This window comes from Corvus cornix, chromosome 1A (genome assembly GCF_000738735.6).
Source record: "Corvus cornix cornix isolate S_Up_H32 chromosome 1A, ASM73873v5, whole genome shotgun sequence".
Taxonomy (NCBI): domain Eukaryota; kingdom Metazoa; phylum Chordata; class Aves; order Passeriformes; family Corvidae; genus Corvus; species Corvus cornix.
The window spans coordinates 59,355,132-59,416,079 of NC_047057.1; the positions used below are offsets into that span (position 1 = coordinate 59,355,132).

At 46.2% G+C, this 60,948-nt stretch overlaps 1 protein-coding gene across 3 annotated transcripts; it reads left to right on the plus strand.

Moving 5' to 3' along the window:
• The first annotated feature begins 29,113 nt into the window (after positions 1-29,113).
• Positions 29,114-60,320, plus strand: CCND2 (cyclin D2). Of its 3 annotated transcripts, XM_019292684.2 has the most exons (6): positions 29,135-29,605; positions 30,108-30,328; positions 31,787-32,002; positions 34,507-34,666; positions 45,689-45,819; positions 56,090-60,320. In XM_019292684.2, the coding sequence occupies exons 2-6, from the start codon at positions 30,134-30,136 to the stop codon at positions 56,243-56,245; spliced, it is 858 nt and encodes a 285-aa protein (XP_019148229.1). In that variant the 5' UTR covers positions 29,135-29,605; positions 30,108-30,133; the 3' UTR covers positions 56,246-60,320. The 3 variants fall into 3 exon arrangements, with proteins under 3 accessions (XP_039427141.1, XP_019148229.1, XP_010408659.1); XM_010410357.4 differs by having other exon boundaries at positions 29,136-30,328; XM_039571207.1 differs by lacking the exons at positions 45,689-45,819; positions 56,090-60,320 and adding an exon at positions 39,648-39,916 and having other exon boundaries at positions 29,114-30,328.
• Positions 60,321-60,948: the final 628 nt, after the last annotated feature.

Sequence of the window (60,948 nt, forward strand, 5' to 3'; positions counted from 1 at the left end):
TCCTCTCCCCTCCTGCCCTCCCCCTCCCGGGAGGGATGGATTTCACCGGGAATGAGGGACCATGGCCACCAAGAAGTGGCCGCAGTCTGTCCAAGCAGAGGGCCAGCAGATGATCCCCTGTCCCTGAAATCTTTTGGATATCCCAGTTTCTGCTGAGGCTAAATGCTCCCCCATCCAAGTGTGTGTGTGTTTATGCAGCAAGCTCCGGGATGCAAACGGCATTCCTCTTATCATACGGAGAGAGGATGTGAGCTCATTCATAAAGAATCCCAGCTCTGGGGTGCCCCACTCACTTAATCCAAGCATCCCCTGCATGCTCCTTCTTCTGAGAGGGTGGAAGAAAAGCAAAGCACAGTGCTATTGGCTTCTAATAAGTGGGATAATATATTTCAGAGAGGGGCTCAGACAGGAGAGGAAATGAACTTGGCTAGACAGTCACTTAAAATATATAGAAAAAAGAGGGGGGGAAATTTGCAAAACTCATTCCATTATTTCATGTAAATATACTTGGCTGGGTTAAGACAGGCTGATATAATCATAAGATGCTGAAGAAGACAGATTTAGCAGTGCAGCACCATTTATTAGCCTGCTTGATAAAGAAACAAACAGATTCCAGGCCTGGAAGTTGCTGGCTGTCAAAATAAGGAAAAGTCTAAAATGTTGTGAGCCTCTGATGCTGGAAAAAGGCCCTGGGAGTGTTACAGCACCCAGATGGGCTCCCTGGAGCTCCACCTGGGTGGAGGATCTGCTGGTGTGGTGAGCTTTGCACATCTGGGCTCAACACATCAGCAATGTCTGTCAGTTTCTGACAGGAGGATGTGGTGCTACTGTCCGGGCTAGTTCAGAGGACATTAAAAAGCCAGGAATGGTTCAGAAAGGAACTGCCATGATCCTGAAAACCTGCTGTGAGACCAGAGGTGGCTGTCACCATAGGCAAAACAGGAAGGTACCACCTGAGAGGGCTGACAGCCCAGGCTCACACGAGAAGCCTGTGGGAATGCAAAGCACGCAAATCACCTCCCTAGTCTGGAGTCAGAATCTAACCCATGACACACATATTTCAGTCAGGATTTTTGTCAGAAAACCATGCCTGAAATCATAGAATCACAGAATATCCTGGGTTGGAAAGGACCTACAAATATCATCAAGTCCTCCTGACCCTGCACAGGCACCCCAACAATCCTATCCTGTGCCTGAGAGTTTTGTCCAAATGCTCCTGGAGCTCTGGCAGCCTTGGGGCTGTGACCATTCCCTGGGGAGCCTGTTCAGTGCCCCACCACCCTCTGGGGGAAAGAACCTTTCCCTGATATCCAGTCTAACTCTCCCCTGGCACAGCTCCATGCCTTTCTCCATGTTCCCATCTTGCTCCTGCACAACTCTGTAATCACTGTCAGCAGGAACAGGATCATCTCTGTACAGTACTGGGTTAAATTGTTAGACACAGGTACACATTGCAGTGAATTAACTTTGCCAGTGAATGGGATTTATCATGATTCCATGATACTCTTCTGTTTAAATTTCCAGCTCCTGGAGGTATGTGGTGACATAAGCAACTCACTCGTACTCTTTTAGTGAATCATCTGTGCTTGCTGTTGATGAGAAAGCTTAGAAATGTAACAGGAGATGAATGAAAACTGAAAAATGTGAACAGAACTTGAACTACTTCCTAAATCTCATTTTTCAGCCACTCCCGTAAATACTTGCAGCCTGAACTTTTGGCACTGGTAATTTTTCATGTGCTTTAAAGTGCAGGGTGCAGATCACGGTTTGACAAAATTAGTGGGAATTTACTATCACAAATATGCAAAATTTAAGACTTGCAATTTTGTAAGTGGTTTATAATTTCCAAAAATTAATTTAAAAAACTTTTTTAGAAGTTGCATGATCCTACTGAGCTGTTCCCATTTTTTACTAATGTTTTCAGCCACATGATGCCTGATAAAATTATTATAAAAGAATTTGAAGGGAAAACATAAATTGAAAATTAGGATGATTGCAGAATTTTTAAAATATTTATTGATATTTCAATTCAGCTAGTAATTCTGCATACTGTTTTCAAAACTTAATCTTGAATTAATTGAAAGGAACCCCACTGTCAGAAGAATTCAGTTTCAGCTGTGAATATTCAGCACACAGAAAACCAAGTCCCTCTGAGGTATCACATTATGAACAGCTGGAAGCAAGGCACAGAAGTTGACCAGGCAGTTGAAAAACTCTGGCCCATAATGAATTGTTGTTGTTATACTTTTAAAGTGCAGAGGATTGAATATATTGATCCTATATTGCTTTTCTACATACGTAGCTCCTTCCAATTCAAGCCAGGTTTAACCCTAAAAGGACACCACGTATCTGGAGACACCTTTGTAACTTCAGCTCTCAGGCAGAAAATGCCTGTGGTGGTAGATGCCTTCTCCTGGACATATTTCCATCAATATTTTTGAAGTACTCAAGGGATGGGGATGGTGAGTGTGACAGACAACCACAAAGGAAGGTGGCAATTGTCTCTCCTCACAGCAGGGTTCAGATGTGGATGGTGAATTACAGGGCTGCACACTGACCCTGAGGATAAAACAAATCACAGGACCATTAAAGCTGGAAAAGACCTCCAAGAGCAGCAGCTCCAACCTTTGGCCTCTTTCACCACCTTGACACTCAGCCCAGAGCTCTGAGCACCACATCCAGCCATTTCCTGAACACCTCCAGGGGTGGGGACTCCACCACCTCATGAGAAAATCCTGCCTGTCTGCCCACTGAACCAGTGTGTGGGGATGGAGCTGGGTGTTCCTGTCTCCAGTCACTTCCCAGCCCTCGGTGTGCCTGCACTCAGCCACAATGACATTGCTTTCCCCATAAAACCTGTGGCTTATAGCTGGCTGGGAAGATCTACTTCCCCCTTTAAAAATAATACATAATACTGACAAAATGAACATTTCTCCTTTTTATTTAAGAAAGTAACTTCTAGTGTTCTCATTTTCATTTTAAAAAAAATAAGGTTCACTCAAAGAAATATCCCCTTTAGATTGGAAGGAAAAACCCGTAAGCTTTTTAGATACAAATGCAAATACACATTTAGATACAAATGTACAAGCCAAGCTTGTACAGAATTAATAAGCTCTGTCAAATATATGCTGGCAAAAAAAAAAAAAAGAAAAGAAATCCACTATTTCCTTGATAAGCACTTGTACAAAAAATTTCATGCCTATTTCTTTCCATTTCTATTCAGTTGACTTGTAAAGGTCTAAAAGGCTCACAGCAGCTTCTGTAAATGGGGAGAAAGAGCAGTGCATCCATTTTACAGATGTGCAGCAAGATTAATCAGATTTACTCAAGGACACACAAGAAGTCTGTGCAACAGCTGGGAAGAAAACCCCGAGTCCTCATCATATGCTCTAGCCACAGAATTATCCTTACTCTTGGAAAAGCAGAGGGGTGCTTTTGTGGAAAACAATGAGTTGTAAAGCCTGAAGAAAATAAACTCTCCCACGCTTTTTCTTAAGCAGGGCTGGAGAAAGATTTTGTCGTGGAGGGGCTGCTTGCAGGGACGTTTAAATGTGGGTTTTGGTCCTATTTGTAGCCTGGTTTGCTTTAGCAAATAAATATGTACATGTGTTTAGGTGGGTTAGGATAAACCTCCACCAGTGAAAGAGTCCTTCACAAAACCAGTGGAGCAGAGGAGAGCCCACCTCCCCCCGCCCGCTCGCATGCGACTCCACGCCTGTGCCACCCCACTGATGTCAGAAATGCTAAATTCTTTCATCGTTGTTTGAAACAAGACCTCCATTATAAGCCCAATTTTGACTCCCTCTCTAGAGGAAAAATAATCAGCCTGAACTTTCACAGGCATGATATTAACTCAGGGTAGAATGTCCTTTCAGGAAACTTGAGGCTGAGTGAACAAAGTGTTCAAGAGATTCGGGGTGAGGGAAGCAGGGGGTGGGGGGTGACAAGGAAATACACAAAATTGAGCTAGTTTTATAATTTCCTAGTTTACTGTTTAGGAAGAATAACCTTTTACTCAGGAATAGCCAGGGGGACTAGGCAAGTTTTCTTTTTCTCATGATATCATGAGATGCACATGCTGATCAAGCAACCCGTGGAGCAGCAACACGAGGTGGAAAGTGGCTCTGGAGAAGCTGGAACAGCCTGCATGAACTTTGAAACTTTAACACTGTTTTGACTGAACAATTCAGGTGTTGAAGCACCTCTGGAAGTCCATAGTCCAACCCCTTGTTCACAGCAGGGCTAATTCCAAAGCTAGATGAGATCCCACAAGGCCTTATCCAGTCAAGCTCGGTCATTTTCCAAGTGTGGGTAATCCCTCATCTTCCCTAGGCTCCTGCTTCTGTGCTGCACCACTCACACAGGGAAGAATTTTTCCCAATCAAAAATCAGAATTTTTCTTGTTGCAACATGTGCCCCTTGCCTCTGGTCCCTTCTCCATGCACCTCTGAGGAGAATCCAGTTCTGCCTTTTCTAAATTTCCACTTCAGTTGGGAGAAGGCTGCCCTGACCCACCTGAGTCTTGCCCAGGTAGAACAAACCCAGTGCCCTCAGCCTCCCTTCACACAGAATCACAGACAGGTTGAGGTTGGAAGGGATCACAGGGAGTCATCTGGTCCCACAATCCTGCTCAAGCAGGGCCATTCCAGAGCACATAGCACAGGATTGCAGGGAAGCAGCTCTGCCGAGAAGGACCTGGAGGTCCTGGTGGACAACAGGCTGGCTGTGAGCCAGCAGTGACCTGAGGGACAAGAAGGCCAGGGCTGTCCTGGGGTGCACTGGGAAGAGCAGTGCCAGCAGGTCAGGGAGTGATCCTGCCCCTCTGCCCGGCCCTGGGAGGCACATGTGGAGTGCTGTGTCCAGTCCTGGCATCCTCAGGACAGGAGGGACAGGGAGCTCCTGGAGCGGGACCAGCAGAGGCTGCAGAGATGATTTAGGGCCTGGAGCATCCCTGACAGGGAAAGGCTGAGGGAGCTGGGGCTGTTCAGCCTGGAGAGGAGCCCCAGCTGAGAGGGGCCCTCAGCCCTGTGTGTCCCTGTGTGCAGGGAGGGCTCCGAGCAGGACCCAGGCTCTGCTCTGGGGGGCCCAGCCATGGCACCAGAGGAACGGGCAGGGACTGATCCCAGGAAGTTCCCCCTGGACAGGAGGCAGAACTTCTGTCCTGTGCAGTGACCGAGCACTGAACAGAATGTCCAGAGAGGGTGTGGAGTCTCCCTTGCTGGGGATATTCCAGAACAGTCTGGACACAATCCTGTGCCCTGTGCTCTGGGATGGCCCTGCTGGAGCAGGGAGGTGGCACCATATGACCCTCTGTGGTCCCTTCCAACCTGACCCATCCTGTGATCTCTGTTTTCTTTCCAGGCCTCTCCACGGCCACCAGAGATTCCCAGCTCTAGAGGCAGACACTGGTGTTTTGAGTATGTGAGGTATCTGAAGTGCTCGTGGAAGAATTTTTCCAGGTGGTGGGCACGGTTTCCAGCTTGTCCAATTCCGTCGTGGTCCACTGAAGACCTCAGCTTTTCCCAGCATTTGCGCATAAAGTGCAGTGAACAGCCAGGACAGCACAGCTGAAGTGGGCATTTGCACAGCTCTGAGAACTGGCTGCTCCACACCAGAGGAGAGGACTGGGGGTTTTGGGGGGTGAAATTATGTCTGACAACAGGCCAGTGATACCACATTTATCTACATGATCCAGCCTGGAGGCAGTTCTGGGGAATAAAGGTGGCCACATTCATAGAATTATAGAATCACAGAATATGCTGAGTTGGAAGGATTGTCAAACCCAACTCCTGGCCCTGCACAGACACCCCAACAGTCCCACCCTGTGCATCCCTGAGAGCATTGTCCAAACAATCCTGGAGCTCTGGCAGCCTTGGGGCTGTGCCCATTCCCGGGGGACCCTGTTCAGTGCCCCACCACCCTCTGGGGGAAGAACCTTTTCCTGATATCCACCCTACCCCTCCTCTGAGGCAGCTTGCTCATGTTGTTCAGTTCCTCCTCACAGCAGCAGGGTGAAGGGAAAGGGAGGCATGATCAAGATGTCCATGGATGACGGTCAAGCCTTCCTGACAGAAGGACATTCTGGGGTCATTCACAGCTGAAATAATGACTGACTTCAGGGGAGCTGCCTGGTCCTGGGTCTTAGAAGACAAAGAACTTAATGTCTTTTTTTGTGGCCTTTTTTTCCTTCTATAATACAGGCTGTAGGCTCTGACTGTAGGTGAGGACTCGGGCTTTGATGTCTTCTAGAATCCTCTCCTTTTCTTAAATAATTCAAGCAAATGCTATTAACACGAGTTTTTGCAAGGAAATTGAAACCTAAATATGTCTGGTATGTGGTAGAGGTAATCAGAGGAATACTGAAGCAGCATATGACAAATTTTTGTCTTCCATACTTCTTTGCCTGAGTCTCCAGCACATTTGCTGTCTAATCTGTTGAAAACAACCCCAAACCACAAGCTTGTCAGGGGAATATTTTCCCATTTTTTTTCAAAAGTAAGATACCTCCTCATCATAAAAGGCACAGCAGCCAAGTTCTAAGCCGTGGCGAACTGAAGACCTGATGTGCTGAGGCAGAGGATAGAGAATTCAGAGCTTCCTGCAGCTAAAAATAGGGAATTTCCAGACCACCAGCAGAGCATGTGTAATTTTCTGCCATCTCCAGAATACCCACTGACACCAGGCTTCTAAAAGCATGATTTAATTCAGGTAGAAAATCTATTTTGCTCTTACTTTCTGACAGACAACACTGGTAGTTTTTTGGTCCTTCTGAGGTTTTTCCAGTAATTATCCCTGATAATCAAAGAAACTTGGCTTTCCAAGGAATAGGTCCTCTAAAAGCTCTGCTGTTTCACGAGCTTTTTAAAAACTGTTTTTGAAACGTTTTCTTTAATGAACAGAAACCTTGCTGACATGACCTTAAAGACTCAGTAGCACTTGTACAGAGTAAATCCATACATCAGCTGCGTGCCTTCAGCATCCATGAGTAATGAGGCATCTCCAGCCCCACAATGAGTTTGATGCCAGACACCACTGTCATGTATTTTCTCCCTCTCAAATATATGCATCTGTGTGTGAGAAAACCCCACCTTCAAATATGGTATGTCTTTTTAGAGACATTTTCACATGAGAGAGGGAGGCTGAGGTAATCTTATTATCACCAAAACATTGTAAAAACAGCAGAGCATTGGAGAACTTTAATCCTTTTCTAAATTATGGACTGAGAACATTACAATCATGCTGGGCACAAAGGCAGAGCTGTAACTTGACAGGCTTGTATAATTTACAGCCTCCATAGTAAAAGAGGTGTTTTTATTAAATGACTGCCTGAATTTCTACAGCCACTTCAGACTCTGATGATACTGGGGAGGCTTGCATTCTGCTGCCATCATTCAAATCCCTCCCTTTCACCACAAGAATATGGCTGGGATTCCAGTTCAAACCCCATATCCAGTTATTTATCTATTACTGCTCATCAATTCAGGGCTGAGGCTATTTGTGCTGGTACCTCACTTCACACACCTTAAATAGCTTTTGTTTTTCATTTTATAAAGCTTTCCATTATTAAATAAGCATAAAACATTAACTAAACAATAGCCAAAATCCATTTATCACCAGGAAAATGCCCCTTGCACAGAAGGCCTGTGTTTTATGTTCATGTATTCCAATTTCTGTTTAAACTAAACTAAAATCTGACAAAGAACTGATGCTTTTTTGCTGACTGCAAAAAAGTACCTAACATTATTTTTCCCTTCTGTATTGTACAGAAAAGAAGGGCCTTCGTACAGTGAAATACTTTTATCAGACTCCACTAAGGAATATTTTTGCACTGATAAAATAAGAGAAGGCAAATAGGGAAAGCGACTTCAATCTCAACATTACAGTGCAGACTCTAGAAGGATGTTTACACTGCTGGAATGAAAACAATTCATAACCAAGCTTTTAACTTAAAATAAGTAACATAAATATTTATCAGAGTAGTGTTTTAAGGCCTATATTACTAAACTATTTCTGTATTATATTGGGAGTGACAGCTATTGTTAAAATTGAAATGCTTTCATAGCAGAAAATTAACTGAAATCCATTTAGCCAGCATGGAATTTTGCATTAGCATCCATTTAGTGGGCTTAGAAAACTCAGGTCAGAATTTCAGACAGATAGACCTTATCCTGGGAGTGTGTTTTGTCTTAGCTTGACCTCTTCTGTGGATCCCACTGATACTTAGTAGAGTGTCTACATCCTTCCCTCTTTTAAGGCAGGTCCTTGAAGATGAATTCTGGATATCAGTCGACAGTACATAAGCAGTTGCTGAGCCTGGGAATGCCACCACTGACTCCAGTGCGAGCAGATACACAATTAAATTTCCCTAACTGCTCTTTCCTGGGGGAGAGGCACAGTTCTCAAACCCTTGCAATGCCAAGGCTTTGTGGTCACACTTGGATATCCATCCTCACTCTCAGGAAGCAGCACATGGCTTTTCTTTAGCACCTTTGACTGACATCCCTCCACAGTCTTTAATTTTTTAATCTGCCTGCCAAACATTCTGTTGAGGCAACTTGAGGTGGAACAGAATAGCTCCAGCCCAAATCCACAATGGAAATGCATCTTCAGACCATCAATTCACACAGACACTTACTCCTCCTCTCCCACAGCTACCAACAAAGCCATTGGTGCTCCATGACTTGCTTGGAAGCATCAATTAATTCCCTTCCCATCTTCCCAGCTCTCCCAAGACAGCCCTACACACTTTACCTAGAGCTGCTGCTGCCATCTGCACATTCATGGCAGCTCCCGCCATGTCAACACTGCGGTCCAAAGAATCACAGAATCATTAAGGTTGGAAAAAATCAAAAAGGTCATTGAGTCCAAACATTAAGCCAGCCACCACCATGTTCACCACTAAACCATGTCTCCAAGTGCCACATTCACACATTTTTGAACACTTCCAGGGACAGTGTTCCCACCACTTCCCCAGGCAGCCTGTTCCAGTGCCTGACAACCCTTTCAGTAAAGAAATTTTTCCTAATATCCAATCTAAACCTCCCCTGGTGCAACTTAGGGTCATTTATTCTTGTCCTGTCACTGGTTGCCTGGGAGCAGAGCCTGACCCCCACCTGGCTGCCCCTCCTGTCAGGGAGTTGTGGAGAGTGAGAAGGTTCCCCTTGAGCCTCCTTTTCTCCAGGCTGAGCCTCCCCAGCTCCCTCAGCTTCCTCTCATAAGATTTGTGCTCCAGACCCTTCACCAGCTCCTTTGCCCATCTGAGAAACATTTACAGCCACATCAGCCTTAATTCTGCCCCATTTGATGTTCAAACCTTTATTAGGTTGGTTTTCTTCCTCCAGCTCTGCTACTTCTGCTGCAGGAGTAAATTGTACTCAGAAATGTGGTTTTGGAAACAGTGAAAATGAAGTTTTGAGGAAGAGACATGTAAGAGAAAGAAAGGGAGGCTTTGCCAGAAAAGGCACAGATCAGAATGAAGGACACACCTCCAAAGAGGTCCAGATCAATGCTTCTGCATCTACAGCATCAGCAGCACCAGCAGGAAATCAGTGCTGTGAAAGCCAAGGCTTACCAGTTAAAGAGAGGTGTAGTTATACCTATCCCAGTCAGCAAGATCTGTGTGCACTCAGCCCCATCAATAACATGAGGGTGGTGTTGCTTAGTTACGCCATGGATAATGGCTGGAAGTGGAAGGAAATCCAATTTCAGTTTTAAATCAGCTGTTAAACCATAAAAACTCAGCATCCAGGACAATTACCTTTTTTAATTGACTATGTGTTTCTGTATAGATGTAGTCCACCAAAAAAAAAATATCCATATATAGATGGATATATAAATTTAAACCCAGAAGGGGTTGAATTTCACACAGCATCTGATTTCAAAGATTTTCTGTAAGAGCCTTAAGGGAAAAAGGAAAAAACCCGCAAAAAAATCCAAACTGCAAAACAAATGTCAAAGGGCATTAAAACTAAGCTTACATGAAATCTCACACCAATTGACCACCTAGATTAACCAAGGAATTTATGTTCTGTTTTCATGACATCACTATAGCTTCAGAGCAATTTCAAGGTGCTGCTTTCATGTACAGAGGGAAGCTGGATTTGCCCACAGAAAGCCGCATTCCTGATTGCTTTTCCAGGTGGCAACTCAGATATTGTGTCTGGCTTTTAACCATGTCCCAACTTTCTGCAGATTTTTAGGAATCTTTCTATATTTGAGAGCTCTGATGTTAACAAAAGTTGACAATTTTGGTTCATTTTCTGTTATTGTCCCAACTGAGCATTTCATGGTGGTTAATGAAGTACAAAAAAAAACCAAATATGGAGACCTATAAAAATCAGGTCGGAAATTCTTCAAAACACATTTTTCAGACAAAGGACTAAGAGCCTGAGGGAAGTTTGGACTCTGCCAACCTTTCAGAAGTCTGGTTAGGCATCCAAGGCCATTAATGAAAAAATCATCCACTATCCATATGATTTTGGGAAGGGGAGAAATCAACTGATTTTCTTGCCTTGTGTCTCACCCATGAAAAACAAGAATTATAGTCTTCATCACTCAAATTTCATCTTTTTAGTCCTCTTTATGCATATGTTACTCAGAATGAGGATTTTTCTCTCTATCTCTACTAGTTATGAAATTAGTAGTAATTACTAATAATGAGAAGATGGTTCTGTAATCTCCATGCCCTCAGTAGAAAGAATGGGTAACAAATTAATCCAACGTGGAAACAAGAGTGTTCTCAGTACAAGGAAAGATGGCAAAGCTGTAGTGAACACTCTGGACCTCTTTCTTGCTGTTTGATATCCCAACAGCTGGGGTTTACGTGGAGATAAGCAATTTTTGAGTCAGCCACAACAAACTCCACTGCACACCTTAGTTCTTTCTGGGTGAAATGTTTGGTTATTCAAAGTGAACTCAACTGCACAGAATATCCTGAGCTGGAAGGGACCTGTGAGCATCATCAAGTCCAACTAGACTTCACATAGCTTAAAAATTAACCTGTGTATCAAAGAATGTTGTACAAGTGCTTGTGCTAGTTTGAAAACAAACTAGCGGGAGACACCAAGTCAGAATAACAATTTAATAGGGAAATAAAAGAGGGGGGAAAAAAAAAAAAAAAAAAAGCAGATAACACTGGGTTAAACTGACAGAGTTAGGATACAACCTGGCACCCTGTTAGTCAGGGTGGTGGTGGCAGTCTGGTAGAATGGTGGCTGCAGTCCTCCCAAAGTGGTGATCCTGTAGAAACAAAGGGTCTGCTCCTCCTCAGAAGGTCCAGTGGTGGCTGTGTAGCTCCTGTCCTCTGGAAATCCAGTGGGATGCCGGTGTCTCTGGTGGTCAGAGTCCCAGATTATATCCACGATGGGATGCTTGGTTCCTCCCTCTGGGTGGAGCATCTCACAATGGGGTGATGAGTCATGAGGCCAAGTGTTGATTAGGCTCATTAACAGAAGATAGTCCGGAGGGAGTTATCTCTGAGTCAGGCAGCAGGACAATGATGGGCCATTAACAGAAAGATAGTCTGGGGGGAGGAGGCAAGGAAACACTGCCCCACCTGGTTTCAACGGCTCCTGAGGATGGTAATAGAATACACTGCAACCCAGGACAGTGCTCCTCGCACACCATCAGGCTTGGTGCCACTTCCCTGGGGAGCTTTCACTGCCAGATCACCTTCTCAGGGAAGAACATTTCCCTGACATCCAGCCTGAAGCTCCCCTGATGCAGCTTTAAGCCATTCCCTTGCACCCAGAGAGAAAAGATCAGCACAGCCCTCTCCTCCCCTCATCATGAAGAGGGGAAAGGATCAGGCTCATCTGAATTTGCAGCTGCTCAAAGACAGTTCAGATCTGTTATATGGAGGAAGATGTGCAATGCTCAGTTTATGTCTTAATACTGGATTTTACCAATTTTTCTGACTCAGACTTGTAGCTGCCACCACACTGTTTTTTACCACGTTTCTTGAGTCAGCCTACACAAAAACTGAGCAGGTTTGGGATTGCTGGTCTTGTAGGTAACCTGACAGTGGGAAAAGCCATGTTTTAAAGAAAAAATGAAGGAAGAAACACAGGCTGGTCTACCCTGCCCTGTAAGATCCTTGCACTTTCACCATTCTTTCACTTCCCCCACCCTCACCATTAAGGTGGTAGAAGTAAAAGTTGGGATAAAACATTCATAGAAAATATTTTCCAATCAGATTTGATGTCTCAGGCTGGCACGGACACTTTGATGCAACACATTTCATGACCAGTATCTCTAACCAGAGAAAGGACATCCACATCTCCCTCCAAATCTTAAGTCCATCACACCAGGCCACTCCTGATCCCACTGCACCTGGGAGCTGTAACCACCCAGTGCTCCAGGCTAGGCAGGGGGGCAAATGCTGAGTTCTTAATGACACCTACTGCACACAAAGAGCCATGGAAACTGCCCTGGGCCATCCAGCACACACACAGACTGTGCACAAGTGCCTGTTATCCCTGGGTGCTTGGAAAGGGCAGCAGGACACATGTCTCCTCACAGCTGTGGTGCAGTTTCAGTCCCACTCAGTCTGGCCCCAGAGGCATTTCCCTGGGTATAAAACCCCAGGATGGAAGCATGGATTTATTTTTATTTTTAATACTAGCAGTATGTTGCCTTCAGGAGCCACAGTGCAATAGATTAATGCAGGGTTGTGCAGCAAGGAGGGATGCAGTGAACAACAGCCCCAAAAAACCCGAAAGGCAGGGGCGGTGCAGGCCTGGCCTGCCCAACCGCTCTGCCCCAGCTTACCCTGGGATGTGGAGCCGCCATCTGTCCTTCCTCTCCTTTCAGCTACAAGCTCAAGGCAAACACCCATCAGCCAGATGCTTTGGGGTTTTCCACAGGGCACTGGGGCTGTTAAAGGGTTAGCTGGGGTTCTAAAAGGCTGTAATTTCACAGTTCACATGCAGAGGTGCTTCATTAACCTGTCTCAGGAAAGCCCTCAGGACCAGCACAGCTTGGCGGCAGGGAAAGGCCTCTGCTGCACCGGGCCTGCCTGCCAAGGTCTGTGTGCTACAAGCTCTGGAGCTCAGATGACCTCCCAAGGAACTAATCTGGGGGACACAGGACACACATGACCTAAACTGCTGCCAAAGTAGTCCATCTGCAACAACTGAACAGCTTCCTGCCGGGTCAGGCCTTGGTGCTGGCTCCCTTCCTGACACAGGGATTTCACCACTGGCACAAGAGAAGACTGAGAGGGGATCACATCAACACACACAAGTATCTCGAAGGGCGTCGAGATGGTGCCAGGCTCTTTTCAGTGGTGTCCAGTGACAGGATGAGGAGCAATGGACATAAACTAAACACAAGAAGTTCCACCTCATCGTGAGGAAGAATTTCTGTATGCTGAGGATGGCAGAGACCTGGAACAGCTGCCCAAGGAGGGTTTGGAGTCTCCCTCTCTGGGGTTATTCTTGTGTCACCTGCTCCAGGTGTCTGTAGGTAGAGCATAGTGTCAGGCAGAAACATAAAATTTCAGATCAATTGTTGCCTTGCTTTCTCTGAAATTCCTGCAAGTGCTGGTTGATCACTGACAAGGAAAAAGAAAACCAACAAAGGTTAAAATATATTTACCTTAGTGCTGGCAATGAACAGGGGAAAGGCATGCTGGAAATCCAGTGGTTTATCCTTGGAGACTGTGCTAATGAACCAAACTGGAGATAAAGAAGAAACATGTTTTGGCAATAGAGCTTTGGGTCTTCTGAAGCACACAAAGCTCTTCCTTGGGCAGAAAGCAAACACAAAGCCTAAGCCCAGTCTATTCCCATTCCCTCCTGGAGAGACAACCAGGCAGCCTCAGGAAGACAAGCAAATCCAATACTCTCCAAAAGAGTGAAATGGATTTAGCCAGGTTGGATTGGGTCATGGGGGGATTGGTTTAGGTGTGGGTCTAATCCGGTTGTGCTGCATAAACACCTCAATTTGGTAAAAGTGTAGAGGAAGTGCAGTAAAAACTCTACAAATGTATTTTCTACAGAAACCTGTGAGTGTCCATGAGTTCCTAAGATAATGAAATATGTATCCCCAAAATGAGATGGAGAAGTATAGCTCTGTTTACAGTGACTTTTCCCAGAAAATATCTTGTATCTATCGGTTGAGTGGTGCAACCCGTCCATGAAAGGCAAACTTAGGCTACAAGGTATTGATTGTGTATCAGCTTTCACTGAGCAGCCAACAATGTATCCGTCCAGGCGGGGCTTTTAGGGGCAGGTAAGCAAAGGCATGTTTCATTTTGAGCTGGGTCAGTACCCACCAGCCCTTTTCAATGGTGCCAGAATTCTGCTTCCTGGGAAGTGGCAGTGGAGGAGCTCACAAGCTACTTCATCACTACAGGCCACCCATCCCTGCCCTCCTGCCACCTTGCTTAAAGGGAAAACTCCACTATATGGCTGGGATTCCTGGTCCGAGAGAGATGGCAGCCTCAGGACTTCAACTCCCCTTCCCAGGAAGCAAACATGCCCCACAGTTTCATGTGGAGTCTCTGCCAGTCAAAGCATATGGGGCCATCTCAAAATCGCACTCACCTGAAACACAGCAGTGCTGGGAAGCCTGCTGGAAAGATTCAGAGAGTTTTGAAAATCTCAGCAAGATTTATTTTTTTTCCCGCTGGAATAAAAGAAATATTTTGTGGTCATTGAATCGCTCTCAAGTATGCAATGCTAGTAGCTCTGTTGGAGCACCCACACACATGGAGAAAACTCATGGTACAAAATGCCAGATATATGATCATCTAGTTTTGGTTTTCATTGTTTCCTCTCCCAGATGGTTTTATATCACACCCCTGACCCCAATTTGAAAACCAACAAAAATTTAGCTATTAAAAATATATATTTATTATTTTCAAACTCTCATTTTTCTGCTTGGGTTGTTTTTTGTTGCGGTAGCTCCTTGTTAAAGTTCATTCTCTCCTTCCACGTAATCTTTTCTGTTCCTCAGCACTTGCAGCACTGTACATTCACCCTTTTGATTCAAACACATGTATCTCCATCATGGGCTTACAAGGATGTCCTTCCTCCCACTGCAGTGGCCCTTTTCCTAAAAAGCCCTTCTAAGTGAGGGATAACTCAGAGCCTGGTCACTCCAACACACCTAATTCCACAGAAGCATGGAATGACTTGGGTTGGAAGGGACCTTAAAGATCATCAAACTCCAACCTCCCTGCCATGGGCAGGGACACCTTCCACTATCCCAAGTTGCTCCAAGCCCTGTCCAACCTGGCCTTGGACACTGCCAGGGATGGGGCAGCCACAGCTTCTCTGGGCAACGTGTGCCAGGGCCTCCTCACCCTCACAGGGAACCATTTATTCCTCATATCCAATCTAAACCTACTCTCCACTAGTATGAAAGTTCCTGTCACTGCTGTTCCTGATGAAAAGGTCCCTTCAGACACCAGAAGGTTTCTATGAGGTCTCCATACAACCTTCTCCAGGGTGAACTTTCTCAGCCTGTTTCCATAGGGGAAGTGTTCCAGTCCCCTTACCAACTTTGTGGCCTCCTCTGGACTGGCTCCAGCAGCTCCCTGTCCTTCCTGTGCTGGGCCCAGGGCTGGATGCAGCCCTGCAGGGGGGTCTCAGTAGAGCGGGGCAGAGGGACAAGCCCCCCCTCCCATGCTGCCCTGGGGCCTTGGATGAGATATCCAGAGTTTTCCAAGGTGTAAGAGTTTAAACAGCAGACTGTCAGCCTATCCAAATGACTGATAGCTGGGACATTTCAGACCATTAGTGAGACACCCAAATGTCCAAGAAATCAGTGATTTTGTTTGCTTTCCTCTCACTGCTTAAGAGTTGGTGCCTACTCTTTTCAAAGTGCCCTTTGGACTACGGACTAAGGATGACACCATGTGAAAGCACTCCCAGTCACTGCTCATTTGGCAGGGAACTGTTTCATCTGGTTGTGCCTCCAGGAACACACCCTTCCCAGCAGCATTCCTTCTTCCCAGGACAGCCCAGCATAACACAGGGTGGCCCCCCTCATCCCATAAGTCCAGCTTCTATCCAAAATACAGCATGGAAGCAACGATGGTGTGGCAGGATGGGGGTGGTACATCTTTAGATATCTCCAGGGTAAGTGAATCATGAGGAATAGGCAGCAAGAGATTCAGAAAACTGGTTTTTGCCAGATAACTTTGATTAATTTGTGGATGGATTACACAATTAGGGGGTGAAGGGAATACAAGAGGATACAATGTGCTTGGATTTTACCAAGATATTTGATCCTGTGTCCTATGAAACTAACAGTGGAGAAATTAGTCCAAATTGGCTTGAGAAAAAAACAAACCAAAACAACTAACATGTGGGCAGCAAACAGGCTGGAAGAACAGAAACAAAGGGAAATGACAAAAACCAATGAATCATATTGGAAAGGCTTTGTTTGTTTCATTCCCGAGGTGTGAAAATGATCAGTGTTAGTTCCGGTGTTATTAAATTGCATTCAAGAATGGATGGATGATGTGTGCATGAATGAAAGTTACAGCTGATAATAAATTTGAAATAAATACAAACACAAGTGGAATTAAAAAAATAAAAAAGAAAAGGCAGAGGTATTTGGGAGTTTCTGCTGGGATGTGGAAAATAAGGGGTGGGAGAAGAATCAAGTGGGGATCTGGACTAGAGCAGCAAAACTGAGGAGGACAAGGGTCTGGAAGTGATGAGTTAAAAGCAGACCTCATCCCAGGGGTGCAATCCAGCAAAATCCCTGGGCAGGTGCTTAACTTCGGGCATGTAAATTGTTACTGAGTCACTGAGAATGAAACTAAGCTGCTAAAAGCTGTGCTGAACTGAGACCAGATTGCTCAGCACCTTGACTGAGCTCATCTATTCCCCACATCTTTCCACAACTTTCCCCCATGATGCATCTTTGATCTTCTTAGGACTCATGGATGCTCCAAGGGCTCTTAATGAAACATATCCAGCAGCTGTGTGTAGATTCCACTCACACAAAAGGATTTAGGAAGCCCAAATTCAGCTCAGCTTCAAGCAGAGAGGAGACTAAAAATTCCACATTTCTCCACAGACAAAAATTTCATCAGCAATGGTAAAGTTCTTCAGAACAGTCCTGAGGATTTAGTTCATGTTCAGATTTTCTTTGAGGAAAGGCTCACACAGATTCAATATAAAGTCTCATTGAAAGAGTTTTTTTCAAAGAGAAAAATGACACCATTTTATTTTAAAAATGAGACTGGGCCTTTTCCTGAGTTCTCCTATATGGAATCTCAGAGAAACTGAAACCAGGTTACAAAAGAATATTTTGAAGGATTGCTATTTTCTAATGAAAACTGTCTGATCTGTCCTTCTCTCCTTGTATTCACCCTTTTATCTTTGCGATAACAAATACTAATATGATGTTACTGATATGATTGTCTACATGCCTGGTACAAGAAAGTCTCATTTTTTATTTGCCAGCAATTCCCATGCTACCTGGTTGGACTTTGATGATCCTTGTGGGTCCTTTCTAGCTCAGAATATTCTGATACTCAGTGCATACTGTTCCTATTGCTCTCCAAGAGACTTGCAAACAGCCTTTCCCTTTCCCCCTCATCAGAAACTTCCCCTCCAGCTCTGTTTGGCACTGAAAACTTTTTATTTGTCACTTTTTTCTGAATATTTCTGCTGGGTTAATTCTTTGTGGGGAAAAAATAAACCAACAAAACACCACAAAACAACAAACAAAACCAACAAACAAACAAAACCAACAAACTAGAAAGTTTGGAAGTTGTTTGATGAAGAACCTCTTTTAAGGAACAACAGTGAAGTAAAACTCCCTGTTAGTGCAGGAGCAGACCATCTCAGCAAAGTCCTTGATCAGTTTCCCATGACATTGTTCTCCCATGCCTTTTTGGGGGGTTTTCATGAAGGATTTTCTTATGGAAAGCTGAAAAATTTTCTGAGCTCTGATGGTTGTTGGAAATCAATGGTGGATGAACCCCTCTGTGCTCAGCACCTTTGCTCAGAAGCCTGTGATTTGCAAAGGACTTGCCTTGCAGAGGAAGGTGATCCCTTCTAATCCCATGCTAGTTTTTAGAGCAAAATTTTTGTTCCTCTTGTTTACAAAATACTGTCCCCATTAAAAAGTTTTTATAGATAGTAATAATTCCTCAGTGCAAAATATTAAGTCACTGTGTGAGCAATCTCTCCAAGACACATTGTTTTCTCTAAGTCTTTAACTAAAAGCCTTTATAGCAGTTGGGTTGTCTCTGATACGTGTTCTTTCACCTCAGCTCCTGGGTTTACTCAGATTACTGCCAGATTTCTTAATTCCCCTTTGTGCCAGCTGAGATGGTGCAGTATCTGTGGGCCAGTGCCACACTGTAGCCTGTCAAAATGCGGTGGGAGATGGCCCTGAAGCCTCCCTGACTTAAACTGCAGCTGTCATTTTCCATCAGTCCCCACTGCTGGAGCTTAGCTCCTGCTGGCACAGCACCCTAGGCACAGTTTAAGCCCTGCTTTTTCCTGCAGGTCTCCACTTTTCACACAACGGACACATTTTACTCTCTCCCCCTTCTCTCCCCCAAGAAAAGCTTCCTCTTGTTCCTCTGACTTTTCTTCTCTGGCCCTGTTCCTTCTGTGCCTGAGGTCCCATATGCTTCCTTCCCCTCACTCACACCCCATCCATGCTTCCACCACAGTATTAAGCCATAATTAGTAGGAATAAAAAACAAAAAGCTTCCAAGGAACCCCTTCCTCCATTCTCAGTGTCAGAGGAAGCATATTTGCAATTAGTTAGGTCGAGCAACATGTCCCCAGCATAAGACCCCACTCTTAGAATACTTCATCCACACTGCCTGGAGAGCTCTGTCCCTGCGGGGCTGGAAACCACAGCCCAGGCTCCCATTGTGTGCCTGGCCACACAGGCAGCAGGACAATGAGGGGCAGCAGGTGGGGCTGCAGTGGAGGGCAGGGAGCCCAGGGAAGAAATGAGCTGGGACCATCCAGCATGCTGAGCAGCAATCGCAGGACACCGGGGGCATTGCCACTGCCAAGTCTTTGTAGGGGCCAAGGGAGACAAGAGCAGCATGGAAGGGTCTGTGGGATGGTGAAAAGGCTCAGCACCTTCTTGTGCAAAGATGAGTACAGGGAAAAGTGCACATTTGTTGGAAAGTGCCAAAAGTGGACCAGTTGTATCCCAAATACCACTTACCCCTTCATGTTTCTTTTCCTCAACCCACTCAGTTACAGGTGCTGATCTCACTGATGGGATGAAGACAGGGAATAACTTTTCCAGAGCAGAAGCTGGCACTCTGGCTGTGTGGTAATTCATACAAGAGCTAACTCAGCCAGACTATTGCATTTTTACCAGCTGACCACAGGATAAACCTTCCACAAGTCTGACTCTCCTCCACAAGGCCACAGTGCCCACAGGCCTACCCCAACAAAGCAGTGTGTCTGGGCAGGCTGACATTTACCCAGGGCAGGCTGCACTGTCTAAAGCTGTTAAAAATCATGTCATGCTTTCACTCGGCCCTTCTACCACCTGTAGGAGGGAGAATGCCACAGAAGCCTTCACATATTTCACTACAGGTGTGTAACACTGGGGCTGCCCTAAGAGAAGTGGAGATGAGCCTGGATCTCCTTGCTGGCACACGGACAGTGTTTCCTCAGGTGTCTGACTGTGCTCAAACACAAATCAATGGCCCAATCTTTTAACCTTGCAATGCTGCACCTGAGACAAGAGACAGATGAAGCAAAGTGGGAAAACAATCGGACACAGCTGAGCCAGTTCAGCCCAAGGATACAGCTAGCCCTGTATTTCGTCTCCAGTTATTCTCAAATTTCTTTTATTGCTTTCTTTTTGTGTTCTAGTGTCAGGCCTGAGTCTGGTGCTCCCCCTGGCTCTCCCCCTGCTTACCCCAGAGCCCACCCTGGCAGTGTCCCAAGCAGCTGTGACACAGGGAGCAGAGCTGGCCATAACCCTTCTACCCTCCCTTGTCCATCTGTCTGTATTTGCCTCCCCCATCCTGAGCCCACACTCCACACACAAATGTCCATGCTGGCAAAGCCCCTTGGCAGAGGGGGCAAAGGGTGGCCAGCTCTGTGCCAAAGCCATTGCTGAACACTCTGGCCTCTCCTTTTCCTCCTCAAAAAACTTCCTGTACTTTCCTTGGGGTGAGATGGCCAGAGAATTCCCCGTGGTGCCCTTTCCCATTGCACTAGGATCTGTCTCTGTGTGATCCTTGTGTCCCCCTTGTCCCCCTGTGTGCAAGAGTGGACACTGGATGGTGGCAGCCAAATGGGTCCGTTGCTGCTGATTTGCAAATGGATTTTTTCATATAAGTGGAATAATTACTTCAAGAATGGAAAAAGAAGCTAAGGACGCAGGAAAAACAAACAAATAAAGCTGCTGTCCCCAGGGTCCTCAGGCAGAACCCAAAGGAAACGTGAGAGAGCTGCAGGAACAGGACAAATGTACATTCAACTTCCCCACACACGCTCCAATTCCCATCCCTTCGGGACACAATGGCAGCCACTGTGCCTGGCTGGGCCCAGCAGCTGAACAGCTGGCAAAGTGCACAGAGTCCAGCCTCAGAGCAGGGCTGAGATGGACATCCATCCAGAGAAGTGTATCTGCTTCCCTTGGAGGCACAGGGAAGCTCTGGGATTTGAGCGTGCCCCATCTGGAACTCCGGGGAAAGGCCCGATCCTCCCTGAAGCTCTAAAAACAGGGGCTCTCCTCAGAAGGGCACATCCAAGTCAAACGGCAGATAGAAAGGCAAGCATTAGGCTGGGAGATAGCACTTCCCTTTCTGTCACATGAAAGATGAGTCCATTAGGGAACATCCTCTCTGGAGCCTGTAGGGAAAAGCTTGGAGGCTCACAGATAAAGCAGCTTGAGTTATGTCTTCCTTGGCTTTCAGTGAGGACAAGTACAAGGATTTCCATTGTCCGCACTGTTAGCAACATTGCATCGTCCAAAAGACCTTGTTCATTTATCAGCTCCCTTAAAAATCTTTTGTTCACAAGCCTGCTTGTGTGTGAACACAGAAAAAAATCCAGCTCTATCTAGTATCAGCCTGCAGCTGTTCACTGACAGAAGGACTCAAAAGCTACGGATATGAACATGGGAAAATCCACCCAAAGCAGAAGGAAGACACAGTAAGCAACAGCTGCATGACAAGAATATGCTGTTTCTGTGGTGTGAGGGGGGGAAAAAAAGCTACAGTTACAATAAGCATCAGAAAGTTGTCAGCAAACATTATAATTACTATTCAGCTCCAAAGATAAACCAAATTACTTCTACTTCTAACTTTCTCTGGGTATCTAATGCTTTTCTGGACATATGCTCTGATTCCCGTCAGGGTTTGGAAATTCCAAGCCATCTCTGAACCATCTTCTAAGTGCTGGAGTCAGCAGATATCAATGTGTCCCTGACTTTCACAGGAAAAAAGGACAAAATGAAAAAAAACCCCAAACCTCTGTCCCCCAAACCTGCTGAGTCCTTTCCAAACCCTACATATAATACTTTGATTATTCATAACAGGGTTGTGTGTGGGACATGGCAGATGGTTTTTATGCTGCTTTAAACCAAACAGATCCCAGGAACAGGAGTTTTCTAAGTGTGTTCTCAGGACACAGCTCCTCCCTTGAGTCCTCTTTCCTGAGACCCCACGGCCAGCAACAGGGCTTTCCCAGCTCTCCAGGAGTTCCAACTCACATTTCTGTTTGCATCCCACCCTTGCAGGCCATCTACTTTATAATTTACCACCTCAGGGATAAATAGCTATTAAAATACATAGCAGACCAATTGTGTAATATTTGTAAAAATGATCACGCTTTACTTGAGATGTGCAAGAAAATCTATAGAGCCAAATAATGCAACAGCAGAGCCTATCTGCATTTCCCTGCCTCTGGTTCTTCACTGTCCTTTGCCAGCCCCTTTCCAAATCCTCTTAGGACAACCTTACTTCATTCCTGGACATCACATCAAATTGAAGCCTTTCTTCTGTAGCTCCCTTTCACAGGTACTTGACTCATTAAAACAGATTCTCTTCTGCAGAGGTGTGTTCCCTTCTTGATTTTTTACCTTCCCAAGCTTTCCTTGCAAATGGCTTCTTAGCCCTGCTTCTAAGGGAATGCTTGTCCCTCAACCCCCAGAGAATCTACATAACCTGGCCTTCTCCAGGATGGAGCAATTCCTTTGTTATCTGAAGATAACAAGCCCATTCAGGTGCCAACAGTCTCTAATAGTCCATCTATTCATAGACAGAGAAACCAGTTGCCCTCCCTTCCTTCCAGTGCAACATTTGTAAGATAGGGGCACAAGAGAAGGTGGTGCTAGAACACAAGTGTGGAAATCATCTGTAAAACGAACCTTCCTCTCTGATGAGGGAGGTGTTTCTGTCCAGGAACCGCTGTTACACTGGAAAGGCAGTGCCACTTCACGATGTGCCATGGAGCTCATGTAAGACATTGCTCTACAGCACAGAGCCTCAGATGTTTGTAAAACAGAAATGGTGCTTTCCTGACCTGTGGGAAGGTTCTCTTTTGAGGATGGTGGTTGGCATCAATGAGCCTTCTAAATAAAAATTTGAAACCCAATAAAGAAACAATCCATGTCTGGGCATGAGAACCCGCTCAGGCAAAAGGGCTCCAACCCAGCCAGCAGACAGTACCTCGGGAAGAGCTGAAGGACAGCACGAGGAGCTACCAACATCACCCCAGGAACCTGCTCCAAGAGGTTATTGCCATGTCAGAATGAGGTGAAAGCCCAGGCGAGAGTTTCAGCACAGAGAAATGAGACAACAGCACAACAGTTTTGCTTGGGGTACAGATTTCCACCACTAGGGATGAGGAAGGACCAAGAACGGAGCCAGTGGGGGAGATCTGGAGGTTTTAATGAAGAAGAGCAGTGTGGTACATGTGTTAGTGATTTTTTTAGTTACTAAGGCAATTTCCATTCACCTATAAAAGCCACACTGCAGATCCTGCATGCTACATCCTGAGTTATGTATATGAAATTATGACAGTGGCCAGCAAGCACCCACCACTGCTTCCTTCTGCTTTTCAGATACTCAGGAGACTTCAAGGGGATGGACAAGAATTACAGCCAGGCAAACTCTGACCAGCCACAAGGATTCTTAACAGAGAAGCAGAAGTTCTTAACCTTTCTTAACAAAGGTTCTTTACAAGGTTCTTCCATCTGACGCTGGTGCAGCACTGAGGCATTACCCAGAGAGACTGTGGGATCCTCATCCTTGGATACTTTGGCTGCACAAGGCCCTGAGCAACCCAATCCAGCTTGGAAGGTGGCCCTGCTGTGAGCAGTGGACTGGACTAGATGTCTTCCAACCTAACTCTTTATAGGAGCAATGTTTCCCTCAGACCTGTGTATATTTACATGCAGTAAAACATCTGGAAGGCAGCATAAGGTCGTGCACAGGAAGTTGTGTCTGTCAGTTAACTCCAGCTCCAGATTCAGGGAAAACAGCAGTGGAGCAAGAGGGTTTCTTAGGTGAGAGTAAAAAGCCAGGTGCTGCCAAGGTGAGGTAGCAGAGCTGCAGAGAGGGGAGGACATTTCCTCAGACACCCCTGGAGAAACGCAGCCCTTGAGAAATCCCTCACCACTGCCCAGCTGCTGCTGAAGTGTTCTGCCCGTGTGGAGTGATGGAGGAGATCTGGGAGCTCTCCAGGGGCAGCAGCAGTGGATTTCACAGACACCTGTGAGAATTTCTTCACCAGGAGGGCAGCTATCACTTCACCAGCCTTCCTGTCTCTGTCCAAACGACCTTCTCACCCACATCAGGAGCTTTGCCCAGACCAAACAAGGACCTCCTCAGACTTTGGATGGAACTCAGACAAAGCAGACGTGACTTTGATCATGCCTAGCAAGACACCTCAGTCAGCCAAAACCTGCCTGCGTGTAAATGCTGGGAGCTGAGATCTGAACTAGCTGAGGGCTGAGCTTGGAACAAAGATGTTTGTCATCCCCCTGCACAGAGGGATAGTCCCTGAGCTCCTGTTTGCCCATCACTCACTCAAATGCCCAGCAAAGCCTCACCACGGGCAGCAGTGCTGAGCAGAATGATTTGGGGAAGCCAGGGATGCTGAGTAGCTCATGGGTGACAGGGTTTTCTCACTGCCCATGCTGTCTGAATTCTCAATAAAGCCATTTATTCAAAAGCCATGTGGCACCTGGCCAGTGACTGAAGGCTCTGGCTGTAAGTGCCACTGTGAGAAGGAGCAACACCTTTCAAAATGCTTCAATCTGACCACTATAAAATGCATAGTTTTGGAGCACACTGGTGTTGGAACACTCTGTTATGGGATTAAAATGCTGCATTCCCAAAAGAGAAGGAGAGAAAAAAAAAGCAAATGATAACACTGCGTTCAGGTGGTCATTAATATTATATGCAATGTAACATTTTAGGCTATTAATATTTTAAAAGCAATTAATTTTCCCAGGTGTAGGTGTAATCGATACAGAGCCGAACAGTAAAATATCCTGACAGTTTATCCATGGGAACAGCTTTTAATTCAGCAGTTTTGGAAGAGGAAATTAACAAGTAAAATAATTTACATCAGTAGAGAGAATTTATTTACACCATTTTATTTTGTGATATTATTGTTTTGAGGGTTTTATGTGTTTGTCTCTTTGTCAGGCAATAAAAGTTTATTCTGTTTGTTTGTCTGATCATGTTAAGAAGACAAAAGTCAACAGATCTAGAGATTGTCCCTGGAATGCAAAGGGGACATCCAAAATACTGGTTGAGACCCAAATATTTCTTCATGGACAATTTTTGCTGCTTTCACAGAGGTAACAAGACAAGCTGTTCTTCCCTTTAAAAATCCTCCTGTTTTCAGAATTTGGATGTTCTCTACACATTTGCACACAATGAGAGGTCCAGCTTATCCCCCTCCCACAGTCATTCACATGGCTTCCAAACCAAAATCCCACCTTGATGAAGTTCCATACAAAACATCTCGTTCTTTGCCAGACAATATATGCCTCATATGTTTCAGCAAACTATTCAGTGTGGGAACCTGTGGCAGGATAATTCTCTCACTGCAGATTAACAGAATCAATGCACTTACCTTTCAAATACAGCTGCTCTCCTGGGAGTAAATACCGTGATTATTTAGCAGTTCACAGCACTGTTAAGACAACTAAGATATGCCCTTCCCAAATCCCCATAAAAGGAGCAATTTCCTCTTAACATCTTGCTTTCCTGTTCCCTGTTTGTACAGATCTGGGCGTGCTACACATGTGTATGAAATATAAAATCTTTGCCTCAGTGTAGACAGAAAGCAAATAAAATGGAATTGAAGCTCCACGTTTGTTTTAGTTAGAGCAGAACCACCTGAGAGACCACAGAGAAAAGTCTGAGCATTGCTTTTGAAAGAAGGAAGGAAGATATGTCACAGCAAGATGCTCTAAATATTGGAGCTCAGCTGAAGATTTGGGGGCAGAAAGTCTTTTATTGATCTCTCCTAACAGTCTGAAAAGAAAAAAAACCTCATGCATTTATGTTGAAGCCACTCTTGAACTAAGGACTGGTACAAACATGCCAGCAGGTAGGGAATGCAAGAGGTTAACAGCAAAGCTGTTTTAAGCAGAAAAGGAAGCTGATTCATAGGCAGTGAGGAGAAAAGGAAAAAAAAGGGAGGGGGGATTGTCACCTTCAGATTCTACCATATTATTAATGATGAAATAGATATCAGTGGTTCATACCTGTAATTTATCAGAATCGTGCTTGCTCTTTCAAATATCTGCTCCAAAAGCAAAAAGAAAAAACCCAAACCCAAGAAAAGAATGACGGTGTTTCTGTACAGTTCTGCATGCCAGGGTAAAAAATGTCACTTTCCATTGACTTCCTGACGTGTGGGAGGCACCTGTTCCCTGTTCCTTGTTCTAGTAAACGAACACAGCCTTATCACCCTGCCCCCCCAGGAGAGGAGGGCGGCGGCAGCAAAGGACGCGGTGCTCCAGATAAGGCAGTAATGTCAACCTGGGAATTCTTTGGGCTAAATGTGATGAATTTATCGAGTCTTCCAGCATAAGACATCAGTCCTATGTACATGACCAGCTTTTTTTTTGACTCCTTTCCCATCCCACCTAATAAAGAAATCTGACTGGAGTCGTGCACTCTTTGCACAAACACAGTTTCTAATTACTGCTCTGAAAAAGCATAACTAAGGAATGAGAAAGGTTAAAGAAGAAACTTTGCACGAAACAGAAAGGAGCAATTATTAAAAATATGTTAATCAATCACAGAATACAATAGTTAATGCTGTTAACTACTGAGCCTGCATAAAATCACCCTTTAAAGGTAAGAATAGTTTTATTACAGGGTATGTTTCACCTGCTCAGTACTCATGTTGTTGGATATGGCTGTTAATCATAAAGCTGCTACCCTACAGTTATTTAGAGTTGAAAACTACCTGTACATTTTAAATACTCCTTGAAAATACATGGATGATAAGCAGCAGATCCTGTGCTATTCAAATCCTTTCCTAGTCTTTAATCAAAACCAAGAGGAAATAAAAGATATTTTTTATCATGTTTTTCCTGTTGAATTTACAGCATGGAATTATGTAATATACCTTTAAATGGCTAAAAACCAGATATATTTTAAAAACCTCAAACCACTAAGATAGACTATTTCCAGTGACTGAAGCCGGAATAATTTTATTTCAAATATATTGCACATTTTATTATTCATGGTGTTTGTTTGCTTTCAGGGCTTTCCTCAGCCTGGACAGTGGAAACACGTTCATCCGATTCTTTTTTGGCTTCCAGTCGGTTTCACTTTCAGATTCTCATGTTTCACACTCCAGCCTTCAGGTTTCAAGCACTGCAAAGGAATACTTATGCCATTTAAACAAACAAAAACCCCGCGGCTGCCGGGCGCACTCACACCCTGTCTATTGCTCTGCAAAGCTGAAGCCCATCCTGTCCCCGCAGCACCTTCCTGATGGTTCTCTGGGATTTGCTGGGAAAAGAAATTAAATAAAGAGGAGTGATGACGAATTTAGGATTTATTAAAAAACCCCAAGAGCTTTGCAGCGGTCTCCAACAGAGCCCAATAAAATATCATTACATATTATCGATTACACGATAACCGCGCGTCGGGTTCGTGGTGAGGAGCCGTGACACCGACTTGGTGCCCTGCAGAAGTGTCCCAAGACCTAAATAATGCCGGCGGTGTTGCCACCCGGCGGCTGCGGTGGGGTTGGGAGCAGCACAGCCCCCTTCCCTCGGGGCTGCAGGGCTGGGAAGGAGGAGCGGCTGTCCCGGGAGCGCGGTTCCCCCGCGGCCGCGGCGGCAGCTCCGCGGGAGCGCAGCCCGCGCACATCCCCGCGATGTTTGATTTAACTATTTATGCTTTAAAAAGGGTGAGGCAGCTCAGCTAAAGAAGGGGAGCGAGTGCGAAAAGGGTGGGTTTTGCTGTTGTATTATTTTTTGTTATTATTTTTTGCCTTTTTTTTTTAAGAGGGGGGGATGTCGGGTTTTTTTTGTGGTTTTGTTTGTTTTGGTTTTTTTTCTTTTTTTCTTTTTTTTTCCGGAGGAAGGGTGGTATTTAACATATGGCACTCGGTAATCTCTACACGGAGGCTGTTAAAACATCTGCTGCCTCCAAATGCATGCAGTAGCGCCCGTGGGCACGGGGACAAGGCGAAGGGCTGGCTTCCGCGGCCGCGGGTCCCTGGCTCCCTGCCCCCCGGTCGCGCTTCCCAGGGACGGTGTTTCCCCACTGGAAACGGGCACCGAGCACATAAAAGCCGTCGCACCGGGAGAAAGTGTTTTGGTTGGGTTTTTTTCCTTTTTTTTTTTTTTTTCACGACGTTGCTGCAGATCAGCGGCACCTCCCGTGCAGAGCTGGCACGCTTCCATTTAATATTGATTTAGCGAGGGTTTTTTTTCCCTAACGGGACATCCCCATCACACGTCCAGCACGGTGGCCCGCCCGCGGTGCCCTCGGCTGCTCTCCCGGCTGCCGCCCCATGGCGGGGCGCGGGGGGCCCCGCATCCCTTCCCCGCCGTGCCCCAGACATCACCCCACTTCGGAAAGTCGCTGACGGACAATCGGGACACCCGTTGTCTTCCCCCCCGAAACCCACATAAATCACAATCGCTGCATTGTCGGGCTACAAAGCCAGACGGGAGCGCTTATGAATTTAAGTTTGGAGAAGGAAAACGTGCGCTGACACAACACGCTCCCTGTTCGCAGGAGCGGCCAGGAAGGGGAAATGAATGGTGGAAGTTAAAGAGCCTTTCATTGCGGAGCGCGCCGCAGCGGGTCCCGCTCGCCGCCCTCGCCGTGCGCCGGGGGGTGCCCCCTCCTCGCCGCTCCTCAAACGCGAGCCGTGCTGGGCACAGCTCTGCCCGGGTCCCTGTAACCCGTGGCTCGGCTGCCGGGGCCACACACGGCGCCCGGCTGCTCTCCACATCCCGGCTGCGCCCCAGGGCTGCTCGCATCGCAGACGGGACGAGGGGTGCGCGGCGCTGAGTTTGTAGGGAGATGCTGCTCTCGGCTGTCCCCCGATACCGGCGGAGGGGGGCAGGGGGAGAGCGGGCGACATTCCCGCTGGCTTTTTGCTGCCCAAGTAGCCCTTTGCTCCGACGGGCGGGTTCGCTGCGGGACCGCGTCCCAGCCAGCTTTTGCCAGGGCAGCCTTGCTGCTGAACTCCGGCAAGACTCGGCGAAGCTGGTCCCACCCCTCCCGTCCGCTCTGATGCGGAGGGTGAGGGCTGGCGTGGGAGGCGGCGCCGGTGCCCACTCGCGGGCAACGACGGCCGCTCGCCCGCCTTGCCCCCGGGGCCGGCAGAGCCCGTGCGGCTGTCGGGACCGGCGGTGCGCTCAGGTGAGGGGGCTCCCCCTCGCCGCCATCCCTCCAAGCTGCTCTCGATGCCGGGATATCATGCGCCCTTAAAATATAATCTGCCCGGTAACAATCAGCGCGCAGCGGCGAGAGCCCCAGAGCTATTGGCTATGCAAATAGCGGGAGGGGAAGCGGCGCCCCTAAGTCCCCGCTCGCACTTTTAAGGCGGTATTTCCGTGCCTGCCGCCCCCGGCCCACCCTCCGCGCCGGCCGCGGCCGGGGGGCTGAGGGGCAGCCGCTGCGGGGACCCCGCGGGGCTGCGGCTGCTCCGCGCCCGCCCCGGCAGCGCCTTCCCCTTCGGGAGCCTCTGCTCTGCCGCAGCCGGCAGAGACTTCGCAAAGTTGTCACATTTTGCAGGCGAGGAGCGACTGCCGGCGAAGTGCGAGCAGGGTGGAAGTCACCCTGTGCGGGACATCTCTCACCTCCCCCCTCCTCCCCAGCCAGTTTTTCTCCCTCCTCCCTCCCTCCCTCCTCCCTCCCTCCGCTGCGTTTCCTAGAAAGTTGTATCAGTGTGGCCATGCAGCGCTAAGACAGTTCGCCTGCTCGAAACACGAATGTGTGCCGGCGGAAGTAGCGTGGTGGTTGGGAGATTTCACCCCGAAGACGCCGCGGAACCCCCACCCCTCAAGGGTTTTTTTGGGGTTTGCTGTTAGCGGAGAGCTCTGTCCCCCTCCGGCTGCAGGTTAAGGGGGTGCCGGAGCAGGGAGAGCGAGACATGGATCTGGCACCCTGCTGTGCCAGGGCATTTCACACTTCGCCCCCATCGTCTAGGTGGGTACCCAGGGGAGCCCACAGTTCCTTGCAATAAGAAAAGGGGAGGGAAGTTGATCGGGACGGGCTCCCTCAGAAGGAAAGTGTGGAGCGGGTTTAATTTCGTTGCTGGAAAAAAGCAAAAGAGAAGCTGTCATTTGTGTGTGTGTGTCCCTATACGAGGGCCTCCTGGTTCCTTGTTAGCTTATAGAGAGGGAAAAAAAAAAAAAAAAAAAAGCGTTTGATGTTACGTCTGACCAGCTGCTGTTCTCCATAATAACAAGAGAGAGAACTGCCTGCCCTGGCGAGTTGCGTCACTTCGCTTCAACTTTAGGCTAGAAATCAAGAGAGGGAGAGACAAGTTTCAAGGGAGGCAGGAGCGAGCTGGAAAGCCCTGCCGTCTTCCTCCCACCCACCTACCCCTCCTCCTTTACCCCTCTCCTTTCCCCACCCCCTTCCCCCCTCCAAAAAAAAAAAAAAAAAAAAAAGAAGAAAAAAAAAGGAAAAAAACCTTTCCCATCAGAGAAAGAGGGAGATCTCTTTGGAAACATGGAGCTGCTGTGCTGCGAGGTGGATCCCATGAGGAGAGCTCTGCCTGACCCGAACTTGCTCTACGATGACCGCGTTTTGCACAACTTACTAACCATAGAGGAAAGGTATCTGCCCCAATGCTCCTACTTCAAGTGCGTCCAGAAGGACATCCAGCCCTTCATGAGGAGGATGGTGGCCACTTGGATGCTGGAGGTTCGTACACCCCGGCCCCTCGGAGCGGGGGGGAGGCAGAGCGGCCGCGGGCAGCACCCCGGCCCCTCTCCCCTTGCAGCCCCTCGCTCTTCTGGTCACCGTGTGGCTTCTTCTTGTCGATCCCCTCCCCTCCGTGTACCCCTCCGGAGCTCAGCCGGTGCGGGAAGGGGCGCGGGGGACACCGACAGCCCGCGGGGGAAGTCGCCCCTTCCGGGGGGCTCCGGCAGCGGGGTGCAGGAGGGGAGGAAACGCGGCGTGCTGGCGGGGGGAGAGAGTTGGAAAAGTCATTTGCAATTAAAAGCAAAGAAAATCCGCCTCCGGGAGCGCTTGAGATTGAGGCATTCCTGGGAAAAGGGAGCAGCGCCCGGGGCAGGGCGAGGGTCGGGGGCTGCCCCGTGTGCCCCGCGTTCTGCCCGGCGAGGGTTCCGTGCCCACGTATGCAGTGGGGAGGACGTGCCTTTTTCTCGCCATGTTGCGCTGCATGCGGACTCTGCTCGCAAGCGCCGAGCCCGGCTGCCCCCGCTCCTTTCCGGGGGTCTCGGGAGTGCCCCCCGCCCCCGCGGAACGGGACCCCCGGTGTGTCGGGGCCGTGGGGCGGGCGCTGAGCCCCCTGTTCGCCCCGAGGCTTCAGGCAGAGCGGCAGCGGGCCCGCCGCCCCGCCGGCTCGCCTGCCTTGCTCTGGCCCCACCAGCCATCCTTTGCCCCTTCGGATCTCCTTTAGGGGGGACCTTTCCCGAGCCAAACCCCCTGGGTTGGAAAGCCCAGACTCCCCGCTTGGTTTTCATGTGTGATTTGTGCTTTTCCTCCGCGGCTCCGATTTTTGGTAAATTTTTGAAAGAATTTTGCTGCTCGCTGCCTGCTAAAAGGATCCAGGCGGCTCGGGCTCTCTCTCCACCCCACCTCGCCCTCGCTATGTCTCCCGTCCTTCCCCCCCAACGCGGGATTGGGGGCGCAGGGCTGGGGGACACGCGGCGGGGGAATTTTTGCAATTGTCGGAAACGATAGGGGATCGTCCTGGGATGCCATCAGCCCCAAAATCGGGACCTCCGGAGAAGTTTTGATATTTTTTATCGATTTTTTGAAAATATGACGAAATAAAAAAGAAAAATTGGGTCGCAAAAAAAAAAAAAAAAAAAAAAGTCTGAGGCTGCTCGCTTGCTGTTGGATGGGGCTTTTCGGCTCTCCCACACAGTGTCTTGAATTCATTTCTTACTGAATGAACTAAAGGAATGTGAAAGCCGATTGACAGCCTTCCCAGCCTCTCCAGAGATCTCCCCCTCCCCCAAAATTTAGCTCCCCGGGAAACAAAAATAGCAGGAGCAAAAGCAAGGGAAGTAGTGGTCTGTTTGGTGGGTTCACTCATTTATTTATTTTTGCCTTCTTGTCTCTTTCTCTTTTCCCACCCCCGTTTCCCCTCCGACTGCCCCATCCTTCCCTCCCCACGCTCCTCACTTGCAGGTCTGTGAAGAGCAGAAGTGCGAAGAAGAAGTTTTCCCTCTGGCCATGAATTACTTGGACAGATTCTTAGCTGTGGTGCCCACTCGGAAGTGCCATCTGCAGCTGCTGGGGGCGGTGTGCATGTTCCTGGCCTCCAAGCTGAAAGAGACAATCCCCCTCACAGCCGAGAAGCTGTGCATATACACGGACAATTCCATCAAACCCCAAGAGCTGCTGGTAAGCAGCCCCATTACTCCCTCCTCTCCGGCACAGCAGCTTTCTCTGGCTGGCACAGCACCCAGCACTTCGCCACCCAACCCCTGTCTTTTAGAAAAACCCACGCTTTTCCTGCGTTTCTGAACGGCCAGAAAGTCTCGGGGGTCAACGCTGAGGGCGGGGGACACCCGCGGGGACATCCCTGTCCTCCGAAGCCGCCTGGCAGTACCATGCGGCGCTCCGGCCGCTGCCCGCCTCGTGCGTGGGCATGGCGCTGCCGCGGGTTTTGGGGTTGGTGGTGCCGGGCGTGGGTCCGTCCCCGCCGTGTCCCCGCCGTGTCCCGCCGTGTCCCCGCCGTGTCCCGCTGTCCCCACGGGGGACCTCGCCGGGCGCACGTGCGCGGGCGGGCGGCGCGGCGGCGCCACCTGGTGGCAGGCACGCGGCGGTGCGGAGCCGGGGACGGGGGGGCCCCCGGGATGCCCGGGGGGGGCCCGGGATGCTCGGCCGTGCCCAAGAGGCAGCGGGCACCAGCTGATGGCCAGGGAGTTCCGCCGGAACACGAGGAAGAACTTCTTCACTGTTCAATGACCGAGCACTGAACAGATTGTCCAGAGAGTGTGTGGAGTCTGCCTCACTGGGGATGTTCCAGAGCTGTCTGGGTACAATCCTGTGCCCTGTGCTCTGGGATGGCCGTGCTGGAGCATGGAGATGGGACCAGGTGCCCCACTGTGGTCCCTTCCAGCCTGACCCATGCTGTGTGATACGGCTCAGTTAAACCACTCCGTGTCTGCTGCTTCTCTCAGTTCAGACACAGTGGAAGCAGAAGCAAATTGATAATTATTGAAGGAAATAAGTGATGTTTACATCATGATGTGGAGTGCTGGACATGCATCAGGGCCCCTTGGTGACATGGATACTAGGTCAGAGAGATGGCTGTAGCCATCCGAGTTGCAGGAGAATTTTTCCTATGAATCACTGGGAATTCCCCCTGGGGAGGGGTTGGGGTTGGGAGCTTGTGCTTCCGCGGAGTTAAAGAGCCTTGCCCTCAAACCCTGCCTGGCTGTCAGGGCCATGAGGTGTCCCGTTGGTGGCACAGACAGGCAGGGGAAGTGCCATGGTCCCCATATGCAAATATGCAGAATGATGTCCCTACCTTCTTTTGCCATGTGGATTTAAGGATGTGTTTAAAGTGCTGCCTTGTATTTGGTCCTCTGGGTTGACTGTTCACTCTGAAAACCTGTCACATCAGTAATGCTGGGAAGAGGAGGCCTTAGTTCACATAATTGCCAACACTGTTCCAACATTTTACAGGTTTTCTTGAGAAATTAAAAAAACCTGTCTGGTTTCTGCAGCCTTTTGCATATATGTGAGATTTTTCAGGCCATGGAGGGCTCTGTCATAATCCAGCAGGAATGTCCGTAGGAAAGTAACTCGCTGTTAAAGTGGGCATCTATTCAGGGAAACGGCTGCAGAAATGGCATTGTGGGGTCCATGTTTATGGTTTCTCAGCAACGCTGGTTGACGTCTCCTCGGCTGCAAAATTAAAGGACTTTTTTTTTTTTTTGACTTGCCAGCTCTGTGAGCTCAGCTGGGGCTCCCCACCACGCTGGGCTCCATCAGGCATCATCAGGAGTCGGGAATCAGTGCGTGGAATTTAGTTAATAGCTAATACTTGATGGATGAGACAAAGGGGAGTCAGAGGCCTAAACTTTGCTCGCTCTGTGGGGCACTGTAAGGTGTTCAGAACTCAGTTTAAATGTTGAAACATGCAGGTCATGCAGCCCGTGGCTGGATCTGGAGATCGGGTGCTGTTTGCACATGGAATCCCATTCCAGGGAATGGCCGGTAGTTACGTACACACCCAAGTTTTCCTTTGATTGCAGTGGGAGTTTTGGGCGTGCAAAGAATCTGGGAATGGCTCCTACATGATTTACTGGCAGATAATTTACACAGGCTACTTCTTGGCTGTGTTGTGTGCATTTCCTTTCTGCAGAGCCTGTCTTGGAGTAGTTTAAGTACCATCAGATTTATCTGCGGGACCTTTGGAATACAGTTTTGAGAGGGAATGCCATCAAGCCAACTTCCCCAGTTTTGAAAAAAGGAATGTATATCTAGGTTATTTTTGTGCATGGCTGTCCCTAGGGCTTTAAATGGCTATAAAGTAAGGACTATAGCCATTTAAAAGAAGTTACTAGGGAAGGACCACAGTGACCTTGGCAATATCTAATTGCAGGCTAAACTTTCTGGGTGGGTATTCAGCACTGGATACAAAAAAAAAAAAAGTAAAACCTTGGCAGGAGCTGCCAGGTCTCATTATTTTCAGAAGAGCCTGACATTTCTGGTGTTCAAAAAACAAAAAAGAATATAAAGTCAACAACTTCAAAGCAGTAGAGGCGTATGGAAAAAAGGGTTTGAGCAAAACGAATTTAGCAGTGATAAAGTTATAATAAGAAATAAGCAGAGGTTTTTTGCAGGCTTTCTTATGGCTTTTCTTCTCTTTTGCTTTGCCTGTCCCCCCTCTGCAGGAATGGGAGCTGGTGGTGCTGGGGAAGTTGAAGTGGAACCTTGCAGCCATCACCCCACATGATTTCATTGAACACATCCTAAGGAAGGTGCCTCTCCCTAAAGACAAGTTGCTTTTGATCCGGAAGCATGCACAAACCTTCATCGCCCTTTGTGCCACAGGTAGGCTCAGCTGCTCTGGCTGCTGCTGCTGCTCATGGTGTGGTTGGAAGGGCAGATTTGTTCCTGGTGGTGCATCATCCCCTCCGTCCTTACATGATGTGGGAAGAGCAGCTGAATCCCATGGGACTGTTTGCAAAGGGTGTTGTGAATCAGGCCCCAAAACCGTGTAAGGACAGATTTCTTGCAGTAGTGACCCAGAGTGCAGCTGATGCGTGTGGTGCTTTTGCAGTGACGTCTGTAATACTGGATTAGACCATCCTGGGTTTTATTTTGCCATTCACTGCTTCTTTTAGAGAGCCACGGATCATTAGTAAGGACAGCTCAAAATACAGAAGCTGTTACAGCACATTAGCCCAAAATGTATTGAGCTAATGCACTGCATGAATGTGTTCATAAACTTTTCATTAACTCGACTCTGTCCAGATAAAAGGTAAAATTGTGTATTTTAACATTTATGTGATACTGCCATATCCCTGAAGCATAGGGAATGACAGATTAGAAGGTAATTACTTTTTTTTAAAGACATTCGGATTCTTAACTTCAGTCCAAGAAAGCAGTAAAATTACTGTGTTTTGTAGGAAACCATTGCACTCCCTTTTTGTCATATGGCTGAACACAGTTTCTGAAGATTTAGATGAGAATAATTGCCTCTGTGGAAGAGAGGCTTTTTAGTTTTGACCTGTCTGCAAAACACTGGTTTTTGTATGTGTGTTGTTTTGTTGTTTGGGTTTTTCTTCCCTCAGTTACTTCTACAAAATAAGTGTACTCTGAATTTTCATTTAAAGGGTTAATGGTAAGACTACTTTTTAGAAGCTAGACAAACACCATGGAGTGTTTTCCAGAGTCATTATCAAGTAGTGGATGGCTCAGTGTTAGAATTCACCAGTTTGACATACCTAGTCCTTTGTGATAGGAGCTGTTCTGCCTGCGTGTTGGCAGAGGGGAAAGGAAGACTGGGTGCAACTTTTGGGTTTGAATGTCTACTTCTTGGTATTTAAGATGTAGTGACTGCTTTTACAATGTTGGCCAATTCTTCCTACCTCAGTTGGTCTGTTGTAGAGATTTGTATATGGGCTGCATTAGGGTAATTGGCTTTCTGGTTGCCATGATGCGCAGGCTTTCCCTTCTTTTCCTACTGCTACAGTAGGAAATGATCCTTTTCAGACCAAAGACCACAGGACTCAATAGAAATATTGCTCAAATTTTGCAGGATCTCTCTTGGTGATTTCTTTGCCTTCTCCCCTTACTCAGGATGCATTCACTGTTCTGCCTTATCTGATATGAAAAAGATGGTCTTTCCTGTGGACATTTCCCTGGATCTTCACACCATCAGCCATCAAACTCCAATATACCTCCGTGTTGCCTTCCAAACCAGACAATCTTCCCACTCTTTTGTTGCTTTCACTTCCTACAGTAGTGTTTTGGTTTGTTTTATTTTTTTATCCAGCACAACATTTTCTTGAGAGCCCTAAAATTTCATTATGATTTAACTTTTCAAATTCTGGTCCATAATCCTTTGCCCTTAAAGTTTTCCATATAACCAAACCATTGCAAGACTGTAGGCCATGAAAGAGTCTCCAAAATCTATGGCTTCTTTCCACTCCATGAATTCTTTGGTGGTTAGGTCCATGCTCTAGAAGTCTTTTTACTAAGATCCAGACCAGTGCCCCCTTTCCAGCCCTCAGCCCAGTCATGCAGTTCCCTCATGTGTCCTCCCCCATGTGGTCTGCCTCTCATGTTATATGTCTCCAATGCACGAAATGAAGTCCTTTGTGTAGAGTTTAAAGAGGCAACAGGTCAAGAGTTTCTTCTCTTATAAGGGAAAGACATAATTGCTGAGCACAGAGCTTCGCAAAAGCGAGGGCACTGTGGTGCTGGCTGGAGATTTTCTTTTCTTCTCATCCCATTGTCCACAGACCACTGTGTAGTTTTGAGGAGGACCCATAACCCTTTGCCATTTCAAAAACAGAGCTCTTACCCAGGCCCTCAATACCACATTCCCATTTTACCTGTGAACTGCTATCTCAATTCCCATTGTGGAAATGTTGTTGTTACTACAGTATTTCCCTTTCACTGACACTCTTTGAAGAAAAGCACTTCTCATCAGACTTCCTTCCAGATCCAGTTGTCATTTCCTTTTCTTGTCCTGTTTGTTGCAGAGGTCTCATCGGCTGCTCTGTTTCTTCTTTCTCCCTCAGAGCTGCTGCTCTCTGCCAGCCCGGGTTAAGCCTAGTGTTTCATTTCCCCATTTGCCTCCTTTCAGCAACAGGACCTCCTCTGACATGTGGCTCCCTCTTCCCTTGCTCGCCATGTGTGCTTTTAGCCTGGGTTTGACTCTGTACTATTCCCAGATCTTACCTGGCTGCCTGGCTAACAGCTCTGGTCTGGAGCACAGCAGTGAATCTCTTTCTATTCCCTGATTCATCTTGGCACAGCTTTTTCTGCTTTCAAGTACTTTTTGTTTAAAGTATCATACAAAATCTGGCATATTTCGAACTTTTCTCCCCTAGCCTTAGTTGTTCTTCACCAGCTTCTCCATTTTAATTTCCCAGCAAAAACATTTTACCAGAAATTCCTGGGTGTTCCCTGCCTGTACAGAGCTGGCTTTGATCTCAGTCCTGCAGCACTTTGGGTCAGCAAATGAAGAGGGAAGCAGCCATGAACAGTTACTGGATGTTGTGCTGGATGTGTAGGATCACTGTGATACTCGTCCCTCTTCTCCTTTCCATCTGAATGTTCCCCAAAAGGAGGTGATACTCTGTTCTTCTGCATATTCCTTTTAGTCATGTTTGGTCACTTGGGCACTCTCTCTGTTTCTCTGCCTTTATTTTAAGCCCAGTTCCTGAACCAAGCTGCATGAATATAAACCCATGGCCTCTCCCCAGTCCTTGCAGTGATTAATGATTCACATGAGCATGACTGGAACTGGAATGTCTCCCTCTTTGCCCTTGGTCCCATTGGAACATACAGCTGCTGAGCAGGATAGAAGCTTGTGTGTCCTCCTGAATAAAGAGTTTTCCATTGCTCTGTACTCACAAAGGTTTCAGGAGTCTCCTTCTCCATGAGGAGGGTATGGAAGTGGCATTTTCCTCCTGCTGCCTTGCTCACTGCACAGTGAGAGTGCATAGATGAACACTATGCACTGGCATAGCCTGATCTGTCACCGTGTCATTTGTTTTCTCATCCCACTGATGGCTCCCCATGCAAGCCAAAATCTCCTTCAGAAGGCTTCTGAATTTTCAAGGCACCAAGAGGATGCATTTGGGGCCTTAAGCGGTGCTTATGGCTTCTCTCTTATGAGGAGAGACTGAGGGAGCTGGGCCTGATTAGTCTGGAGAAAAGACTGAGAGGCGATCTCATTAATGCATGTAAATATCTCGAAGAGGGTGTCAGAGGATGGTGCCAGGCTCTTTTCAGGTGACCAGTGACAGGATGAGGAGCAGTGGCCATAAACTAAAACACAAGAAGTTCCATTTCAACATGAGGAAGAACTTCTCTACATTGAAGATGGCAGAGCCCTGGAACAGCTGCCCAGGGAGGGCCTGGAGTCTCCCTCTCTGGAGACATTCCAAACCCACCTGGACATGCTCCTGTGTCACCTGCTTCAGGGGACCCTGCCTTGGCAGGGGTGTGGACTGGGTCATGTCCAGACGTCCCTTCCAGCCCTAATGATTCTGTGATCCATCAGCATGGGAGGTTCCTGTTTATCTGTGAGCCTGATGGAGATCATCCTTCTTTTGCTTGCTAGGATTGTGTTGCTTTTCCACTCTGCCCACACCTCCATCTCTTTACTGTTCTGCACCCTTTGTTCCTCTGTCTCTTTGCACAGCGCTGCACAGCTTGGAAATGTTCTCTCAGGGGTTGGCCATTCGCCTGTGCTGAGCTCCAAGCCAAGGAATCACTGCTGGAAGGAGTGGGAGAGGGCAGTGGTTACAGAGTTGTGTGCAGAGCCTGCCACGCTGCTGCTGGAAAGAGAATCATGCATTATTTCCTTACACTTCAATGTGCTTATCGTTTGCAGCCTGTTCAGAGTCGCAGATGCACAACTTCTTCCTTGTGTTATACTCTCCTCTCAGAGGCTGTACATGCTACAGTTTTGGTGCAGGATACCCCTTTTTTATGTGAGAGCCTGTAAGGGAATGGTTTTTGAGGGAGGGGAGCCTGTGCACAGCAGGCTTTCAGAAAGAGGAGCTGTAATGGAGACACTAATCTCTATGAGGAGCTTCGCAGGATTTTGGTTGGGTGGCAAGCAAAACTTAGAAGCAAAAACCTTTTTTTGTGGACTTGCAGAGAAAGAAGGCAGCTTGTGTAAAACCCTGGACTCAGTCCTTTGCGTGGCCTTTTCTGTGCTTCAGCTGAGTCCTGTGGCAGGTGGGATGTGCCCATGGTGGATCCAGCATCTCAGGCCTCAGGGTCTTTGTCAGTACAGAGGCCGAGAAAGAGCAGGAAAATGTCAGCTTTTAAGTCCGTTTCATACAGTGTGCCAAACCTCTGCCCACTGTTTCTGGGACATTAAACATCTACACTTGAAAGCTGAGAAGGCTTTTTTTAACTTCTGGGCCAAATCCTGCATCCTTCTTCAGACAGTTGTTCTGTGGAAGTCAATGGGAGTGTTGTCTGAGTGAAGACTGCAAGATGAAGCCTACAACCCTGGTAGTGGTCTGCAGAGTGACCACACAGAATGAGGCCTGTTTGCTCCTCAGGATTCCTTCTGGGCAGTTCTACTCTGCATCCCCTTTTCATCCAGTGTAAGTTACTGGGGCCTGTCCTTGCAAAGTGTGATACAAGTTTTATATGGGACCTGTTCTTTGCGGAGGGGAAGAATGAAGCCTGCAAAGGCTTCATTGTGTAAATTAATGTCTTAAGAAATAAAATACATGTTGCAAAGTGGCAGTGTTTGCAGGAACTTCTTGCATAGGAGAAGAAAGAATAATTTACACTAATTTATTGCTAGACAAAAGAAGGCTCTTGCTTGTTCCAGGGAGAAGCAGCTCATATCAGTATTTCCAGCCAATGAAGCCACAAGAACCAAGGAAGTGCCATCAGCAAGTAGTCAGGGCCTGGGGAATGTTTCATGACCAGTCAAGTCTGGCAAGAGGAGGTGGAAGGAAATGGAGAAAGAGAGCATGTGCTGATCCAAGCTGGCATCACTCCAGAGCTGCCAGAGGAGTTGCCCTCCTTTCTACCAGCTGCAGGTCTGTCGTTTTGGTGGTTCAGGCACTAACATCATCCTAATCCTTGGTTAGGAAAGTGTAGAATAAGTGCAAATAACCAGTGCAAACAGTTGTTCAGAAATAGGATTTACCATCAGCTAACGAGCATATTGTTGTGAGTGCTCCTCTACTTTGCATAGGTTGTTCAGTGTATTTCCCTGTCTTTACTTCTCTTGGATGGTTGTGATGAAGCATTAACGCTTAGGATACTTCAGACCCATTTGTATAAGGGCTAAATGCTGCTTGCTTTACTGTAGCCCAGGAACAGAATTAGATGTCTGCCCTCCCACCTACTCAAAGGATGGAAGCACGTCTGCATCCTGGTTTACTTGACAGTTTTGGGTTTGGTTTGAAGGGCTGAAGCGTCATCTGGTTTTGCCTTTAAAAGCAGAAATAGTTAACGTGAGGAAAATTTGCAGAGTCTTGGAGAAATACAAGAGCAAGAGAAAAAGAATGGCTGATGCAGATACAACCAACTGTATTAGAAAAAAAAAAAAAGAGTATTGCACTGACCCTGGAATTGCATTTGGATCAAAGCAGACAAGAATTAAATTCACTACTTCCATTGTTTATCTTAGACTTTTCTTTTAGACTGCGATGGTTAAATACAGATCCATGCTTGTCTTCATAGTACAGGCATTGGCTGGGTGAAGTTTGAGGCTGGCTGTGACCATTATCTATATAATTTTAATGTATCAATACCTGTTTTCCTGATGGAGGTAACATACCTTTTGTTCCCCCTTTTCTTCCCCCCACCATGGGAAGAATTACCTTCCTTAAGACAGCAGTTTCCAACTCTGTAAATAAATATCTATCAAATTACAGAGATTAAAACTGGCTGCTCAAAAAGCCCAACCAGCAGCAGAGCAGTACCATGGGTCGTTGTAAGAAGGTAGAGTTCCCCCACCTGACTTTGGCACACCGAGCACGTTCAGCCTGGGTATTTGTCAGTGCTCTTTTCTTTCCAATGGTTTTATTTATTGGCTGCAAGTTAAGGCTTCCCCTTGCAGGACCTCTCTGGGTTCCTTCCTCCAGTTCCCTCCTGCTTTGGACTGAGTGTCAGCCTTGCATTTTCCTGGCTTGAAGGTAGTGAAGACCACTGGATTGGGAGAGAGCCAGCAAAACAACTCAGCCACGGTGCTCGCAGCCCTGGAACGTCGGCGTGGATTACGTGTGCTCCACTGGCAGAAAAACCTCCTCATGCCCTGGCTGTGTCAGCTCCAGGCTGAAACTGGGGGACAGGATCAGGGTACCCTGAATTTGCTTGATGACTCTGGCTGGCTGGTCCACAGGTGGCTGTGTTTCAAAGGGTGCTGTTTCTTGCACTGCCTTTTTTTATTTCCATCACGGAAGTCAGTGGGGTTGTGGCCTTGTTTTTGAGATAGTTTAGGAAATAGGTGATATTAAAATGGGGATGGGATGGTTTCTAGTGTTTATTGCCTGGGAATAGAAAGTAAAACAAGTTGTGCTTTCTAACAACCCAGTGTCTTCCCTTGAAGTGTTCGTGTGCTCAGATTCTCATAGACCACGTGCTGTGGCACTGCTTCTCTAACTTATAATGAGACTCTTTTGTACTTTTCCCATGGAATGGCATAATCACAGAATCAATTAGGTTGGAAAAGACCTCTGAGATCATTGAGCCCAACTATAAACCTATAAATCACAACAAAATTAGAGTCAGAGCCATGCTTTAGATGCAGGCTCTGGGTGCCTGTTAACCAAGTTTGCACACAGAAGGTTTTAGCCCATAGCCTTGCTTCAGGTGTCCAGAGAGAAGTGCTTTTTATAAAATTCCAGGTGTCCAGTAAGAAGTGCTTTCTATAAAATTTCCTCTGTAGTTCAGGTTTCATCATCTCCTACAAGAATTTGCAGCAAATGCATATGCTTCAGCTCACATTTTTAGGTTCTCACTCTGTGCCCCCCCTTTTTTTTTTAAATTTTTTTTTTTTTAAATCTCAGGGCAAATTTTTGACCTAGTTTGGGCAGGGACAGTTTTACCTGGGTGAAAACTGAGTGAGGATTGCAAGGCTTGTCTTGTTGTCACAGTAGAAGCAGTGATAGCGATTTATAATTGAAAATAGCAGGTAAAAAGCTTGTTTTGAATTTCTCAATGGAATCTAAGAGACTCGGGGGGCGGTTCTGCATCCCCTCAGATACGGTACTTAATATTTATGCTTTCATTGCACCTTGACAAACATTTCACGTAGTTATTGCTTTGCTTGAATATGGAAATATGTTAATTATGGCCTTTATTGCGCTGCCTGCTCTTTTCCTCAGCCTTTTCTATTCAACCCTCTAGGTGGCCCAGCACAATGTGGCTTCTTTTCTTTCAATGAGCTCTTTCCACACTAATAGGGTCCAGGGTGATGTGGAGAACCATGTGCACAAAATTGGTGCACCACCCCCCATTCCTTTGTGGGCATGTCAGGTTAAATTCATATCAGCAGGAGGGTCACTGCCATGATTTTCAATAGCTCGAGATGAGGTGATGACTTCAGACAATGGTGCCACACTCTCCAGTTGGAGACACTTGCCTCACCAGTTGCAGTAGTTAATTAATATGCTAAAAATAGAAGCCAGTGATACAAATCGCTGCCTGTTGTACAACAAAGACTGGGCATGTGTAGCTTTGATAGCCAAGTTTATGGTGCTTGTTATGGAGGGAAGTTAGTTTAGAGCTAGAGGCAATGTAAGACTTTCTGGATGCTGAGCTTTAGTCACTCTGGGCCTCTGGCCATTCGCTCGCTGTCTCATTTGCATTATGAATGACATTAAGGGAGCTAACAAGGTTATTGGGCATAGAAATGTTCGCATGTGACCCCACGTGGAAGCAGACCTACAGCAGTGCTAGTTGGCAGGGACACTGTGCCTCTTTATTCAGCTTCCTAGGAAGACAGTTTCGAGAGTGGATCTAAAATCAGCCACGAGAACACTGGTGTTTGGATAATGTGGAGGTCGTGATGCGAGGCAAGGAATTTCAGAGGGCAGGTGGAGCTCTGTCCTTTGCTCAACCCACTCTGCCTGGCTGGACATGGGAGCTCCCTGCATCATCTTTTTACTACATCCTGCCTGAAACACAGGATAAGGAGGGGAAGATTATGGAAAGTCAATTGCTACCTGTAGTTCCCACGCATAAGTGAGAGACAGTTTGGTATGTCCAAAGATCAAACATGGAAGTTGCTTCCCAACTTAGAGGTGTGGTTATCCCTTACGTGTGTTTGTATAAATCCATGTGAGGTAAACACGAAAACGATTTTGATCATAGAATCATTAAGCTTAGAAAAGACCTCTAAGATCATGGACTCCAGCCCTAACCCAGGTTTAACCCACTGCCATGTTCTTCACTAAACCATGGCTTCAAGTGCCACATCTGCACATTTTTTGAACACTTCCAGGGATGGTGACTCCACCACTTCTTTGAGCAGCTGGTCCAATGCCTGATCACTCTGAAGAAATTTTTCCTAATATCCAATCTAAACCTCCCCTGGCACAACTTGACACTGTTCTCATCTTGTCCTGTCCCTTGTTCCCTGGGTGCAGAGCCTGACCCCCCACTGGCTGCACCCTCCTGTCAGGGAGTTGTAGAGAGGGAGAGGGTCCCCCCTGAGCCTCTTCTCCTCCAGGTTAAACACCCCCAGCTCCCTGAGCCGCTCCTCATCAGACCTGTGCTCCAGCCCCTTCCCCAGCTCCGTTCCCTTCCCCAGACTCACTCCAGCCCCTCAGTGTCCATCTTGCAGTGACAGGCCCAGAACAGGACACAGCACTTGGGGTGAGGCCTCACCAGTGCCCATGACAGGGGACAGCCACTGCCCTGGCCCTGCTGGCCACACTGTTGCTGACCCGGCCCAGGAGCCATTGGCCTTCTTGCCCATCTGGGCACACGCTGTGGACCAGCAGCCCCAGGCCCTTTCCTCTGGGGCTCCTTCCAGCCGCTCTTCCCCAGCCTGGAGCTGCTGGGGGTTGTTGTTACCCAGGGGCTGGACCCAGCACTTGGCCTTGTTGAACCTCATCTCACTGGCCTGGGCCCATCAATCCAGCCTGTCCAGATCCCTCTGCAGAGCCTTCCTGTCCTCAAGCAGATCAACGCTCCCACCCATCTGGGTGTCATCTGAGAACTGACTGAGGGTGCACTCGATCCCCTCATCCAGGTCATTTACCAAAGAGAACTGGCCCCAACACTGAGCCCTGGGGGACACCACTGGTGACTGGCAGAAAGTGCAGTTCTGGAAGTGTAATTCCCATTCCCTTGCCATGTGCTGAGATCAGCATCCTCTGGGCTGTGTCCCACACTGAGAATTTGGGAGTCAAGGTTCTCCTGTTGTTCCACTCATTAATGGGGGGCAGTGTAATTTCATTTCCAAGAATCAGCTTTCCTATGTACAGTGGGTTCTTACTATGACAATAGTGCCTAATTATTATTTTTATAATAATGGCAGTCCATATTCCTTCAGCCAGTGGGAATTTGCTCTTCAGAGTGTGATGTCTGGTAGGAAGCAGTGTTGGGCTTGCAGGTGGTAACCTCCTGGTGGCTTTGTGAGATAGAGAAATCCATGTCAGGGTTTCAACTACTCCTTTTGTCTCCCCACTTCTAACATCCCTGCTTTGGTCCATGTGGGTAAATGTTATGTCCCAAGTGCCATTCTTACTGGACTGCTTCAATCCCAGGGATATATTCCAGCCTGGAGAAGAACATGCTGTCTCCACAGCTACTGAAGTATGTGCCAGCTCTGAGTTTGGGAGGCTGAGAACAACTCTCCATGTGTCTAAAACCTGATTGGTTACACAAACATCAGCAGGGTTATGGAATTTGTGAGCAGAGGGGATTTGGGATCTGCAGCTGGGCAGTTTTCTGTTACCCGTTTCTATCAATGTAATGTATTGCTTGTGGTTTATTTCTTACTATGTATTACTTCGGTTTACTCTTCCTTCTACTCCAGTTCCCCCAGCGGAAAACTGGTAGAGAAAGGTTTGTTAATGAGTTACTGTTGAACCAAAAAACTTGCAAATCAAATTTCATTTTAGGAATATATCAAGATGTGGCAGATCTGGTATTTAGCAAGAGAAACTAGTGCTGCTAAACCAGTGTCTGTGGCAGTATCATAAACCATAAAATTGCTTTATAAAGATGACAGGATTTTATTTTAATTTCTCTTCTGATTTGACAGATGTGTGAGAGGAAGTTCTGAAGTGTATTTTCAACTTGTTTATTAAGAAGTAGTAGTAATGACAAATGTGATCTTTGTTCTTTGATTTCGTAGCTATGGGCTGTAAGTGTTCTCACTTCCTAATTGCTAAGGTAGCAAAGATGAACCGTTAATTAAAATCTCTTTCCCGGACAGGTCTTTAAATGCTTGAATTAATTAACTCTTTAAAAATTGACATGACTAAAAATCTCCTTTTGGTCCTTTGTGATACCTTATTCCAGTTATTTTCTGGTTATACAGAGAGGTCTAATGTGACCAAGACCCAAATTTCTGAATTACAGAAAGCCTCCTTCTTCTCTTTCCTTTTCTTTAAAACTAAGGAAAGACTATTAAAAATTGTCCAGGTTTACTTTATGCATCAGTGAAAATAAAAGACTGAACCGCATTTCCATTTTAATTTGCAGGTCTGTTCCCCCTCCTTTGACTGCTTGTGATGAGCAGTGTGACTAATGAGCTCCATGGGACCAAAAAGAGTGGCACTTTTCCCTTTCTTCTACTTCCCCGGGTTTTATTCTTGGGTGTGGTTTTTTTTATGTTGCTTGCCTCTGATGTTTTGCAGCTTTTCTGGTCTGGGCTTGGACTAATTCCCAGATCTGTTCTTGCAGATTTTAACTTTGCCATGTACCCACCATCAATGATAGCAACTGGAAGTGTGGGAGCAGCCATCTGTGGCCTTCAGCTTGATGATGGGGACAGCCTCACAGACCTCCTGGCCAAGATCACAAACACAGATGTGGTGAGTGTCCCACATTCCTCTTCTCCTTTCACTTCCCAGGGAGTAGTGGAGAACTGGGCCTGATCCTGAAGGCTGAGTGGAGCGAAGGAGGGGGGTGCTTCTGCAGGGAGTGAGTTGTAGGTGTGGACTCAGCACTTTGATTTGAGTCTCCAAAGCTCCTTGATCTCCTGGAATTCAGTTTTTATTCAGGCTTGGTGGGGAGAGCCTGCTCTGCCTGCCCAGGCTGGTGGTCCAGCAAGCTGAGCCCCCTCAGAAGCCCTGGGTGGTGGGGTGGGGTGATGGAGCTGGCAGCATTCCCTGGGGGATAAAGCAAACCAGGAGGTGTTGTGCTGCTGTTGGTCCTGTGCTTGCAACCTTGAAACTGCTCTTCTGACCCTTCTTCAGGTATCACCTAAAAATTCTTGTCTTGGAGGAAGTGAATAATGAGCTAATTTTGAGGCAGGACGTGAGACAGGCACAACTCAGGCTGTCCTTAAGCTTTTAATTCACACAGTAGATAGGTGGAATTATTACATCTGTGATAGCATTGTTAAATAAAGATTTGGTTTTGTGATTTGGTTAAAAAGAAGTAATTAGTCCAGTTTACTAAAAAGGGTAGAATTTTGGTATTTCTTTTTTTTCTTACAATCAAATTGATCCTAATTTTCAAATGCAGTTCTAGGGTTTCCCATTTATTTTGATTCAAATTGCATTTGGACAGAAAAAGGAATACTTCCTATTCAGAGTGCTTAAAGTCTAAACCATAGAATCACAGAATGATTTGGGTTGGACGGGACCTTAAAGATCATCTCATTCCAACCTCCTGCCATGGGCAGGAACACCTTCCATTATCCCAGCTTGCTCCAAGCCCTGTTCAACCTGGCCTTAGACACTACCAGGGACTGGGCAGCCACAGCTTCTCTGGGCAACCTGTGCCAGGGCCTCCCCACCCTCACAGGGAACCATTTCTTCCTCATATCCAATCTAAACCTGCTCTCTGTCAGTGTGAAGCCATTGCCCCTTGTCCTGTCACTCCAGGCCCTTGCCAAGAGTCTCTCTCCATCTTTCCTGTGGGCTCCCTTCAGGCACTGCAAGGCCACAATGAGGTCACCCCAAAGCCTTCTCTTCTCCAGGCTGAACAACCCCAATTCCCTCAGCCTTTCCTCCCAGCAGAGCTGTTCCATCCCTCTGATCACCTTGGTCCCTCTGAGAGAAGGGACACTTTCTGTGCCTGAGAGAATTGCGTGTAAGGCCTACAAGGCCTTTTTGCTGCATCTTGCAAATTGGAAAAACTTTGTCTACTGTGCTGATCTTTTCTATCCAGATTGTTTAAGTCTGAAAGAAAATACCTACAAAAACATCTTAGTAGTTCTTAAGTGATTAGAAGATGGGATTGGTTTTGCGCTAAAAATTCCTTCACACCTTTCCTTTTAAATTTAGCAGGGTTTTTTTGTCAAAAGTGTGGTTTTTGCCATCCTGGTGAAAATCTTCCCAGATCTGACTGAGCCTACATTCCTTCAGAAGAAAAAATTAATACTCTTCCCAAATAACAAAGAACTCCTAACATTTTACTGTTCCCATCTCCTCCAAGAGACTGTCAGCACTGAGTAGAGACCAGCCTCCTTCTCTTTGCTCCTGGTCTCAGCCCACAGCAGCACAGCCTATAGAGGAGAGTCTCACTCATCCCCCAAATCAGAACAAACTCAAGACAAAAGGAGTTTCTGGATAATTTAATTGCTAAAAAAGACAAGCCTTTGCAGAAATTAGAGGTGCTGTTATTTTTTTCAAGGTGTTTCCATTGTTGGGGCAGAGGTAGCCTTAACTCTCTGCAAGCTTTGAAGCCCCAGCCTAACCAAAGGTAGCCAAAATTTTTGAACTTGGGCAAAATAGTGTACTTTTCATTAGCCTGCTATTTCAATTTGGGAGAAATATTTTGCTAGGTGTTTTCTCTGTGAGTTTTGCATTGGAAAAATACAAAAGGGCCCAGGACTGGAAACTTTCATCCCACATGATAAAGCTTGAGAGAGAGAGAAGCAACGGAAAATAGGGTCTTAGAGAAGCATAGGGCAGGCTTAGCAATAGGTAGTAATACCAGCCTCATGTGTAAAATGTATTGTTGGAAAAAATGTACTGTCTGGATTGTGTAAGACTTGGCCCAAGGCTGTGTTAATAAAGAGTAAAGACTATTGTAATATATTTTACACTGGGACTTAATTAAAGTTGAATGAAGAGCTTCAGTTCTCTCACTTCCGAATTTCTGATGCCTGAGAGCTGTTCCTGCAGTGGCACAATTAATTCATTGTCACTGTGTGAATGAATTTGTTTTCCAAGGGGGGCTTAGGGAAGAAGGAAAAATGAGAGTTCCTAGGCTTTAAGATCATCACATGGGAGAAAAGTGGGGAAGCCACAGAAATTAACAGTTCTGCAGAGGAAAACCTTCTGGCCCCCCTGTGCCTCATGGTAGCCCACAGGAGCCGTCAGGCAGCTGGGGAAGAGTCATTCCCAGCCAGAGGGTGCCAGGGCTTCTGCTTAATTTTTGTTTTGGAGTGTGTGATTGCTTAGCATGATGATAGGACTTTCCCATTGACTTTTCAAAAAATATCACTGTCTGAGGTGAAGCACGTAAAATCTCAGCTTCAAAGCTGCAAGCAGATGAAAAGAAATAATAGTAATGAAACCCTGATGCAACTTAAGTGCAGTGAGCTTTTCTGAACTTTCACTGTTTTATAATGATAATTTAAGGGTGCAGTCTGTTTGCTGGGAAATAGCAGCACAAACCAAGAGGCTGAAATCAGTGGTGTTATTTTAGATTTACGTTAGTGTAACTGAGACTGGAGTTTGGCATTTACGACTAATATGAATGTTTTTAATGGATGTTTCATTAAGAATTAGACCAGAAATATGTTATTAATAAACAACATGTTATTTAGAGCCCAGCTGTTGGGTAAGCAGACAACCAACACACGAGTGTTTCTTTCAAAAACACATTGGTGTTGGATGTCCTTGTATGAATCCAGAGCAGTGTTCCAGACTTGATATGGGGTTGTCCAAGGCATCCTGCCAGTGTCATTTTAGGGATAACAGTTATTTCTCATAAATAGCTGCCCTGGGCTGCTTGGTGAGGGTTGAATCACATGCTGGAGAAAAAGTGACAACAGGGCCAGGCAAACCCTGGTTTCATTACTCCTTCCACCTACCAAAATAAACAGCAGGGAGCTGCTCGTGGAGAAGCTCAGCAGCCTGAAGGGTAGTGAAAGTAGCTCTGCATGGTGCATCTGAACTGCCTTCTCTGATTGTTACTGTCCCTAAGAGCCACTAAGAGCTAATCCCACACAACTGAGGGAGGGGATTCTCCCCCTCTACTCTGTTCTTGTGAGACTCCACCTGGAATACTGTGTACAGTCCTGGTGCCCCCACCATAAGGAACTGTTGGAGCAAGTTCAGAGCAGGCCATGGAATTGATAAAGGGAGCTGGAGCAGCTCACCTGTGCAGACAGGCCAGGAGAGTTGGGGCTGTTCAGCTTGGAGAAGAGAAGGTTGTGTGGAGACCTCAGAGTACCTTCCAGCATCTGAATGGGCTACAGGGAAGCTGGAGAGGGGCTTCTCACCAGGAACTGTAGTTACAGGACAAGGGGGAATGGCTTCAAACTGAAAGGGAGTATGTTTAGCTTGGATATTAGGAAGAAATAAGGAATTAGAATTAGAGAGGGTGGTGAGGCCCTGGCACAGGTTTCCCAGAGAAACAGTGGCTGCCCCATCCTTGGAAGTGTTCAAGGCCCGGTTGGATGAGACTCTGAGCAACCTGGGATAGTGGAAGGTGTCCCTGCCCGTAGCAGGGGTTTGGAACAAGATTACCTTTAAGGTCTGCTTCAACCCAAACTATTGTGTGCCTCTGATTCTAACTTCACACAGCTCTGCAGGATGGGGATTGCGTGTTCCAGTCTGCTCTCCTGCCAGGGGCTGGGAACATTTCGTTTGTGGTTGCTTGAAGAGGAGAGGCTGGTGAATGAAGAGTTAACAAACCTACTGGCAGGAAGCTGCAGAGCTCCCTGTGCATCTCTTGGTGGGTCATTGCAAAGGAAAAATAAACAACTCAGGAAGTCAGGAATTCCCATAGCATCCCAGACCAGCACTCCAGTGCGAGCAGTATCCTGTCCCTGGTGGAGCCAGATGCTTTGGAGGAGGATACGAGCATCCCTGCTGTGCACAATTACGGGATGTGAGGAAGGATAGCTAAATGGGTAGGGCACATTTTAAGACCTTACAATCAATATTCTGCTTTGCTTGAGACCTTTCTTGGGTAAATCTATTCCCTCACCTCCTGGAAGAGCAGCCATCCAGGTTGCATCTGGATGACACACGGAGTTGGTCTCTCCCGCATCAGCAGCCGGGGAGAGGTTTTCAGGCAGAGCCAGTGCCTGTATGTGGGCAGAAGTCGTCTCTAAAAGTCTGTTCCCAGATGGTAACCGGTGTGTATTGAGTGGTTTGGAAAATCTAAAGCATATTTAAGGGCCTGAAGTAGAAAAAAAGCAAGGAACCAAGCATTTTTTAAAGGCTTGTTGAAACAGCTGGCTGTGAGCCCTTAAAAATGTGGAGTGGGGCTGTTTTGGAGACTGGATCCATAATAAATGGCATTTAAAATATCTCCACTTCCATGTGCCACATACGTCAGTGTCGGGATTTTTTTTTTATTCCCAAGATCAGAGACGTCCCTTCATAAAGATCTTCAGATTTCTGCACAGAAACGGAAGTGAAGAACCACCATGCTCAAGAATTCAGAGCTGCAGTAAAAAAATCATGGAAATCTATCTTGAATGGATTGCATTTGAACATTGTTCCTACAGCACATACACCATTTATCCCCTTCTTTGTAGTGTCTAGGGCCTGTGGTTTTGGAAGCAAGAAACAGGACTCGCTGTATCTTATCCTGCCTTATTTGTTGCAGACCGCATTTTGTATGCAAGGAAACAACAGGCAAAATAGCCTCCCAGAGAAAGGAAGAATGAGATAGTTTCCTAAGTTGTCTTTGCTTGAGTTGGCAGCTGCTCTGTTTCATTCAGCTTTTTGTTCCCCAGTGAGTGCTGTGCGTGTGTAGCAACAATGGGGTGATGCAGTGACACCGCGGGCTCATGGCGGAGTTCTGTCGGGTCCATTGACAGGCGCGGCCGCGGCCGGTGTGCCAAGGGAGCCAGGCGCCCGAGGAAGGGCTCAGCAGCTCCCATGGATCGGCCACTCCAGTGGGGAATCCCTGCTCAGCTCCTGCAGCTCTGTGTAATGCAGGCAGATGATCCTCCCAGCTTTTTGAAAATCCCCTTTTTCGCTAAACACTCAGGGTGTTTGTTACAACAGCATAAATCCCACACCTTTTCACTTTTTCACCTTTTCACATCTTTGGAGTATTACTTGGTAGAGACTACCAGAAATCCCAAGTCACGTTGAGCAGGCCGTATCATGGCATCTGCCCCTGGATCACCCTACTGGTGTGTTGGCTTTACTCTCGCTTTTCCCAGTTCTGCAAACATTGTCCTCTCCTGTTTGCAGTGAGAAATACCCACAGCAGTAACAGGAAACCAACAAACTGAATGGTGAAGCAAACAGTGGAACTGAGTCTAGAAAGGACACTGTTGAAACTGCTGAAAAGACAAAAAAATTGCAAAGAAAAATGCCCCCTATTTCAGATTCTTAACGTTAGTCACCTTATTTATTGCATTATTGCAATAATGTGGCAACAGTAAGTAGAGAAGCTCTGGCATAAATGAGTTTTTTGCATTTCTTTTTTTTTGTTTTGTTGAATGAGATGTCCTTGTTAGTTCACAAGAAGTGCCTTTTGGAGCAGCAAATTGCTATTTTCTGTACTTCCAGATGGAAAAAGATACGTAGATTCTTATCTGTGATTGATGCTCTTTGTTACAGCAGCAAAAACACACATTCAGGAGGGAAAATATTTCTGTTTTTAAACTGCATCCATTAGATGCGAGATCACTGTAAATACAGTAAATGGATAAGATATTCCCACAGTAGCTTTCCAGGCCCTTGCTTTGGAGAAGGTCAGTGAGGTAAAGGCCAGCGCTCAGCACACAAAGGCCCCGCTTTGGGAAGGAATCCCTGTTTATGTCAACAATGAAGCATGTGCTTTGGAGAGGTCTGAATTGGGGCTTAAATGTGAACCAGTGGAGGAATCCAGCCGGCTTTTGTGTGTAGGAGTACAGATGACATGTTCCACACTGGAATTTATGTAAATCCCAACTCTTTAATGCATGTCTGATTGCTGCTTTCTTAGATTATTCAAGCAATGCATACATGATCAGTGAACAGTATTGCCATTTTGGGTATCTACAGCATCCTTTCCATTTATCAAACCAGATCCTGCACCTAAAAAATGTCCTTGTCTGATTTCCCTTTTGCAATTAGTTTTAAGAAAGAGGAAGAGATTGGAGGCCTTAACACTTATTTGTGAAGTAATTAATGTATGTGTGGAAAACTAACCATCCTTTAACACAAAAATGCCAGAAGGCTTTCTTAGCATTTCCAGCTTTGGGATTTTGGGCAGTGCAAAGCAAGAAGCCTGTTGGTTGAGTTGAGTTGAGTTGAGTTTGAGTCAAGTTGAGTCCAGTTGGAGGCCTTCCCTCATAGCTTGCCAATGAACCATAAATGCCAGTTTAAAACTGAAAGATGGGGGCCAGTATAGGATGTACATATACCCTAGAAGTGTTGAAAAGTTCAAGAAAGTGAATTATGTGTAATATTCTGCAGGATCTTCACTAGGGCTTGTGCTTTCGTTCAAGATTGTCATGAATGGAAATTGAAATCTTCAATGATTATTGACTTGAATAAGTAGCTCATGCCAAAGAGCTGCTGATTCCTCCTTCCAGCTATTTTCACTGCCAGCATTTCCATCATAGCCAGGTGGCTGCCCCTCATCAGACACAGGAAAGCTTTTCTTTTCCTTCAAATGCATTTCAAGTGTGCTAGTAAAATCACCTAGGGATGAAAGGGTTTCAAAAGGAAAAAAAAAAAGAAACCTGAAAGTTAATTGCCTTTTTAGTTCTCTACATGCTGAAGTAAAAATAAAACTATGGAATGGAAAGTACCAGAACTATTTTAATCATTAAAACTACTAGACCATATAGAAGAATGGGGAAGTTGATCCATGTGACACACACTTAAAAAAGTTTTTTATAAAAACAACAAAGGCAAACCCTGCAGTATTCTGAAGGAATGGCCGTGTCCTTGTATTGCAAAATCTGGGGTCATTACTGCAGTGCATTATAGTGTTCTTTCAAGGAAGATTTGTTGAAAATAATGCAATTCATGGGTTTTTTCTTTGATATGTTCATAAAACTTAATGCTCTGTGGTCAGTATTGTCTAGAGCTTGCCAAATGAAAGTCCACCACTAAAATATGTACATGTGCAGCAAATCCCCAGGAAACTTGGAGGCATTAGAAATACTGTGTCATGGAAAGGACAGGCTGTTTGTCCTGATGGGTTTTTGGTAGTTTTGGTATCATGTCCCTTAACTTTGGATTGACAGAAAGTTCCAGTGGTGCCCTCATCTATACAATAAAGCTACTTGCCTTATCACACTGGGACAGCTGGGCTGACCAGATACTCTAAATTAGGATTTTTTTTTCCTTTCACCTGTGAGATTTAACATCCAAGGAGCTTTAGTATGCAAATAGCAACACTTTTTTGGAAAACTATTTCATGCTGAGTGCAGTGTGCTGGTCATTTTACTGTAGGTTTCTTTGTTTTAAAGAATTCAGTGGTTTTAGGTTCAAAACCTAAGTGTAGACCAGAGAAATAATACACAGTGGCCTGTGGATTCCCATATGAAGTAAAATCCATGTGAGAGTTCCAGTCAAGGCCACTTAATAGATTTTATGTACAAAATGAAGACACCAGAAATGACCCATTTCTCTATAGGGTTATCTGAAGATTTCAGCCTCTTCATACCTGAATTGAATCATCACACTGCCTATCAGAAGTTTGTATAGTGATGGTGTAAATGACCATACATGAGGGTGGTTAGGAACAGACAAAGCTGACTCCAAATGCTCAAGCCTCATGTTCCGCATGTCACCACCCTTCCTTCCCCAAGCCTGCCTGCAAGGAAATTGCCTCATTAAGCTTTTCAGACTGAAGCTGCTTAAAAGAAATCTGGCTTGTTTTCAGAAGGACACAGTACTTTGAAACTGTGCTTTGAAAGAAGAGGTTCTTACACCCAAAAAAAGCACATTACGAGTGTCATCTGTTACGAGAGTCTCCAAACTGCTGCCCCCCCACACTTGAAAATGCCTTGACCCACGCATGATTTGTTGTCATTGCCCTCTTACATACAGGTGAATGCTTACAATGGATCTAAAGCCCTCCCTAGATGATAATGGGGGATTTTCTATATCTGAGGACAAGATTTTGCAGCCAGCAGCTGCTGGCTGGTGGCCAAGAAAAATGGGTGTTCATTACTCACCAGAGCTAATTGCACCCATCACGAATGTCAGTGTCGCCAGCGGAACAGATCCTCTTTACCTGATGTGTTTTTCCCAGTCAGGCTGGGATGACAAATCAATCCTCCACACATGAATATTTCAAACTGTCCCAAATAACCTGGTACTGTGCAGAAAAAGGGGTGTGTTGGTCAGGGTCCAACTCCTCAGTGTTGCAGTCACATCCCCTAGTGGGTTCACAAGTGCCTGTGGAACCCTGTGGAGGTCAGTGCCCTGTACTGTTCTTCAGCTCCCCTGCCTGACAGTGGGAATGGTGATGCTGAGTTTCACTATCCCTACCAGATGCTGTGGGGGCTCTGGTTAAAGCACTGTGCTGTGAAAATCCTCCTCCCAGACCCTGCATTGCTCTATTTCCTGAAGACTCCTGGAGAGACCCAGCTCTTAGGCAGACTGAGGCTGCAGGAAGTTTATGGTATTAGTGCCTTTTCCAGTAGGGCTCCTCAGGGCTGCCTTTAGAAAATGCCATTTCTTGTAGCACCACGTGTCCCCCTGCACAATGTCAGATTGATACTCACAGTGCCAGCACACTGAACGTGGTTGGCATTGTGTTCATACAGTCACGGCTTGGGTTTTATTTTTCAGTTTCTCCTATAACTCAGGGTTTGTCACGTTTTTCTCACACTTTTTTTTTGTTAAATTACCACATTATTTGGTCTTCCAGTGTATTATCAAGAGTGTGGAATATCCTTTAAGTATTTTAATAGTCATCTTCTTCATTGCTGCATCTGGTTTAAATGTGGTGAACCCTTCACATTTATTTCTATATTTATACTTCATGTTTATTGGGGGACTCCTGATGAACAGGCTCCCATATTTATGTGGCTGTACTGTACCCTGCTGTTTCTCTGAATGTTCTGTAGTTTGTAATGTAGTGGTCTCTTGGAACTGGTTGTATGTTCAGAAAATTATTGGATATGGCACTCAGTGCTCTGGTTGTCAAGGTGGTGTTTGCTAAAACGGTTGGACTTGATGATCTCAGAGGTCTTTTCCAACTTGAATGATTCTATGATTCAATAATGCAGCTGCATGTTTGGGGCTTGTGTGAATTTTCTCTTGTGTGAATTTCCATAGATAAACTGACCATTTTGCCTTTGCCTTGGGGACCCAAATGTGTGACAGATAAAACTCAGCCCCAGAGCACCATGCTTGTTCAGGGACCTCAAAAGTTCTCCAATTTCCCATCAGTTTGCTTTGTATGAAGTGCATCTGTCTCTGTGATCTTGGTATAGCATGTGGAGGTTACTTCAGGATAAAGTTGCAACTTCTTTTGTAGAGAAGACCCACTTAGGTGGTTTAACCCTGCATAGGAGAATGAAAAATTATTTCTCTGTAATAATTAGGTTCCTGCTCAAGAAGACCACATAAATCACATAATCATAGAGTCATCGAGTGGCTTGGGTTGGAAGGCACCCTAAAACCCATCCAGTTCCAACTCCCTGCCATGGGCAGGGACACCTTCCATTATCCCAGCTTGCTCAGAGCCCCACCCAGCCTGGCCTTGAACACTGCCAGGGATGGGGCAGCCACAGCTTCTCTGGGCAACCTGTTGAGCAAAGACCAGTAAAAAATACTAAGATGCAGAGCCTAATAAATACAGCATTAACAGTGTTTAACCCAGGGAGTTTGTACACAGTGATTACCTCTCAGAATTCAAGGCTGAGTTGTGTCAGAGCAGGTACTTCTCGGAAATACCTGACTGGTGTTCTTCCAACTTCTGCTAGCTCAGTAAAGGAAAAATAACCACCTTTATCTTTACTAATAGATAAATTTGCTTTCTTTTCTCTAGGACTGCCTTAAAGCTTGTCAGGAACAGATCGAGGCGGTGCTCGTGAACAGCCTGCAGCAAGTCCGGCAGCAGCAGCAGCAGAGCAACCCCTCGAAGACAGTGGATGAACTGGACCAGGCCAGCACTCCCACAGATGTGAGAGACATCAACCTGTGAGGACATCGGCACACAAAGTCACGCTTGCTCCCCCAGACCCTTTATTTTTGTTATTATTTTTAGAGTGAATTTTTTTTTTAATCTGCTCCCACATAGAACATATTTAAAGCTCTTTTAGGTAAAAAAAAAAAAACCAAAAAAAAGTACAAAAACTGAATAATGAAAAAAAAAAAAAGCATTTGGTGCCTGTGATGTTTTACAGAAGGGAATCCCACAATATATTTGGTAATTGCTATTTGATTATGTATCAGTGATATTAAATGCTTATAAAAGCATACAAAGTAGCTAGGTCAATGTAAGCCTGCATTTGTGGGAACAAAGTAGAGTATACTTGTCTGTGTATTATGAACTAGTGCATACACCCCTTTTTTAGATTTAAGAAAGGAATCGTGTGTGCGATTTTATGGCTTGACTAGATTGCAAAGCAATAGAGTAAGGGGTTTAGGGCAAAGTGGGAAAAGATCCCTGAAGCAATTGAACCATTTTGAATGCAGAAGAGATTTGCTGATCTGTCACCTCTGTTATTAGTCAGAAGTGTTTGTTGGATCTCTGTATGTTAGTTTTGTTTACTCTTGCTGTCTGTGGTAGCTGCTACCTAAGAAAGAAGATGCTTTATTTTACCAGCCAGAAGAGCAGGTGTCTTTTGGGCTTTTTTTAGTTGATTTATTTTCCTTTTTTTTTTTTTTTTTTTAACTTCCCCTCTCCCCCTCTTGACTTTTTTCTACTTTTCCTTCCGAAATGGTTCATTCTAAACACAGCAGCATCTTTGGCATGAGGGCAATTCCGTTTACCCAGCCGTGGGCCAAGCCAAAGTTCCCAAGTGTTCACGGTCAGTGGGGGGAATGCACGCATTAATCCTGACCTGTTGGCTGGGCAGACCACCTCCAACCTTTGGATTGCAAGATGTGGTGGATCATCTAGGAAAAGCGTTATATTCCTTTACAGTGCTAATGCTTCACGTCCATGTTAACGTCTGGCAGCTTCTTAGCTTGGCCACAAAGACATTTAAATGATGCTCTGTCCATCTTCCCTTGTAACAGCCCCTCACTGTGTTAAAGAAGATGAGGTTTGGTTTGCTCCCTCATCTCTCTTCCCCCACTCCCCCCACACACTTTTTCAGCATTTCATTAACCTTATTGATCCACAGTGACCGTTTTTGTAAACCATTTCATTCGAAAAGCACTTTGAAAATTGTTCCTAAGGGATTAAATGAGATGGTTTATGACAATTTTGCCGAGGAAAGAAAAACAAAAAAACAAAAAAACAAAAAAAGAAAAAGAGAAAAGAAAAAAAAAAAGAAGTCACAAAAGCAAGGCTTTGTATAGCTTTTTATAGTCAATATTTTCCAGTATCTGGTGTACTCGGTTAGCTGCGGTGTTGCTGGAAATACCAACACCCGCTTCAGATGACATTCCTGTCATGACATTCCGGATAAAAGCCTGACCATCTGTATTGTTCAGTGTCACAGAAGGATCTTAATACCACCTGTGTGCTTATCTATGGACAAGGAAAGAAAATTATTGGTGCAACAGCCATGGTGGTAAACATCGAGGTGCGTGACTTGGAGTTCTATTACAAAGGTGTATTCAGTGTACTTGAATTTATTTTCCTGCTCCACCTGTAACGAAGAGGCATTTAGATGGCAAAGGAGTTGGAGCAACTTTTGGTTTTTTGGTTTGTTTTTTTTTTTTTTTTTGCACAATTGTATTAACAGTTTGCAGATATCCAATATGAAGCTGTTGGTTGAAATGTTAATGTTTGCATTTTTAAGACAAAAATCCAGAAAGAACATGCTACTTCGAAGAATATTATATGTATGGACTCAGCCTGTTTGGCTAGATGAGGGTAGAAAATGGAGTAAGATTCTAAGGTTTTGTTGTTTTTTTGGTTTTGGGGGGTTTTTTGGTTTTGGTTTTTTTTTTTTTTGCGCTGCTAAGAAGCTATGATTTGTTTCATTCTTATTCACATTAACAGTACTTAGCTGTATTGTTTCACTGAGTGTGCTGCTATTTTATAAACATTTTTATAATATATTATTTTACTGCTTAAATTTCAAATCCTGAAGTAGATGGTTAAGTGGAGATATGATGAGTTCTTTGATTTACTGGAAATGCCCTGTACAGGTTTTTTTTTTCCTAATAGCGTGTTCATGATTATTTTTTTTATTTTATTTTTTCCTTCTTTCTTCTTCCTTTTTTTTTTTTTTCTCCTTCCTTCCTGATCACATCCTGCAAAGATGGTATACTTACCTCAGGTTTGCTGGACAAGAAATGGTTCCCATTTTCACAATACCTCACACAGTGACAGTTTGGTTGCCCCGGGGCCCGCCGGGGAGAGGTTGCAAGCAGTCGAGGCGGGGCACTGGCTCCTTTTTGGTCTCTGGTATCCTTTTCATAGTGGAAAAAATGCATTGACTCTCCACTTGCGAGCAGATCGGTCTTCCCCAAAGCTGCTGCTGGGCACAGCCTTGGCCTCGCCTCCCGCCTCGGCGTTCTGCGTTGGGAGCACCCGGAGTTCCGCGGCGGTGTCTCTGTTCTGGAGGAAAAAAGTAGCTGATGTTGTTGAAGCAAGACTGCAGAGCCACACACAGGTCAGATCAGATCAGATCAGGTCAGGTCATTCCTTGGCAGCCCTGCCCTGTGGCTTCACAGGGAGCTGTGCCAGAGGGTCCCGATGGCAGGGTGACCTCTCTTGAGTGCTGGCACCGTGTCCATCATGTTGGCGTGGTTTGCTCCGTGCTGTAGGCCAGATGTAGGCAGGACCTGTGTTTAGGGTGCCTGCCCCTGCTCTTTTTCCCATGTCCTGCACGCCCCGGTCCCACAGCAGCCACGGGATCACAGGGATGATCCCTGCTGAGGATCCCAGGGGTGATCCATGCCATGGAACACAGGGATGAATCCCTGCTGTGGAACACAGGGCTGATCCCACAGTGTCACCCCTCTGTAGAACTGACGGGGCAGGGGTTGAGGGCCACCTCCATGGTCAGCTGCTCCACGGCAGGGTGAGGGCGGCCTGTGCTGGAAGGGGCAGTGCCATTCAGCATTCCCAGTCCCCCACAGGGTCCTGGTGGGTTTGTGCATGTCCCCGCCAGGGTGAGGAGTGCCCTCGGCCACAGTGACTTGCTCAACAAGTGCCAACCCTTTGGTTACAGCTTACTGTGTTTGAAGGCTGCAAATCCTACAACTTGAGCGCTTTCACAGTAGCTTTCAGAATAAAATTACTGCCTAGTACTTTCCTTTAACAGATGTTAAAGGAAGTGTGTTGTTAACTGCAAATGAGGTGTGAGATTTCCCCCCCCAAATTGCAGAAATCGTAAACCTCCCAATTGATTGATTAAAAAAGAATAAAAAATGTGTTGCTGATTCTCCCAAGTGCCAAAGGATTGGTACAATTGCTAAAAGTGCTTCTCTGTCAGCTTCCTATTGATGGTACTTCGATGATCTTGCCTCCTTCCTGTTACTGTAGTGTAGGAGCACCTCATAATGTATTTATTTGTATTTCCAACATGCTTGTGAAAGAGAAAAATAATGATTAATCCCATGTCAGTGTCTATGATTTTTGCTTGAGTAATCGGACAGCTCTTAATTACTCAGCAAACCACCTGGCCACTGGATTTTTTCCACTATGTTTATTACCATGTTCTCATGTACCTCAGAAATCACTCTCGGTTGCACAGTTTCTGTTCTCAAACTTTTTTGGGTTTTTTTTATTTTTTTTTTGGTTGGTTTTTTTTTTTTTTTTTTGCTTTACTGAGTGTGATGCCATATCAAGTCAACGTTATTCTCTCACAAATGTGCTCTTTAAGAGGTGTGGATGTTTATGTGGTCAGGGGATGCTAGAAAGTGTGGTAGTAGACATCAGTGTAAACAAAAGTATTTAGAAAGTACATGAGGTTGTTTTTGATGGATAAGACTCTGATACGGTGTAGTCTTGATTGCCTTTTAAAAGGTCTTTGTTCAGTGTTGTCATTTTTATTAATAACCTATTGTTTTGACTAGTTTAAAGATGGTTCTAAGAAAAGTGTTTTGGCGGGATTAGGTATGCTGTATGGACAATAAACTCACCTTGACCTAAATTTGCCTGCCTTGCTTTTATTCCTTTAGTGAATTTGGTTGTATCACTCACTCCATGGTGGTATTTCCTTGGTGGGATGTGATTCTAAAGCCTCTGATCTGGATAGATGGTGGTAGCAGGCACATAAAATGAAGGCTGCAGTCAAAAGAACAAGCCTGCCTCTAAAATGTAGCTGCCTTCCACTGGATAGGCAAATTCTGGCACGTAATCCCACGAGATTCAAGAAGAACAAAGTCCTAAAAAGTGGTAAATTGCAGGATCAAAACATTTTGTGGGAATTAAATTGAGCTGGTTAAAAGCCACATGCACATTTTTGCAATGAATTGAAATATGATTTAAATCTCCACGTAGTTGTTTGTTGCTCTGGAATGCTACTGCAAAAATCAGGTGGTTTTTCTTTCTATGAACTTGGGGCAAACTGCAAGTAAAAGGAGTAGGATTTGTGGTGAGGCCAGTGGGAAGAAATGAGTCCATTGTCCAGAGTCTGCTTCCTCAGCCTGTGGCCAGGAGGGCAGGATGCTCAGCCTCTCCCTCTCCCACATTGCCTGTGCATGCCTGCTTTGAAGTGACCAAGCTCCTGTGTGATGTGTTTGGCCTGACCTCTCCTCCACTGCCATCCAGTAGCAGTT

Bases quoted from the DNA above. Each gene is read 5' to 3' on its own strand.
- CCND2 (XM_019292684.2), top strand. From the start codon at position 30,134: ATGGAGCTGCTGTGCTGCGAGGTGGATCCCATGAGGAGAGCTCTGCCT. The intron at 32,003-34,506 runs GTAAGCAGCCCC...CCCCCTCTGCAG, and splicing joins TCAAACCCCAAGAGCTGCTG to GAATGGGAGCTGGTGGTGCT. The intron at 34,667-45,688 runs GTAGGCTCAGCT...CTGTTCTTGCAG, and splicing joins CATCGCCCTTTGTGCCACAG to ATTTTAACTTTGCCATGTAC.